General features: G+C 50.2%; 2 protein-coding genes and 1 non-coding gene across 3 annotated transcripts; 2 read left to right on the forward strand and 1 right to left on the reverse strand.

Annotated features, from left to right (window-relative positions):
- Positions 1 to 846: 846 nt before the first annotated feature.
- Positions 847 to 965, reverse strand: LOC116411797. Its single transcript, XR_004223363.1, has one exon. It is a non-coding gene; the product is annotated as a 5S ribosomal RNA (ribosomal RNA).
- A 2396-nt stretch (positions 966 to 3361) lies between these two features.
- LOC101730741 (lymphocyte antigen 6E) lies at positions 3362 to 6486 on the forward strand. The gene is made up of 3 exons (XM_004919433.3): positions 3362 to 3469; positions 4741 to 4860; positions 5595 to 6486. The coding sequence occupies exons 1-3, from the start codon at positions 3418 to 3420 to the stop codon at positions 5801 to 5803; spliced, it is 381 nt and encodes a 126-aa protein (XP_004919490.1). The 5' UTR covers positions 3362 to 3417; the 3' UTR covers positions 5804 to 6486.
- An 11723-nt stretch (positions 6487 to 18209) lies between these two features.
- Positions 18210 to 36905, forward strand: LOC116411567 (ly6/PLAUR domain-containing protein 2-like). Its single transcript, XM_031904043.1, has 5 exons — positions 18210 to 18313; positions 19846 to 19959; positions 28192 to 28317; positions 30852 to 30965; positions 36619 to 36905. The coding sequence occupies exons 1-5, from the start codon at positions 18262 to 18264 to the stop codon at positions 36819 to 36821; spliced, it is 609 nt and encodes a 202-aa protein (XP_031759903.1). The 5' UTR covers positions 18210 to 18261; the 3' UTR covers positions 36822 to 36905.
- The last annotated feature ends 34066 nt before the right edge of the window (positions 36906 to 70971 follow it).

A 70971-nucleotide genomic window follows, 5' to 3' on the forward strand; every position in this document is an offset into this window, starting at 1 on the left:
GCTAGGCAGCCGGCTCCCCAGGGAGAGCCGGGCTAGGGGGATCCCCAGGGAGAGCCGGGCTAGGGGGATCCCCAGGGAGAGCCGGGCTAGGGGGATCCCCAGGGAGAGCCGGGCTAGGGGGATCCCCAGGGAGAGCCGGGCTAGGGGTTCCCCAGGGAGAGCCGAGCTAGGGGGATCCCCAGGGAGAGCCGAGCTAGGGGGATCCCCAGGGAGAGCCGGGCTAGGGGGATCCCAGGGAGAGCCGGGGAAGGGGGATCCCCAGGGAGAGCCGGGCTAGGGGGATCCCAGGGAAAGCCGGGCTAGGGAGTTGGGCGGCCTAGACCTTTACATTAAGGGAGTCAGGACCTGTCCTTGTAGTGCATCTGGCACAGAAATGGCAATATTACTGCACAAACCCAAAGGCACAAACTGGAATATGAAATCCTTACTGGTTGCCAGGAATGTTTATGGGGTCAGTACCATGTACCTATGTACAAGTAGGGTCTTTTTAAAAGAAAAGACCAATAACATCAGAGAGTGAATATATATATATATATATATATAATGCACAAAAGCCATGAATATCTTGTGATTATATCCTTATAAATGGTGCTTTGTGATGTCATCAGTTATAATCGGCGCTTAGTGATGTCATTTGTGTCACATGACTCACTGAAACTTGTATATTATACTAAATAAAAGGGGAGACTTTATTCACTATATATGTGACATCCAGTTTGTCCAACCAGAACCAGAATGGCAAAATGCAAAAGCCTTACAGCACCACGCTCTCGGGCTCTTCTGAGAATCAATGCAGAAAAGCATAGAGAAGACTGCCTCCTGCTGGCCAGAATGGCAAAATGCAAAAGCCTACAGCACCCGGTATTCCCAGGCGGTCTCCCATCCAGGTACTAACCAGGCCCGTCCCTGCTTAGCTTCCAAGATCAGACGAGATCGGGCGCTTTCAGGGGGGTATGGCCGTAGGCGAGCACTAGGCTGACTTTTCCTCCTCTTGTGCTTCGGCCCTAATGCCCTGCCCCTCCCCCTGTGACTCTCAAACAGCCCCTGCCCCTCCCCTGTGACTCTCAAACAGCCCCTGCCCCTCCCCCTGTGACTCTCAAACAGCCCCAGCCCGCCCCTCACTCTTTCTATAGCCTGTGTGCAACCTCATGCAAGCCCCCCACATTCCCTCTCCAAACAAGCAGAGACTGAAATCAGGGGGCCCAAAGGCGCGGTCTTGGGGTCTTCTCAGAATCCATGCAGGAAAGCATAGAGAAGACTGCCTCCTGCTGGTCAGAATGGCAAAATGCAAAAGCCTACAGCACCCAGGATTCCCAGGCGGTCTCCCATCCAATAGAATTGTGGGCCCCAAATGCAGGCAAATAAACTGTGGGCTTGAGATGGAGGAACAGAGCCGGCAGCCTTCATAGGGAAAAAGGTTTGTAGTTTGGGTATAGTAAGGCAAGATGGCGTCTGGGGACGGGACTGTGTGTATAATAAGGCAAGGGGGGGGCAGGGGTGGGGCCTGTAACTGTGGGATAGTAAGCAGACTGATAGTAAGCAGAGAACCGGCTGTTGTTGAACTATATCAGACTGTAGTTCCCAGACTGCACCACTGGGCCCTTTAGTAGCCCAAAGTAGCCTGGGGGCTCAGCCTGCAGCCCATCAACTGAAATGTTATTTCTCCTTCCATATAAGCCATATAATGTATGGGCCCCATGTCTCCCCTCCAGCCGATAATTCTGAGATATAGTCGTAGGGGGCTAAAAGCCTTCCTTCAGCTTTGTGCTGGGGTTACTTTATTCATTATATTCACCCTATATATTATATGCCTGTAGGATTAGACTGTGTCTGTTAGGGGGCGGAGCAACAGGTTCTGGTTTCCATGGTAATGCACTGATGCCTCCATCTTGTTTAAGTGCTCTGAGGTGTGGGTTTGTTTATGTTGCTCTGCGAGCCATTGTTACGGATCACTGGCCTCGGCCCATTGTCCCCGGATAATAACAGGGCAGGAGCTTTTAGCTGCAGGCAGAACAGCTCAGATGGGAGGGCGGGTAATGGGGGGAGAGAGAAGGTTAGGGGGGGTGCAATAAAGATTCTGCCACAAATATGGGTCAGAGTTTGGTGTTTGTGCCCCCGCGGTGCCGTTTGGCATATTTACTGTATGATCCCTGCAAGCCAGCCAACTGCTCTACTGGGGCCCCCGGGGGGGTGAGTCCTGCCCCTCTGTGGGCACTGGGCAAAAAGTGGCAGGGGCAGGGGCCACAGGCAGAAATCACTATATAGGAAGTAGCAATAAAAGCTTGTTGTGCCCCCCCCCCCCAAACATGGTGCTCCCCCAATAGTAAGGTTATTAGGCAGAGAGCTGACAAACTTGTGCCCTTCTCTTTATTTAAGGTTTTTGTCACCATCGCCCCATTGGCAACGGTTCCCCCCGTCCCACTTTGTGCCATTTTTTATAAAAAGCTTAAGGGCCACAGTCCAATTCCATTGGCTGAAAATCACCAGCGGGGAATACGCCCCTTTCTGCCGTCGGCTTTTAGTATAAAGGGGAAGTAAAGGTTTCCCAGAAAGTTCAGAGATTCTATTGGGCTTCCTGGGTACTTGTTTCTGATTGGCTCGTTCTGCAAAGAGTACAGAGAGTGGGTGCCAAGTTCAGAGGTGGGGGCTATACGTGCGACTGGGGGGCACTGGAGTAGGTTGGCACTTGGGCACCCCCTGGCACAGCTCTTTGCTTGGCATTCAAGCACAAATAGAACAAAAAGAGCTAATTCATTCTAATAGAATTCCTGGACTTTATAAGGAGCCTTTACTTACCCTTTAAGGACAGTTTGGCCTATTTCAAGTATATATATATACAGTTGGTGTGGCATATAATGCCCAGTTGGTGGACACCATGGCACAGCACCACGGCAACCCTGTAACTATCAGCAAGTTGCCAGCATCCAGGTTTTTTTCGTTTTTAGTGTCCGGGGGAGACCACCCAAAACCCCCCAATATGAATTTATAAGGGCACTGCACCCAATGTACAGCACTACTGTATAGGCACCCTCCCTAGGGATATAAGCCCCCACACCTGCAATATGAACTACAATACCCAGAATCCTCCGCTGACAATAGTAAAGGATTTCATAAAATAAACTCAACACATATTGATCATTTAACCCCCAATATGCCACTATTTCTCTCCCTGTACATTGATGGGACATTTTGGAATGACCAGTCGTTGCTTGGAATCCAGTAAATCAAACCGGTAGTTTACTGCCCTCCCATAGCAACCCCCGGGGGCCCATAATTACAGGTTGTCTGGGGGCCTGTCCCTATAACTGTGAGAGACAAATTGGCGCTTGGGTTGGGATTCCCAGGTAGCCCTGGTAACGGGCAAGCACACTCGCAGCTATATAATAAGGATTGAGGGGACCAAGGGCCACAGTGACAATGGCGGATCTCAGGGTGGTTCTGGTGCTGACAGCTCTCTGCATTGGGACAGGTAAGTAGCTACATGGGATTAGGGAATGTTCCATCTAAGGCTGGTTTGGGGGGGGGGGGGAGCGTTTTAGATGCTGTTGAACTACAACTCTCAGTATCCCTAAAAGCTTTCAAGGTGATTCTGAAAACTAGTTGTAAAAGGGATAAAGGGGAAGTTTATCCAAAAATTGTCTTTCTGTATATAATAGAGTAGGTGATGGTGTCCTATGACTAATTGCACTTGGTCTTCATTGTAACTAAAAGTCCCTGCTGCACAGGTATTTGCCTGGGAATTCACCTTCTTTGTATAAACTATAATAGTCATTTTGTTCATACTGTGCTAATGCAGAGGGCTACTGTATATCCCCCTGTGGCCAGCGCTTTATTGCCTCCACTTTACCCCTTATTCACCCTCTATGTCCCTTCATTAGGGCCCATTCTCTTCAGTTCCCTGTATAACCCAGCCTGCAGCCTTGTGCCTTTATATGGGGGGCACAGAACCCCTCAGTGACTGCTAATATCCTTATCATTTACAGTAGGGGGTACATTATCCCTTATAATACATGAGTGATACTCAGAGTTCCCTGTATAACTCAGCCTGCAGCCTTGTGCCTTTATATGGGCACAGAACCCCTCAGTGACTGCTAATATCCTTATCATTTACAGTAGGGGGTACATTATCCCTTATAATACATGAGTGATACTCAGAGTTCCCTGTATAACTCAGCCTGCAGCCTTGTGCCTTTATATGGGGGCACAGAACCCCTCAGTGACTGCTAATATCCTTATCATTTACAGTAGGGGGTACATTATCCCTTATAATACATGAGTGATACTCAGAGTTCCCTGTATAACTCAGCCTGCAGCCTTGTGCCTTTATATGGGGGGCACAGAACCCCTCAGTGACTGCTAATATCCTTATCATTTACAGTAGGGGGTACATTATCCTTATAATACATGAGTGATACTCAGAGTTCCCTGTATAACTCAGCCTGCAGCCTTGTGCCTTTATATGGGGGGCACAGAACCCCTCAGTGACTGCTAATATCCTTATCATTTACAGTAGGGGGTACATTATCCCTTATAATACATGAGTGATACTCAGAGTTCCCTGTATAACTCAGCCTGCAGCCTTGTGCCTTTATATGGGGGGCAGAGAACCCCTCAGTGACTGCTAATATCCTTATCATTTACAGTAGGGGGTACAGTATCCCTTATAATACATGAGTGATGTCCCACAATGCACTGCAAGCCCTAGCCATGTATGTGATCCCTGTGCCTCTCTCTGTGCAGCCGTTTCCCTGACGTGCTACACTTGCAGCGGGCAGAGCACCAACACCAACTGCATGACTGCGACCAACTGCACCGCCTCCCAGACCTACTGCAAGACGTCCGTGATCGCTGGGGGCATCGGTAAGATCTGACTCTGTGGGGCCACAACATGGGAATGGGGTGTGCGTGGGAAATTCCTGGTGCTATGGGATTTAAATACCCCCTGTGTGTTCTATTAAACACCACTGTTACCTCCCAAATACCCCTTAATTACACCATTTACCCCCAAATGTAATAAAAAGCATTGTTTGCCCATGAGCAGTAACCCATAGCAACCAATAAGATGTTTGCTTTTAAACAGGTGACCAGTAAATGCTACCTGCTGATTGGTTGCACATTTAAAGGGGCAGTTCACCTTTTTATATGTTATAGAAAGTCCAGTTCTAAGCAGCTTTTCATTTGGTCTTCATTTTTTATTTTGTATAGTTTATTCAATTTTTGCCTTTTTCTTCTGACTCTTTGCGGCTTTCAAATGGGGGTCACTGACCCCGGCAGCCAAACCCTATTGCTCTGTGAGGCTCCAGTTTTATTGTTATTGTTACTTTTTATTAATTATATTTCTATTCAACCCCTCCCCTATTCATATACCAGTCTCTCATTCAAACCACTCCCTGATTGCTAAGGTGCTTTAAACCCTAGCAACCAGATAGCTGCTGTAATAACTGCTTGTATATATATGTATGTATATGTATATAAATAATAAATACGTATAAATACACAAATATGAATTACCATGTGGTATATGACACAGTAGGAAGGGGGTCCCTGCCCCGTAGAGCTTACAATCTAATAACGTATGATTTATCCCAACGCAGGTAGTTTATCGGCCGCCACCATCACTAAGTCGTGTGAGTCCATTTGCACTTCGGTCAGTTTGAGCGCCATCGTGGTTTCCACCTCAGTCTCCTGTTGCAGCACCGACCTGTGCAACACCAGCGGCGCCGCCGGAATCAAACCCAGTTCCATTGGCCTCGCTCTGTCCCTGGGCTTTGTGCTCCTTCTGCTCAGAAAGTCCTCCTTGTGATTCCTGCATCCTGATTGGCTCCTCCTACTGTCCAACAACATACGCCGGATTAAAGAATATTAACCGGGGTTATGGAAAACTATACCATTGAATAATGTATAATAATAAACATATATTGCATAAAACAGCTCATATGTAAAACCATCTTCATTAATGATTGGGTAATCCTAAATAGGAACCTGCCACTTTAAGAATTAAGGGCCGCCCCCTGGGATCATAGGAGTCACAGTGCACACAGAGCTGCATCACTTCCTGTCAGCTGATCTCTGAGGGAGCACACAGCCCATCACTAAATGGCGGCTCAAGGGAAAGGATGTAAAAGGGCAATATTTACTGATATATATATATTCCAGTTTGGGGAGATTCTTTAATAGGCCACTTAACATAATATAAACTGTCTGTTGGTTACGTATTCATTCTGGGGGGGATAGTTTCCCTTTAAATACCTTGTGAACTCCATTGTGATTCTACCAAGAAACCTGCTATTTTATCTGTTTCCTTTAACTGTATCCATGAGGCATCTCTACAGCCTCTGCACCTTCATTAACCCTGCCCTTTATTAATTTAGTTGCCTTTCCCTGTATTTTTTGTTTTATTTTAATAATCATCCTTAATAACAATCTGAGACCCAAACGAACCCACCTACTTATATAACAGAATAAATAAACATACATTTCATGTAATCTCTTGAGTCTGTGGCTCTTTCTATGCATGATAATAATATGGCTCTGACTTACACTGCACCTACATTAGGGTTAATTTAAAGGGATATACACGGCCAAAAATCCCCTTCTAATTGATGCAGGAGGGTTATTTCCAGCAGCCAGTATCTCAGGGGTGGCACTTAGTGTTTTTAAAAAGCTCTACATATTCAGGGCTTTACCAGCCCAACTATAGACAGTCATAGACATAATGGCCTATGGGTTGTTTATTGACCTCCCTACAAAACCATGAACAAAAGGCAAATCCCTTGGCATTGCATTGGCATCCCTGTATCCCTGTTGGTGCACTCAACTAGCTATTTTAGGCCTTTAGTACACCATGCTCTTGAGTGGGCAACAAAAGGAGAAGCAGTATTCAGGTTGCTAACTTTGTTCCCTATAGCAACAAGCAACAACCTGACTTCCTGCAATGCTTTAGGGCTGGCACTGCCGCATTATTCAGATGATTTCAGTCTCATTTATAGGGTACTTTGCATTTTATATGCAGATTTTCACTCCCATAATGCATTCTGCTTGATGGGGCAGTTCTGCAGAATATCCAGCGGGCTAGTAGTTGCCGATGTATTAAAATATTCTGTTGTAAAGGCCCCAGGGATTTTATTATGCCGATATTTTTCATCTACTATGGGAATGTTTTGTTCATAATGATATTTTTCCATCACAACAACATAGGAAACATGGCGCCAACCAATGAGAACTTTCCTACATGTGAGTAATCAGGAGCCTTGGGGCCAGAGATTGGTCCCTGGGGGACCCGGCCATAGACTGGCAGACATATTAGTCTCATAGACATGCGGCATTGTGGCCAAACAAACAGATTGTGTTACTGTTCTCAGTTTTGGGGTTCAGACCACCTGCACCCAATCAGAGTGGGAGGGGACTTGAGGTACCAGAATGGAACATATGGGACCGTGTATTTTATTACTGTAGGGATAAAACATAAGGCTGATGGCAGAGCTGAAAAGAATTGTTCCCTGACAGTCACAGAAAGAACCGGTGAGAGAGACGAGACCAAACGCAACAGGGCACGAGGGAAACGAATCCATGTAAAGGGATTGGCCGAATACCCAACCGAATCCAAATTAGCATATGCTAATAAAGGGTTAAATGTTGAAAAATTATACACTTCCATGTTTATGCATGTTTTAACATTAACCCTGCCAAATCCTAATTAGCATATGCTAATTAGGATTCAGATTCTGGGCCAATCCGAACCCTGCCGATAAAAGCCAAATCCCGGCCCAATAACGAACTGAATCTTTGGTGAGGGCAGTGAGGGGGTTGGGGAATGCCCTGCCGGGGGATGTTGGGTAGGGGGTTCCTCACGGTGAGGGCAGTGAGGGGGTTGGGGAATGCCCTGCCGGGGGATGTTGGGTAGGGGGTTCCTCACAGTGAGGGCAGTGAGGGGGTTGGGGAATGCCCTGCCGGGGGGTGTTGGGTAGGGGGTTCCTCACGGTGAGGGCAGTGAGGGGGTTGGGGAATGCCCTGCCGGGGGATGTTGGGTAGGGGGATCCTCACGGTGAGGGCAGTGAGGGGGTTGGGGAATGCCCTGCCGGGGGATGTTGGGTAGGGGGTTCCTCACGGTGAGGGCAGTGAGGGGGTTGGGGAATGCCCTGCCGGGGGATGTTGGGTAGGGGGTTCCTCACGGTGAGGGCAGTGAGGGGGTTGGGGAATGCCCTGCCGGGGGATGTTGGGTAGGGGGTTCCTCACGGTGAGGGCAGTGAGGGGGTTGGGGAATGCCCTGCCGGGGGATGTTGGGTAGGGGGTTCCTCACGGTGAGGGCAGTGAGGGGGTTGGGGAATGCCCTGCCGGGGGATGTTGGGTAGGGGGTTCCTCACGGTGAGGGCAGTGAGGGGGTTGGGGAATGCCCTGCCGGGGGATGTTGGGTAGGGGGTTCCTCACGGTGAGGGCAGTGAGGGGTTGGGGAATGCCCTGCCGGGGGATGTTGGGTAGGGGGTTCCTCACGGTGAGGGCAGTGAGGGGGTTGGGGAATGCCCTGCCGGGGGATGTTGGGTAGGGGGTTCCTCACGGTGAGGGCAGTGAGGGGGTTGGGGAATGCCCTGCCGGGGGATGTTGGGTAGGGGGTTCCTCACGGTGAGGGCAGTGAGGGGGTTGGGGAATGCCCTGCCGGGGGATGTTGGGTAGGGGGTTCCTCACGGTGAGGGCAGTGAGGGGGTTGGGGAATGCCCTGCCGGGGGATGTTGGGTAGGGGGTATTTCACGGTGAGGGCAGTGAGGGGGTTGGGGAATGCCCTGCCGGGGGATGTTGGGTAGGGGGTATTTCACGGTGAGGGCAGTGAGGGGGTTGGGGAATGCCCAGTCGGGGGGATGGGGTAATGGCAGATTCTGTTAGTGCCTATAAGAGGGGTTGGATGAGTTGTTGAACAAGCAGAATACCCAAGGCTATTGTGATACAGTTAGTACTGATGTTACATAGTTACATAGTTACATAGTTACATAGGGTTGAAAAAAGACCAGTGTCCATCAAGTTCAACCCATCCAAGTAAACCCAGCACACCTAACCCACACCTGCCAATCTATACACTCACATACATAAACTATAAATACAACCACTAATACTAACTGTAGATATTAGTATCACAATAGCCTTGGATATTCTGATTGATCAAGAACTCATCCAGGCCCCTCTTATAGGCATTAACAGAATCTGCCATTACCCCATCACTAGGGCATTCCCCAACCCCCTCACTGCCCTGACCCTGAGGAACCCCCTACGCTGCTTCAAATGGAAGCTCCGTTCCTCTAATCTATAGGGGGGGCCTCTGGTGCGCTGATTGTTTTTATGGGAAAAAAGAACATCCCCCAACTGCCTATAATCCCCTCTAATGTACTTGTACAGAGTAATCATGTCCCCTCGCAAGCGCCTCTTTTCCAGAGAAAACAACCCCAACCCTGACAGTCTCACCTCATAGTTTAACCCTTCCATCCCCTTAACCAGTTTAGTTGCAGTCTCTGCACTTTCTCCAGCTCATTAATATCCTTCTTAAGGACTGGAGCCCAAAACTGCCCCCCATACTCACTGTTACTGCCCCCATACTCACTGTTACTGCCCCCATACTCACTGTAACTGCCCCCCAAACTCACTGTTACTGCCCCCCATACTCACTGTAACTGCCCCCCATACTCACTGTTACTGCCCCCATACTCACTGTAACTGCCCCCCATACTCACTGTTACTGCCCCCCATACTCACTGTAACTGCCCCCCATACTCACTGTCACTGCCCCCCATACTCACTGTAACTGCCCCCCATACTCACTGTTACTGCCCCCCATACTCACTGTAACTGCCCCCATACTCACTGTCACTGCCCCCATACTCACTGTCACTGCCCCCCATACTCACTGTCACTGCCCCCCATACTCACAGTCACTGCCCCCCATACTCACTGTAACTGCCCCCCATACTCACTGTAACTGCCCCCATACTCACTGTAACTGCCCCCATACTCACTGTTACTGCCCCCCATACTCACTGTTACTGCCCCCCATACTCACTGTCACTGCCCCCCATACTCACTGTCACTGCCCCCCATACTCACTGTCACTGCCCCCCATACTCACAGTCACTGCCCCCCATACTCACTGTAACTGCCCCCCCATACTCACTGTAACTGCCCCCATACTCACTGTTACTGCCCCCCATACTCACTGTTACTGCCCCCCATACTCACTGTTACTGCCCCCCATACTCACTGTTACTGCCCCCCATACTCACTGTTACTGCCCCCCATACTCACTGTTACTGCCTCCCATACTCACTGTCACTGCCCCCCATACTCACTGTCACTGCCCCCCATACTCACAGTCACTGCCCCCCATACTCACTGTCACTGCCCCCATACTCACTGTTACTGCCCCCCATACTCACAGTCACTGCCCCCCATACTCACTGTTACTGCCCCCATACTCACTGTTACTGCCCCCCATACTCACAGTCACTGCCCCCCATACTCACTGTTACTGCCCCCCATACTCACTGTCACTGCCCCCATACTCACTGTTACTGCCCCCCATACTCACTGTTACTGCCCCCATACTCACTGTCACTGCCCCCATACTCACTGTTACTGCCCCCCATACTCACTGTAACTGCCCCCCATACTCACTGTCACTGCCCCCCATACTCACTGTCACTGCCCCCCATACTCACTGTCACTGCCCCCCATACTCACTGTCACTGCCCCCCATACTCACTGTCACTGCCCCCCATACTCACTGTAACTGCCCCCATACTCACTGTTACTGCCCCCCATACTCACAGTCACTGCCCCCATACTCACTGTTACTGCCCCCCATACTCACTGTCACTGCCCCCATACTCACTGTTACTGCCCCCCCATACTCACTGTTACTGCCCCCCATACTCACTGTTACTGCCCCCCATACTCACTGTCACTGCCCCCCATACTCACTGTCACTGCCCCCCATACTCACTGTAACTGCCCCCATACTCACTGTTACTGCCCCCCATACTCACAGTCACTGCCCCCCATACTCACTGTTACTGCCCCCATACTCACTGTCACTGCCCCCATACTCACTGTTACTGCCCCCCATACTCACAGTCACTGCCCCCCATACTCACTGTTACTGCCCCCCATACTCACTGTCACTGCCCCCATACTCACTGTTACTGGCCCCCATACTCACTGTTACTGCCCCCCCATACTCACTGTCACTGCCCCCCATACTCACTGTCACTGCCCCCCATACTCACTGTAACTGCCCCCATACTCACTGTTACTGCCCCCCATACTCACAGTCACTGCCCCCCATACTCACTGTTACTGCCCCCCATACTCACTGTTACTGCCCCCCATACTCACTGTTACTGCCCCCCCATACTCACTGTTACTGCCCCCCATACTCAAGGTGAGGCCTTACCAGGGACCTATAAAGGGGCAAAATTATGTTCTCATCCCTTGAGTCAATTCCCTGATGTTGGTATATAAGGATTATATATATGAATATACAGACAGGTTGGTATGAGTGTATATATATATAGGTGCAGGAAGGGTTGAACTTGAAGGACTTTGGTCTTACCAACTCAAATTAACTATGTAACTATGTTATACAAAATTTATATATGTCTTTACATGAGTCACATTTTCATTTTATTGTTGTGTAGAGAATCATGAAAGGCATTTCCCTTCCCTGCTGGGATCCAATGGGACCTACTGGGCCCCAGTTACTGTGACAGTGACAATATCCCCTGTAGCACTGTCACTGCTTATTGTACTTATAAACTCACCCAAGGGCTGGTAAAGTCATTCATTAACTTTGATAGAGAGAATAAACCAGAATTTTTGGACATAGAAAGTAAAATATCCTTAAGGGACAATCCCAACAAGGAAACACAGAGCCCATAGCGACTCCCTCACTGACCATGGCTGCACTGTGTGTCTCTCTGCTACTGGCTGCTCTCTGCATTGGCACAGGTAGGTCTGACTTCTAATATCCTTATGGGGGCACATTATCCCTTATAACAGGGGGGGGCCAAGCCGACCGGGCACCCTAGGAAACCCGGTCGGCCAACTCTGCCCACCTCCCCGGTGCAATTACATCGGCCATTGCCGCCGTCGCTAATGACAAACGGCGGAAGCAATGACAAAGTAGCACTAGGGGTAGGCAGGAGAGACTCCTCAATCATTGCGCCCTAGGCAGCTGCCTCTTCTGCCTACCCCTAGTTTCGGCCCTGCCTGTATAACTCAGCGTGCAGCCTTGTGCCTTTATATGGGGGGCACAGAACCCCTCAGTGACTGCTAATATCCTTATCATTTACAGTAGGGGGTACATTATCCCTTATAATACATGAGTGATACTCAGAGTTCCCTGTATAACTCAGCCTGCAGCCTTGTGCCTTTATATGGGCACAGAACCCCTCAGTGACTGCTAATATCCTTATCATTTACAGTAGGGGGTACATTATCCCTTATAATACATGAGTGATACTCAGAGTTCCTTGTATAACTCAGCCTGCAGCCTTGTGCCTTTATATGGGGGGCACAGAACCCCTCAGTGACTGCTAATATCCTTATCATTTACAGTAGGGGGTACATTATCCCTTATAATACATGAGTGATACTCAGAGTTCCCTGTATAACTCAGCCTGCAGCCTTGTGCCTTTATATGGGCACAGAGCCCCTCAGTGACTGCTAATATCCTTATCATTTACAGTAGGGGGTACATTATCCCTTATAATACATGAGTGATACTCAGAGTTCCCTGTATAACTCAGCCTGCAGCCTTGTGCCTTTATATGGGGGGCACAGAACCCCTCAGTGACTGCTAATATCCTTATCATTTACAGTAGGGGGTACATTATCCCTTATAATACATGAGTGATACTCAGAGTTCCCTGTATAACTCAGCCTGCAGCCTTGTGCCTTTATATGGGGGGCACAGAACCCCTCAGTGACTGCTAATATCCTTATCATTTACAGTAGGGGGTACATTATCCCTTATAATACATGAGTGATACTCAGAGTTCCCTGTATAACTCAGCCTGCAGCCTTGTGCCTTTATATGGGGGGCACAGAACCCCTCAGTGACTGCTAATATCCTTATCATTTACAGTAGGGGGTACATTATCCCTTATAATACATGAGTGATACTCAGAGTTCCCTGTATAACTCAGCCTGCAGCCTTGTGCCTTTATATGGGGGGCACAGAGCCCCTCAGTGACTGCTAATATCCTTATCATTTACAGTAGGGGGTACATTATCCCTTAAAATACATGAGTGATACTCAGAGTTCCCTGTATAACTCAGCCTGCAGCCTTGTGCCTTTATATGGGCACAGAACCCCTCAGTGACTGCTAATATCCTTATCATTTACAGTAGGGGGTACATTATCCCTTATAATACATGAGTGATACTCAGAGTTCCCTGTATAACTCAGCCTGCAGCCTTGTGCCTTTATATGGGGGGCACAGAACCCCTCAGTGACTGCTAATATCCTTATCATTTACAGTAGGGGGTACATTATCCCTTATAATACATGAGTGATACTCAGAGTTCCCTGTATAACTCAGCCTGCAGCCTTGTGCCTTTATATGGGCACAGAACCCCTCAGTGACTGCTAATATCCTTATCATTTACAGTAGGGGGTACATTATCCCTTATAATACATGAGTGATACTCAGAGTTCCCTGTATAACTCAGCCTGCAGCCTTGTGCCTTTATATGGGGGGCACAGAACCCCTCAGTGACTGCTAATATCCTTATCATTTACAGTAGGGGGTACATTATCCCTTATAATACATGAGTGATACTCAGAGTTCCCTGTATAACTCAGCCTGCAGCCTTGTGCCTTTATATGGGCACAGAACCCCTCAGTGACTGCTAATATCCTTATCATTTACAGTAGGGGGTACATTATCCCTTATAATACATGAGTGATACTCAGAGTTCCCTGTATAACTCAGCCTGCAGCCTTGTGCCTTTATATGGGCACAGAACCCCTCAGTGACTGCTAATATCCTTATCATTTACAGTAGGGGGTACAGTATCCCTTATAATACATGAGTGATACTCAGAGTTCCCTGTATAACTCAGCCTGCAGCCTTGTGCCTTTATATGGGGGGCACACAACCCCTCAGTGACTGCTAATATCCTTATCATTTACAGTAGGGGGTACATTATCCCTTATAATACATGAGTGATACTCAGAGTTCCCTGTATAACTCAGCCTGCAGCCTTGTGCCTTTATATGGGCACAGAACCCCTCAGTGACTGCTAATATCCTTATCATTTACAGTAGGGGGTACATTATCCCCTATAATACATGAGTGATACTCAGAGTTCCCTGTATAACTCAGCCTGCAGCCTTGTGCCTTTATATGGGGGGCACAGAACCCCTCAGTGACTGCTAATATCCTTATCATTTACAGTAGGGGGTACAGTATCCCTTATAATACATGAGTGATACTCAGAGTTCCCTGTATAACTCAGCCTGCAGCCTTGTGCCTTTATATGGGGGGCACAGAAACCCCTCAGTGACTGCTAATATCCTTATCATTTACAGTAGGGGGTACATTATCCCTTATAATACATGAGTGATACTCAGAGTTCCCTGTATAACTCAGCCTGCAGCCTTGTGCCTTTATATGGGCACAGAACCCCTCAGTGACTGCTAATATCCTTATCATTTACAGTAGGGGGTACAGTATCCCTTATAATACATGAGTGATACTCAGAGTTCCCTGTATAACTCAGCCTGCAGCCTTGTGCCTTTATATGGGCACAGAACCCCTCAGTGACTGCTAATATCCTTATCATTTACAGTAGGGGGTACATTATCCCCTATAATACATGAGTGATACTCAGAGTTCCCTGTATAACTCAGCCTGCAGCCTTGTGCCTTTATATGGGGGCACAGAACCCCTCAGTGACTGCTAATATCCTTATCATTTACAGTAGGGGGTACATTATCCCTTATAATACATGAGTGATACTCAGAGTTCCCTGTATAACTCAGCCTGCAGCCTTGTGCCTTTATATGGGGGGCACAGAACCCCTCAGTGACTGCTAATATCCTTATCATTTACAGTAGGGGGTACATTATCCCTTATAATACATGAGTGATACTCAGAGTTCCCTGTATAACTCAGCCTGCAGCCTTGTGCCTTTATATGGGGGGCACAGAACCCCTCAGTGACTGCTAATATCCTTATCATTTACAGTAGGGGGTACATTATCCCTTATAATACATGAGTGATACTCAGAGTTCCCTGTATAACTCAGCCTGCAGCCTTGTGCCTTTATATGGGGGACACAGAACCCTCAGTGACTGCTAATATCCTTATCATTTACAGTAGGGGGTACATTATCCCTTATAATACATGAGTGATACTCAGAGTTCCCTGTATAACTCAGCCTGCAGCCTTGTGCCTTTATATGGGGGGCACAGAACCCCTCAGTGACTGCTAATATCCTTATCATTTACAGTAGGGGGTACAGTATCCCTTATAATACATGAGTGATACTCAGAGTTCCCTGTATAACTCAGCCTGCAGCCTTGTGCCTTTATATGTGTAGCCCACTTTTGCAGATTCTGTGGCACTACCTATTGGAGCACTATACTTGGCGCTACAGGAGTCCTGAGCCCCCGCTTACTATGGGGGTTTACAGGGATTTCTCCCTTAAAGGCGTGCCTCCACCCAGGGATGGTGTTGTGGAACTATAATCCACCCCCTGGGAACTTAACAGTCACTAGTACCTCTGCATGGGGTCCACACACAGCCCCCGGTACCTTGCCCCTCCCTAAGGTAGTTGCTTACCGGCAGGTAGGTGATCCTTGTGGCAGGAAAGAGTCAGATACACAAGTTATATGATGAATCAGATGAATCAGTTTATTAGGGCAGGACCTCTCCAGGAGTGGCACATATCATTTCATACAGCATGCAGGGCTTTATCTCCTTACTACTCATTGAGAGCTTTTTCCTGTTGGGCAACTCACGGTACTCACGCCAAGTGTCCCCTTCTAGGTGATCTCCCCGGTACTCACGCCAGGAGGCACCCCCTCTTGGGGTCCTCCCCGGTACTCACGCTAGGCAGCATCACCACAGGCAGCCCACCCCGGTACTCACGCCTAAGCCCCCTCAGATCCAGCCTCCTGGACTAGCGGTGACCTTGTCCACCTACCTAGCCACTTATGGCCCTGCACTCCGGCTGATGTAATGCCGGGAGGTCTTAACCTCACTTCCACTCCTGGAGGAGCAATGTCCGCCCATGCTAAACTCCTGGTGTCCTACATATCACTCCTAGAGCGACCTATTACCAAACTACTATATTAACTGTGCCAGGGGTGCACACTACCTGAGCAGCCCCTGGGCTAAAATGTCTGCCCCCAGCACATGGCTGCATCCCCTTATATGGGTCTATGCACCACCCTGTGGCCATAACCCGAACTACAAGTATACACCCTATTAACTATTTAGCAACCCAGTCATCCCAGTGTCCCTGTTAACCATCACCACCCTGTGGCCTGTCCTAGGGGTTCCTGTCCTAAGGGCCCATTTTTGGTAAACCCCTACAAATGTTTATAAGGGCCACAAAGGGCTCTTGGTGCCAGCAGGTTAGCAGACAACTACATGGGCAAGTCTCAGTGTGACCAACCCCTGGCCAGCATAGCGTATGGAGGGCAATTGGGGCACTGTGTATGGGGGCAATTGGGGGCACTGTCTTTGGGGGGTCCTAGCCAACATAGCTTTAAGGGGGCAATGTGTTGGGGGGCATGATACTTTTTATGTCTGTGTGACCTTTGGGAGAGGCCCTGTGGGAGGGGGGCCCAGAAAATTTTGTTGTGAGGGGCCCTGTGATTTTTGATGGCGGCCCTGCTGGGTAGAAGGTTCCTCATGGTGAGGGCAGTGAGGGGGTTGGGGAATGCCCTGCCAGGGGATGTTGGGTAGGGGGTTCCTCACGGTGAGGGCAGTGAGGGGGTTGGGGAATGCCCTGCCGGGGGATGTTGGGTAGGGGGTTCCTCACGGTGAGGGCAGTGAGGGGGTTGGGGAATGCCCTGCCGGGGGATGTTGGGTAGGGGGTTCCTCACGGTGAGGGCAGTGAGGGGGTTGGGGAATGCCCTGCCGGGGGATGTTGGGTAGGGGGTTCCTCACGGTGAGGGCAGTGAGGGGGTTGGGGAATGCCCTGCCGGGGGATGTTGGGTAGGGGGTTCCTCACGGTGAGGGCAGTGAGGGGGTTGGGGAATGCCCTGCCGGGGGGTGTTGGGTAGGGGGTTCCTCACGGTGAGGGCAGTGAGGGGGTTGGGGAATTCCCTGCCGGGGGATGTTGGGTAGGGGGTTCCTCACGGTGAGGGCAGTGAGGGGGTTGGGGAATGCCCTGCCGGGGGATGTTGGGTAGGGGGTTCCTCACGGTGAGGGCAGTGAGGGGGTTGGGGAATGCCCTGCCGGGGGAGGTTGGATAGGGGGTTCCTCATGGTGAGGGCAGTGAGGGGGTTGGGGAATGCCCCGCCGGGGGATGTTGGGTAGGGGGTTCCTCACGGTGAGGGCAGTGAGGGGGTTGGGGAATGCCCTGCCGGGGGATGTTGGGTAGGGGGTTCCTCACGGTGAGGGCAGTGAGGGGGTTAGGGAATTCCCTGCCGGGGGATGTTGGGTAGGGGGTTCCTCATGGTGAGGGCAGTGAGGGGGTTGGGGAATGCCCTGCCGGGGGATGGGGTAATGGCACATTCTGTTAGTGCCTATAAGAGGGGTTGGATGAGTTGTTGAACAAGCAGAATACCCAAGGCTATTGTGATACAGTTAGTACTGATGTTGGTATATAAGGATTATATATATGAATATACAGACAGGTTGGTATGAGTGTATATATATATAGGTGGAGGAAGGGTTGAACTTGAAGGACTTTGGTCTTACCAACTCAAATTAACTATGTAACTATGTTATACAAAATTTATATATGTCTTTACATGAGTCACATTTTCATTTTATAGTTGTGTAGAGAATCATGAAAGGCATTTCCCTTCCCTGCTGGGATCCAATGGGACCTACTGGGCCCCAGTTACTGTGACAGTGACAATATCCCCTGTAGCACTGTCACTGCTTATTGTACTTATAAACTCACCCAAGGGCTGGTAAAGTCATTCATTAACTTTGATAGAGAGAATAAACCAGAATTTTTGGACATAGAAAGTAAAATATCCTTAAGGGACAATCCCAACAAGGAAACACAGAGCCCATAGCGACTCCCTCACTGACCATGGCTGCACTGTGTGTCTCTCTGCTACTGGCTGCTCTCTGCATTGGCACAGGTAGGTCTGACTTCTAATATCCTTATTATTTACAGTAGGGGGTACATTATCCCTTATAATACATGAGTGATACTCAGAGTTCCCTGTATAACTCAGCCTGCAGCCTTGTGCCTTTATATGGGCACAGAACCCCTCAGTGACTGCTAATATCCTTATCATTTACAGTAGGGGGTACATTATCCCTTATAATACATGAGTGATACTCAGAGTTCCCTGTATAACTCAGCTTGCAGCCTTGTGCCTTTATATGGGCACAGAACCCCTCAGTGACTGCTAATATCCTTATCATTTACAGTAGGGGGTACATTATCCCTTATAATACATGAGTGATACTCAGAGTTCCCTGTATAACTCAGCCTGCAGCCTTGTGCCTTTATATGGGGGGCACAGAACCCCTCAGTGACTGCTAATATCCTTATCATTTACAGTAGGGGGTACATTATCCCTTATAATACATGAGTGATACTCAGAGTTCCCTGTATAACTCAGCCTGCAGCCTTGTGCCTTTATATGGGGGGCACAGAACCCCTCAGTGACTGCTAATATCCTTATCATTTACAGTAGGGGGTACATTATCTCTTATAATACATGAGTGATACTCAGAGTTCCCTGTATAACTCAGCCTGCAGCCTTGTGCCTTTATATGGGGGGCACAGAACCCCTCAGTGACTGCTAATATCCTTATCATTTACAGTAGGGGGTACATTATCCCTTATAATACATGAGTGATACTCAGAGTTCCCTGTATAACTCAGCCTGCAGCCTTGTGCCTTTATATGGGGGGCACAGAACCCCTCAGTGACTGCTAATATCCTTATCATTTACAGTAGGGGGTACATTATCCCTTATAATACATGAGTGATACTCAGAGTTCCCTGTATAACTCAGCCTGCAGCCTTGTGCCTTTATATGGGCACAGAACCCCTCAGTGACTGCTAATATCCTTATCATTTACAGTAGGGGGTACATTATCCCTTATAATACACGAGTGATACTCAGAGTTCCCTGTATAACTCAGCCTGCAGCCTTGTGCCTTTATATGGGGGGCACAGAACCCCTCAGTGACTGCTAATATCCTTATCATTTACAGTAGGGGGTACATTTCTGATACAACCGCACATTTATTTATTTATTATTCAGTCCCTGCAGCAGTGGAGCTGAGAATCTAAGGTCCACCACTTTTTGCCCGGGCTGTTCCGATCCAAACTGCCTGTTCTGATTTCCAACAGGGCTCTGGGCTGAGTGATGGGACAGTTCTGCCACGTGCCCACCCCAAAATATCACAGTCCTGCCCTAAAATGTCACCCACCCAAATGTCACCTCCCCTGCCCAGGTTTAGGCATTAAGATAGGTGGCAACTGTACCCATCAGTGTATCCTTGTATATCCTGGTGTGAATGTGTTATTATGAGAGGAGAATGGGGTGTCATCTTTGCTAAACTGGGGGGCAGTTATGTGCAGATTTACCAAAAGGCTTGTGGCTTTAAGCTGTTCTGTGTATATTAATGTGGGAATATTCTCCTTTATTTCTAGCTGCGCCCCTGCAGTGCCACACGTGTACAAGTGCCCCCACCAACGCCGACTGCCAGACCAAAACCACCTGCGGTGCAGCCGAAACCTTCTGTCAGACTGTTGTTAGTACTGCTTGTAAGTGCCCCGGGGGGGATGGGGGGGGCAGTTGGGCAGCGCTGGTATCAGGAGTGTATGTGACCCAATGGGCCCCCCAGGAATTGCAGAGCCAACTATAAATCAGCACCCAGGAAGCCATTAGACGCCATTGGGCCTCAGGGGCAGCTGTCATGTTGCATAAGAGCTGTAATATTGAGAGATAATAGGGCCGATTCACTTATGGCGTCTACATTTTCCATGACTTAATGCACGATTCCCTATAAGCATACTTGTGGCAATTCACGCGCGATGCTGCATGCGATATTTTAGCCGCGAAGACTCAACGCACGTTACATAACGTGTGCGCTACTTTTTGCATGTGCGCTAATTAATGCACACGCGGTATTTTCGTATGCGTGCTAAATAACGCACAAGCACGGCGGTAAATACCGCATGTGCGCTAATTGATGCACGTGCGGTACTTTTTGCGCGCGCGCTAATTGCGCTGGGAGAGCACAGAAGTGCTAGTGAGAAGTAGTGGTGGGCAGCTATGGACAGCAAGAAAAAAGTGGCCAGGAAGAGGGAGCACCCTCATCATACACCTGTGGTGTCACCCAGCTCCGCCAGTGGCACAGAGGGGCCCCTTTATCTTGGCAGCCCTGATTTGTCCGAGGGCACAGACAGGGAATACCAACCCGAGGAGCCAAGTGAGAGTGAGGAGCTCCCCCCCCTCATCTGGCAAAATGAAGAGACAGCAACAGGAGGGCAGTGTAACCTGGTGGTCTAGTGGGGCGGCGGGGATGCCCACCGTCATCATCTAGGTGCACGCGCGTACCTCGCTCTGCCTCTTATGCACATGCGTGCTCTTGATACACGCGCATACACACTCACGTTTGTCGCCGGCGCGCGCGCCACATCATTTTTGGCGCGAAATTCAAATATTTAAAGCACTCACTGTATTGTACTCGTAGGTAGGTTTTCCTTTGGTTACTTCCTGGGTGCGATTATCTGCTGTTCTGCCGTGTTCCTGACCTTGCCTGTACCTGACCTCTCTTGCTTGCTGCCTGTATTGACCTTTGCCTGTTCTTGACCTTTCTTGTCTGCTGCCTGAACTGACCTCTGCCTGCCTGACTATTCTCTCGGATTCTGCCTGACCATCGCTGACTCCGACCCGTCCTGACCACTCCGAGGTGTTCCCCATCTGCCTGTCATACGATTGGTTCCCTTGCCTGCTCAGAACTCTCTCTTTGGGTCACTCACATCCGACTAGCGAAGGGCTCCTCCTGACGTGAAAGGCGGCTGTTATAGGCGGAAGCGCGAGCCGAGACCGGACCCTTAGAGCCTGTTCTGAGGCCTTAGTGGAGAGCCTTGTGCCTGTGTACCACAAGGTCATCGGAAAATATGCCGCTAAGACACCTACTGCTGTCAAAAGTTAGCATAGGGGTCTGTCTCCGTATGTCCAACACTGCAAGAAGCGCTATCAGGATATAAAGAGGGTCCTGAAAAAAAAGCTGGCAGAGGCCTCCAGATACAGGTAAATATCTTACATTCATCTTTCTATTTAACACTCGCTCATCTGCTTTTCTACTCCGCCGGCTTTTCCTTTTGGCTTACTGACTTTCCTTCCTTATACTTACCGTATATACTCGAGTATAAGCCAATCCAAGTATGAGCCGAGGTACCTAATTTTACCTAAGAAAAACTGGAAAAACTTATTGACTCGAGTATAAGCCTAGGGTGGGAAATGCAGCCACTACTGCTAAATTTCAATAATCAAAATAAATACCAATACAATGACAGTAATTGAGGCATCAGTGGGGTATATGTTTTTCAATATTTATTTCAAAGAAAAACAGTAAACTAGCTCTGTAAGCGGAGAAGAAGGTCAACAAAAACAATATGAGTACTACCCCATGCTCATTGCACATTGGCAAACTGGCAGCAGGCCCGGTCCCAGAGGAGATGTAAGGGGGAATAAGTATTGCTAGTGGGAGCCTAGGCCAGGGCACTGGAGGGTCTGGTTGCGGGGGGCCTAATTTGCACACAAAGGAGAGAGGGTGCTAGCCTGGAGGGACCCATGGCACCCAACTCGAGTATAAGCCGAGGGTGACTTTTTCAGCACATTTTGGGTGCTTTACTTGTATGTAATGTATGTATGGCATGCCTATTATTATGTGCGCAACTTATGCCCTAAAAGCTGTGTAGTACAACATCAAATTAGGCCAGTAAATTGGGGGGGCATTTAAGAAATATTTTTCCAAATACTTAGGGGTCCATTTGCTAAAGTGGCTTAAATTAAGTGGGAGATTTTAGACACAGAATAAATGGCAAATATGTTATGGGCACTTTATTAAACGGGGACAAATATAATATTGCAATTATTCTGGCAACAAAACATTGGATTGGCAGTTATCCCACTCGCCAGAAAATACGCTACGTACTAATTAGCGCAAGTTTTACTATTCAGCAAAATGGGCTAAAGGCAAAATTGTTGGCAGAATATTTGCAAACATGTAACCCATATAGCATATTGATGTGTTACTGATAAATGTAAGAGTGTAGGGGAAACTACATGAAAGTATAGAATACCATATCAAGGAAGGAAAAATAAAACCAGTTCAAAAGTACAAAAATAAAACAACTTTTATTCCAGCAATAAAATTTTTACTATAAAACTGTAAAAGTCTAAAAACTTAGGCCTTGCTGCCCATAAACTTTCTGTTCCACTCTGGCCAACTGGGCCTTCATGGAGGCAATGTCCTCCTGTATGGACCGAAAAGTGAGGTCAATCTGGGAAGGTGATGTTTGGGCCCCCACATCTTCGGTCTGAGGACTTGCCTCTTCCCAGTCTTCGGGCAGGGGAGCAAATTTGGCCTGGGGAGAGTCCGGGGCCTGGGGAGAGAACTCCAGAGGCTCCAGAGGAGAATCGTCCAGGGCCTGTGGAGTGTCCGGGGCCTGGGGAGTGACCGGGGCCTGGGGAGTGACTGGGGCCTGGGGAGTGTCTGGGGCCTGGGGAGTGACCGGGGCCTGGGGAGTGATTGAGGCCTGGGGAGTGTCTGGGGCCTGGGGAGTGTCTGGGGCCTGGGGAGTGTCTGGGGCCTATGGAGTGTCCGGGGCCTGGGCAGTGTCCGGGGCAGATGTAGCCTCAGGGGCCTCGTGGGCCAATGTAGCCTCGTGGGCCAATGGAGCCTCGTGGGCCAATGGAGCCTCGTGGGCCAATGGAGCCTCAGGGGCCGCTCTAGCCTCGTGGGGCCTCTAGAGTCTGGGGGGCCTGGGGTTGGGCCTCTGGAGGGAGAAGAGGCGCTACATCCAGCTGAAGTTCTGTGAGATAGTACTGCAAGATGTTATTTAAATATATTATACATATATATATACACACACCAAAAGGATTATTAGGGACACCATACTAATACAGTGTTTGACCCCCTTTTGCCTTCAGAACTGCCTTAATTCTAGTGGCATTGATTCAACAAGGTGCTGAAAGCATTCTTTAGAAATGTTGGCCCATATTGATAGGATAGCATCTTGCAGTTGATGGAGCTTGTGGGATGCACATCCCAAAAATGCTCTATTGGGTTGAGATCTGGTGACTGTGGGGGCCATTTTAGTACAGTGAACTCATTGTCATGTTCAAGAAACCAATTTGAAATGATTGGAGCTTTGTGACATGGTGCATTATCCTGCTGGGAGTGGCCATCAGAGGATGGGCACATGGTGGTCATAAAGGGATGGACATGGTCAGAAACAATGCTCAGGTAGGCCGTGGCATTTAAACAATGCCCAATTGGCACTAAGGGGCCTAAAGTGTGCCAAGAAAACATCCCCCACACCATTACACCACCACCAGCCTGCACAGGGGTAACAAGGCATGATGGATCCATGTTCTCATTCTGTTTACGCCAAATTCTGACTCCATTTGACCGTCTCAACAGAAATCGAGACTCATCAGACCAGGCAACATTTTTCCAGTCTACAACTGTCCCATTTTGGTGAGCTCGTGCAAATTGTAGCCTCTTTTTCCTATTTGTAGTGGAGATGAGTGGTACCCGGTGGGGTCTTCTGCTGTTGTAGCCCATCCGCCTCAAGGTTGCGCGTGTTGTGGCTTCACAAATGCTTTGCTGCTACCTCGGTTATAACGAGTGGTTATTTCAGTCAAAGTTGCTCTTCTATCAGCTTGAACCAGTCGGCCCATTCCCCTCTGACCTCTAGCATCAACAAGGCATTTTCGCCCACAGGACTGCCCCATACTGGATGTTTTTCCCTTTTCACACCATTCTTTGTAAACCCTAGAAATGGTTGTGCGTGAAAATCCCAGTAACTGAGCAGATTGTGAAATACTCAGACCCGTCTGGCACCAACACCCATGCCACGCTCACAATTGCTTCAATCACCTTTCTTTCCCATTCTGACATTCAGTTTGGAGTTCAGGAGATTGTCTTGACCAGGACCCCACCCCTAAATGCATTGAAGCAACTGCCATGTGATTGGTTGATTAGATAATTGCATTAATGAGAAATAATAATCGTTTTGGTGAGTGTATATACATTCATACACAGAGGACCACCATCATAAATAACGGGGCCCCTCACAACAAAATTTTTTTATTTTAAATTACTTTCAAAATCTTTTAATTAACGTATTCTTTAAAACCCTAATAAAGTACAATAATTACCTTCCGCTATTTCAGCTATTAAATCTTGACTCCTGCGCTTCATATCCGACCATATCCGCTGGAGAAGTCGGAGGTCTATTTGGAGGGCAAACCCATTTTCAAACTTCCACATCAGCCTGCGCAGGATTGGCCTCTTCCTTCCATGGACCCCTATGGGCCCCAGCGGCTGCCTGTCATACCCTGAGCGCAGGAGGCAGATGTAGCGCCTCTCCTCCGGTCGGAGCTCCGATACCCCAGGCATGTTGGCTCTCTGTGTCACTGCAGGCTCTGAGACAAAATGGCTGCAAGCTGCGCCTGTCACGAGATTCCAACGGCGTCACGTCGCGACCGAATAGTCGCCAAAATATAACTTGTAATGTACCATATTTTTCGCCCTATAAGACGCTCCGGAATATAAGACGCACCCAATTTTAAAGGAGTAAAATCTAGAAAAAAAAGATTCTGAACCAAATACTGTAGTAAAATATTTTATATCAACTGTATAAAGTTAATTGTCTCTGGGCTCGCACATAATGTGGCTTCCCCTAGGGCCCCCCCTAAGCATCCTTCAGCTTATCCCAGGGCCCCCCCAAGTATCCTTCAGCTTCCCCCAGCCCCCCCAAGTATCCTTCAGCTTCCCCCAGGCCCCCCCCCCCCCAAGTATCCTTCAGTGTCCCTCCAGGGCCCCCCCAAGTATCCTTCAGCTTCCCCCAGGGCCCCCCCAAGTATCCTTCAGCTTCCCCCAGGCCCCCCCAAGCATCCTTCAGCTTCCCCCAGGCCCCCCCAAGTATCCTTCAGCTTCCCCCAGGGCCCCCCCAAGTATCCTTCAGCTTCCCCCAGGGCCCCCCCAAGTATCCTTCAGCTTCCCCCAGGGCCCCCCAAGTATCCTTCAGCTTCCCCCAGGCCCCCCCCCCAAGTATCCTTCAGTGTCCCTCCAGGGCCCCCCCAAGTATCCTTCAGCTTCCCCCAGGGCCCCCCCAAGTATCCTTCAGCTTCCCCCAGGCCCCCCCAAGCATCCTTCAGCTTCCCCCAGGCCCCCCCAAGTATCCTTCAGCTTCCCCCAGGGCCCCCCCAAGTATCCTTCAGCTTCCCCCAGGGCCCCCCCAAGTATCCTTCAGCTTCCCCCAGGGCCTCCCCCCCCCCAAGTATCCTTCAGCATCCCCCAGGGCCTCCAAGCATCCTCCAGCTCCTCCACGGCACCCCCCGCATTCTTCAGCTTCCCCCAGGGCCCCCAAGCACCTCCCATTTCCCCCCTAACCTCCCCCCACCGGCCTCCGGCTCCCGTGATGTCTTCCTCTCTGTGGGTGTGATGTCAGTACGCACGGGCGCAACCTTATAAAAGCGAGGATGCGGCAGAGAGCCGCGGCACAGAGAGGAAGACAGTTCGCCGTATAAAAATTTTTCCCCTCCAGTTTTGGGGAAGAAAAAGTGCGTCTTATACGGCAAAAAATACGGTATTTGTGCGAATATTCGCCTCTATAATCAAGAAGAGAGAGAGAGAGCGCGCTCAACGAGCGAACCTCAATCAGATTTCTCAGACAAAAATGAAACAAATAAAATAAACAAAATAAATAACTAACTACTGTGCAGGAATAAATAAATAGAATGGGTTATTTATATACCAAATGGTCAAATGAGACTCGGGTGGTCAAACCCCGAGCCCACCGCTTAAGGTTCAGAAAGTTAATCACTCGAGTAGTTCAAAATCAGAGAAATCGACATGCTCACCAAAGTCCGGCAGTGGTCCGGGTGCCCCCAACCCGCAGCTGAAGGGAAATAACTCCAAAGCTGAAAGAAGGACATCGAGCCTCTATAGTAGCGAACACTGCAAAGTCCATATTTTATTGCCAAAAAGCTCATTAACTGTACTTTTCTATAATTACTGCCTGCCCCAAGTAGGGGTTAATTTTCGCACAGACTAATGCGATATTTAGCGCGTCTTAGTGTTTGTGAATCATGCGTTAGTATTATTTCTGCGCGTTAATGAACACATGCGGTAACAAAAAGTTTAACGCATGCGATATGCGACTTAATGCACGTGGTAATACTGTAGTCAATCGCGCGTTCATTTTAACGTCAAATTTAATGCAAAAAAGCGTGCGATAAAACTTATCGACCTTTAGTGAATGAGCCCTAATGTTTATTGTGAGGCAAGAAGCTGGTACAGTGCCAGTGAGTGTGGGAGTGCGTGTAGGGTAAGGCAAGAAGCTGGTACAGTGCCAGTGAGTGCGGGAGTGTGTGTAGGGTAAGGCAAGAAGCTGGTACAGTGCCAGTGAGTGCGGGAGTGCGTGTAGGGTAAGGCAAGAAGCTGGTACAGTGCCAGTGAGTGTGGGAGTGTGTGTAGGGTAAGGCAAGAAGCTGGTACAGTGCCAGTGAGTGCAGGAGTGTGTGTATGGTAAGGCAAGAAGCTGGTACAGTGCCAGTGAGTGCGGGAGTGTGTGTATGGTAAGGCAAGAAGCTGGTACAGTGCCAGTGAGTGCGGGAGTGCGTGTAGGGTAAGGCAAGAAGCTGATACAGTGCCAGTGAGTGCGGGAGTGTGTGTAGGGTAAGGCAAGAAGCTGATACAGTGCCAGTGAGTGCGGGAGTGCGTGTAGGGTAAGGCAAGAAGCTGGTACAGTGCCAGTGAGTGCGGGAGTGTGTGTAGGGTAAGGCAAGAAGCTGGTACAGTGCCAGTGAGTGCGGGAGTGCGTGTAGGGTAAGGCAAGAAGCTGGTACAGTGCCAGTGAGTGCGGGAGTGTGTGTAGGGTAAGGCAAGAAGCTGGTACAGTGCCAGTGAGTGCGGGAGTGCGTGTAGGGTAAGGCAAGAAGCTGATACAGTGCCAGTGAGTGCGGGAGTGCGTGTAGGGTAAGGCAAGAAGCTGGTACAGTGCCAGTGAGTGCGGGAGTGTGTGTAGGGTAAGGCAAGAAGCTGGTACAGTGCCAGTGAGTGCGGGAGTGCGTGTAGGGTAAGGCAAGAAGCTGGTACAGTGCCAGTGAGTGCGGGAGTGTGTGTAGGGTAAGGCAAGAAGCTGGTACAGTGCCAGTGAGTGCGGGAGTGTGTAGGGTAAGGCAAGAAGCTGGTACAGTGCCAGTGAGTGCGGGAGTGCGTGTAGGGTAAGGCAAGAAGCTGGTACAGTGCCAGTGAGTGCGGGAGTGCGTGTAGGGTAAGGCAAGAAGCTGGTACAGTGCCAGTGAGTGTGGGAGTGCGTGTAGGGTAAGGCAAAAAGCTGGTACAGTGCCAGTGAGTGCGGGAGTGCGTGTAGGGTAAGGCAAGAAGCTGGTACAGTGCCAGTGAGTGCGGGAGTGTGTGTATGGTAAGGCAAGAAGCTGGTACAGTGCCAGTGAGTGCGGGAGTGTGTGTAGGGTAAGGCAAGAAGCTGGTACAGTGCCAGTGAGTGTGGGAGTGTGTGTAGGGTAAGGCAAGAAGCTGGTACAGTGCCAGTGAGTGTGGGAGTGTGTGTAGGGTAAGGCAAGAAGCTGGTACAGTGCCAGTGAGTGCGGGAGTGTGTGTAGGGTAAGGCAAGAAGCTGGTACAGTGCCAGTGAGTGCGGGAGTGCGTGTATGGTAAGGCAAGAAGGAGTCAGGGGGGGGCATTTGCTGATGAGGCAGAAACTAACCCTGATTTCTCTGTCATTGCACAGCGGGTAAACCAGTCATTAGTAAATCCTGCGCCCCCAGCTGCACCCCAGGAAGCACCAGTATTGCCGGGGGCACCAGAACCGTTTCCTGCTGCCAAACTGACCTGTGCAACTTCAACTGGCCCCCAGGTAACTCTGTCTGTAATATAGAACAGAATTATTACTGACATGTAACAGCCCCCAGTGGGTGCAGGCCTTGCCTTACTCACGTACGGTTTCATTAACTGGAAATCATATATATGTAACCCTTTCCTGGCTGTATACTTGTATAACAGAAGATTTGCTCCCCTTGCAGATAAAAGGTACTGGGAACTGGGATTTTAGCGCAAACATGTTGAGTTAAACCCTTTCCTTTTCTCCTTGTCACTAGGCGGGATGAATGTTACATAGTAACATAGTAAGTTGGGTTGAAAAAAGACACACGTCCATCCCGTTCAACCATAATGCCTATATATTACCTGCCTAACTGCCAGTTGATCCAGAGGATGTATCTAGTTGGTATTTACATATCCCGTATTATTGGCCCAAGGCTAGACCCCGCCCTCCCACACTTTAATATAGTTATAGGGAAGGGGGGTGTTGGGTTCACAGTGGAGTTGTGCAGGTAATGCTTAACAACTTGTTTATTAGAGCTCCAACATGGCAAACTATATACAGACATTTCAAGTAGGAAGTGTATCTAACCATAGAGAGCAAGCAGAAAGTCAGGCTAGATAACACATTGTAGCTGAGCTAACATTTAGGCATGCAGCTCCCTCTAGTGGTACACAACAGGGTGGATCTTTCTTTTAGGGTTACATCAGCTGTTCTGTGTGGCTGCTCCTTGAAGCTTGGGATCAGGGGCGGGCCAAGCCGACAGGGCGCCCTAGGCAACCCGGTCGGCCAACTCCGCCCACCTCCAAATGGCACATGCGCGCCAAAGCACAGGAGGCGGTGGGGGGGGCGGTTCGATTAGATTGGTCATTGTCTCCACCGCTAATGACAAGCGCCGGAGGCAATGACAAAGTAGCACTAGGGGTAGGCAGGGAGGTACCCCCCAACCGTTGCGCCCTAGGCAGCTGCCTCTTCTGCCTACCCCTAGTTCTGGCCCTGCCTGGGATCCACACAGAAGGTTAGGCCCCGAGGGGACAAGTTCCGCTTAGTGAAGTCGGGGTCAGGGCCCGTCAGAGAGGTAAAGAAAGATCAGGTTCGATCAATTCATAGCAAGAAAGTGAGTCAGACGGTTTGTACTGAGAGCAGCTTTATGCTCCACCCAGGAGAGGAGAGTAAAGGAGTCACCTACAGGCTTACTTGCCTTAGCTTAGGGGCACAGAAGTGCCAGGGACCAGGCCAGCAATTAACCCTGCCCGACCTCTTTATGAGAAGGGATAAACCAGTGGACACCATACTTCGTTGCTTTAAGGGGACATGTATCATACATTTTTACCAAGTAAGTGCTTTTATTTTAATACCTTTGGGTTCAAATAAGTCCATAACTGCTTGAAAACTGCTCTACCCAGAGCTTATGCCAGAGGCCCTGATAGACTTCAGTAACAGAGCTGCAGCTACTTCAAGTGCATAGGGCGGGGCTTTGTGATGTCACAGGCAGTCTGTTCCTGCTCTGCTGGCTCCTCCCCCGCAGCAGCACAAGCAGAGAGACACAGAGGGAGGGAGGGGTTTTCCCTGCTACTGTTGAGTAAAGCCTGTCAGTCAGTGCTGTGACCACTTCCTGTGGGAGACTGAAGGACACGCCCATCTTTCATTTTGCTCTGGCTTCTGAGTTGAGAGGTTGTCTCCGCAGCGCTTATATAATGACAGTTTCAGGAGGTAAAATGCTTTCAAAACCTCTTTTTTTCTGCATCATTTCACATTTTGAGGGAGGGTGAATGTTATAACTGAATATGAACTTTATATAAAATGTCTCCTTTAATCTGCATTATCAGTTTTATTGCTGAATCCTGTTATACCTAAGTGGGTATATCATGCCCCAAAATACATTCACAATACCCCCCCGGCCCCCCAGCTCCCGTCTCTATACCCCCGTCTCCCGTCTCTATTCCCCCGGCTCCCGTCTCCATTCCCCCAGCTCCCGTCTCTATTCCCCCAGCCCCCGTCTCTATACCCCCATCTCCCGTCTCTATTCCCCCAGCTCCCGTCTCTATTCCCCCGGCTCCCGTCTCTATACCCCCGGCTCCCGTCTCTATTCCCCCGGCTCCCGTCTCTATTCCCCCGGCTCCCGTCTCCATTCCCCCGGCCCCCGTCTCTATACCCCCATCTCCCGTCTCTATTCCCCCAACTCCCGTCTCTATTCCCCCGGCTCCCGTCTCTATACCCCCGGCTCCCGTCTCTATTCCCCCGGCTCCCGTCTCTATTCCCCCAGCTCCCGTCTCTATTCCCCCGGCTCCCGTCTCTATTCCCCCAGCTCACGTCTCTATTCCCCCGGCTCCCGTCTCTATACCCCCGGCTCCCGTCTCTATTCCCCCGGCTCCCGTCTCTATTCCCCCAGCTCCCGTCTCTATTCCCCCAGCTCCCATCTCTATTCCCCCAACCCCCAACTAACAGGATAGGAACCCCTGGACATATTTGCTGAGCTGGGGGGCAGTTATGTGCAAATTTACCAAAAAGTTTGTGGCTTTAAGCTGTTCTGTGTATATTAATGTGGGAATATTCTGCTTTATTTGCAGTTGGGCCCCTGCAGTGCTATAAGTGTACTGGTGCTGCCACCAACGTCGACTGCCTGACCCCAACCATCTGCACTCCAGCCGATGTCTACTGTCAGACTGTTGTTAGTACTGCTTGTAAGTGTCCAAGAAATGCTGCAACTGCTTTTTTAGAAGTTACGGGGTCACTGGGCCCCCAAGGAATTGCAGAGCCAACTATAGATCAGCACCCAGGAAGCCATTAGAACATTTGGCTGTAGGGGCCCAGTAACTTGACTTTCAGCTTTAATGTAACCAGTCCCCCCCGGGTACAGGGCATGTAGCCAGACCCCCCAGCCCCCCCGGGTACAGGGCATGTAGCCGGACCCCCCAGCGGACACATTTTTTGTGCTGAATTTGCACCGGTGTGTGCGGGCCCCGAGGGGGGGTCTGGGTGGGATCGCACCCCCAGCAGTTCCGCCACTGACTGGGATCCAAGCGAATGGTTTGGGGATGATCAGTTTCCTTAAAATCCCTGAGCCAAACCCATTGCTGGGAAACCTGCAGGGAGGCCAATTCTAATATCCCATCAGCCCATATTTATTGTAATTAATCTAATTATTTGCTTATCAGCCTTCTTATGTGCCAATTTGGTCTGCAGCAAATGTCTGGCACCCAGTCACCCAGTACTAATGGGGCTGCAACCGCCGGGCAAGATAGGGGTGGGGGAGGGAGACAGCAGGGCAAGATAGGGGTGGGGGAGGGAGACAGCAGGGCAGGATAAGGGTGGGGGAGGGAGACAGTAGGGCAAGATAGGGGTGGGGGGGAGACAGCAGGGCAAGATAGGGGTGGGGGGGAGACAGCAGGGCAAGATAGGGGTGGGGGAGGGAGACAGCAGGGCAAGATAGGGGTGGGGGAGAGAGAGGCAGGGCAAGATAGGGGTGGGGGAGGGAGACAGCAGGGCAAGATAGGGGTGGGGGAGGGAGACAGCAGGGCAGGATAAGGGTGGGGGAGGGAGACAGTAGGGCAAGATAGGGGTGGGGGGGAGACAGCAGGGCAAGATAGGGGTGGGGAGGGAGACAGCAGGGCAAGATAGGGGTGGGGGGGAGACAGCAGGGCAAGATAGGGGTGGGGGAGGGAGACAGCAGGGCAAGATAGGGGTGGGGGAGAGAGAGGCAGGGCAAGATAGGGGTGGGGGAGGGAGACAGCAGGGCAAGATAGGGGTGGGGGAGGGAGACAGCAGGGCAGGATAGGGGTGGGGGAGGGAGACAGCAGGGCAGGATAAGGGTGGGGGAGGGAGACAGTAGGGCAAGATAGGGGTGGGGGGGAGACAGCAGGGCAAGATAGGGGTGGGGGAGGGAGACAGCAGGGCAAGATAGGGGTGGGGGAGGGAGACAGCAGGGCAAGATAGGGGTGGGGGAGGGAGACAGCAGGGCAAGATAGGGGTGGGGGGGAGACAGCAGGGCAAGAGAGAGACAGTAGTGCGGAAGTGTGTGTAGGGTAAGGCAAGAAGCTGGTACAGTGCCAGTGAGTGTGGGAGTGTGTGTAGGTAAGGCAAGAAGCTGGTACAGTGCCAGTGAGTGCGGGAGTGAGTGTAGGTAAGGCAAGAAGCTGGTACAGTGCCAGTGAGTGTGGGAGTGTGTGTAGGGTAAGGCAAGAAGCTGGTACAGTGCCAGTGAGTGCGGGAGTGCGTGTAGGGTAAGGCAAGAAGCTGGTACAGTGCCAGTGAGTGCGGGAGTGTGTGTAGGGTAAGGCAAGAAGCTGGTACAGTGCCAGTGAGTGCGGGAGTGAGTGTAGGTAAGGCAAGAAGCTGGTACAGTGCCAGTGAGTGCGGGAGTGAGTGTAGGTAAGGCAAGAAGCTGGTACAGTGCCAGTGAGTGCGGGAGTGAGTGTAGGTAAGGCAAGAAGCTGGTACAGTGCCAGTGAGTGCGGGAGTGCGTGTAGGGTAAGGCAAGAAGCTGGTACAGTGCCAGTGAGTGCGGGAGTGTGTGTAGGGTAAGGCAAGAAGCTGGTACAGTGCCAGTGAGTGCGGGAGTGTGTGTATGGTAAGGCAAGAAGCTGGTACAGTGCCAGTGAGTGCGGGAGTGAGTGTAGGTAAGGCAAGAAGCTGGTACAGTGCCAGTGAGTGCGGGAGTGAGTGTAGGTAAGGCAAGAAGCTGGTACAGTGCCAGTGAGTGCGGGAGTGTGTGTAGGGTAAGGCAAGAAGCTGGTACAGTGCCAGTGAGTGCGGGAGTGTGTGTATGGTAAGGCAAGAAGCTGGTACAGTGCCAGTGAGTGCGGGAGTGAGTGTAGGTAAGGCAAGAAGCTGGTACAGTGCCAGTGAGTGCGGGAGTGAGTGTAGGTAAGGCAAGAAGCTGGTACAGTGCCAGTGAGTGCGGGAGTGCGTGTAGGGTAAGGCAAGAAGCTGGTACAGTGCCAGTGAGTGCGGGAGTGTGTGTAGGGTAAGGCAAGAAGCTGGTACAGTGCCAGTGAGTGCGGGAGTGTGTGTATGGTAAGGCAAGAAGCTGGTACAGTGCCAGTGAGTGCGGGAGTGCGTGTAGGGTAAGGCAAGAAGCTGCTACAGTGCCAGTGAGTGCGGGAGTGCGTGTAGGGTAAGGCAAGAAGCTGGTACAGTGCCAGTGAGTGTGGGAGTGTGTGTATGGTAAGGCAAGAAGCTGGTACAGTGCCAGTGAGTGCGGGAGTGCATGTAGGGTAAGGCAAGAAGCTGGTACAGTGCCAGTGAGTGCGGGAGTGTGTGTATGGTAAGGCAAGAAGCTGGTACAGTGCCAGTGAGTGCGGGAGTGCGTGTAGGGTAAGGCAAGAAGCTGGTACAGTGCCAGTGAGTGCGGGAGTGCGTGTAGGGTAAGGCAAGAAGCTGGTACAGTGCCAGTGAGTGCGGGAGTGTGTGTAGGGTAAGGCAAGAAGCTGGTACAGTGCCAGTGAGTGTGGGAGTGTGTGTAGGGTAAGGCAAGAAGCTGGTACAGTGCCAGTGAGTGCGGGAGTGCGTGTAGGGTAAGGCAAGAAGCTGGTACAGTGCCAGTGAGTGCGGGAGTGTGTGTAGGGTAAGGCAAGAAGCTGGTACAGTGCCAGTGAGTGCGGGAGTGAGTGTAGGTAAGGCAAGAAGCTGGTACAGTGCCAGTGAGTGCGGGAGTGAGTGTAGGTAAGGCAAGAAGCTGGTACAGTGCCAGTGAGTGCGGGAGTGCGTGTAGGGTAAGGCAAGAAGCTGGTACAGTGCCAGTGAGTGCGGGAGTGTGTGTAGGGTAAGGCAAGAAGCTGGTACAGTGCCAGTGAGTGCGGGAGTGTGTGTATGGTAAGGCAAGAAGCTGGTACAGTGCCAGTGAGTGCAGGAGTGTGTGTATGGTAAGGCAAGAAGCTGGTACAGTGCCAGTGAGTGCGGGAGTGCGTGTAGGGTAAGGCAAGAAGCTGGTACAGTGCCAGTGAGTGCGGGAGTGCGTGTAGGGTAAGGCAAGAAGCTGCTACAGTGCCAGTGAGTGCGGGAGTGCGTGTAGGGTAAGGCAAGAAGCTGGTACAGTGCCAGTGAGTGTGGGAGTGTGTGTATGGTAAGGCAAGAAGCTGGTACAGTGCCAGTGAGTGCGGGAGTGCATGTAGGGTAAGGCAAGAAGCTGGTACAGTGCCAGTGAGTGCGGGAGTGCATGTAGGGTAAGGCAAGAAGCTGGTACAGTGCCAGTGAGTGCGGGAGTGCGTGTAGGGTAAGGCAAGAAGCTGGTACAGTGCCAGTGAGTGCGGGAGTGTGTGTAGGGTAAGGCAAGAAGCTGGTACAGTGCCAGTGAGTGCGGGAGTGCGTGTAGGGTAAGGCAAGAAGCTGGTACAGTGCCAGTGAGTGCGGGAGTGTGTGTAGGGTAAGGCAAGAAGCTGGTACAGTGCCAGTGAGTGCGGGAGTGTGTGTATGGTAAGGCAAGAAGCTGGTACAGTGCCAGTGAGTGTGGGAGTGTGTGTAGGGTAAGGCAAGAAGCTGGTACAGTGCCAGTGAGTGCGGGAGTGCGTGTAGGGTAAGGCAAGAAGCTGGTACAGTGCCAGTGAGTGCGGGAGTGTGTGTAGGGTAAGGCAAGAAGCTGGTACAGTGCCAGTGAGTGCGGGAGTGTGTGTATGGTAAGGCAAGAAGCTGGTACAGTGCCAGTGAGTGCGGGAGTGCGTGTAGGGTAAGGCAAGAAGCTGGTACAGTGCCAGTGAGTGCGGGAGTGAGTGTAGGGTAAGGCAAGAAGCTGGTACAGTGCCAGTGAGTGCGGGAGTGAGTGTAGGGTAAGGCAAGAAGCTGGTACAGTGCCAGTGAGTGCGGGAGTGCGTGTAGGGTAAGGCAAGAAGCTGGTACAGTGCCAGTGAGTGCGGGAGTGCATGTAGGGTAAGGCAAGAAGCTGGTACAGTGCCAGTGAGTGCGGGAGTGTGTGTAGGGTAAGGCAAGAAGCTGATACAGTGCCAGTGAGTGCGGGAGTGCGTGTAGGGTAAGGCAAGAAGCTGGTACAGTGCCAGTGAGTGCGGGAGTGTGTGTAGGGTAAGGCAAGAAGCTGGTACAGTGCCAGTGAGTGTGGGAGTGTGTGTAGGGTAAGGCAAGAAGCTGGTACAGTGCCAGTGAGTGTGGGAGTGTGTGTATGGTAAGGCAAGAAGCTGGTACAGTGCCAGTGAGTGCGGGAGTGTGTGTAGGGTAAGGCAAGAAGCTGGTACAGTGCCAGTGAGTGCGGGAGTGCATGTAGGGTAAGGCAAGAAGCTGGTACAGTGCCAGTGAGTGCGGGAGTGTGTGTAGGGTAAGGCAAGAAGCTGGTACAGTGCCAGTGAGTGCGGGAGTGCGTGTAGGGTAAGGCAAGAAGCTGGTACAGTGCCAGTGAGTGCGGGAGTGCATGTAGGGTAAGGCAAGAAGCTGGTACAGTGCCAGTGAGTGCGGGAGTGTGTGTAGGGTAAGGCAAGAAGCTGGTACAGTGCCAGTGAGTGCGGGAGTGCGTGTAGGGTAAGGCAAGAAGCTGGTACAGTGCCAGTGAGTGCGGGAGTGTGTGTAGGGTAAGGCAAGAAGCTGGTACAGTGCCAGTGAGTGCGGGAGTGCATGTAGGGTAAGGCAAGAAGCTGGTACAGTGCCAGTGAGTGCGGGAGTGTGTGTAGGGTAAGGCAAGAAGCTGGTACAGTGCCAGTGAGTGCGGGAGTGCGTGTAGGGTAAGGCAAGAAGCTGGTACAGTGCCAGTGAGTGCGGGAGTGAGTGTAGGGTAAGGCAAGAAGCTGGTACAGTGCCAGTGAGTGCGGGAGTGTGTGTAGGGTAAGGCAAGAAGCTGGTACAGTGCCAGTGAGTGCGGGAGTGCATGTAGGGTAAGGCAAGAAGCTGGTACAGTGCCAGTGAGTGCGGGAGTGTGTGTAGGGTAAGGCAAGAAGCTGATACAGTGCCAGTGAGTGCGGGAGTGCGTGTAGGGTAAGGCAAGAAGCTGGTACAGTGCCAGTGAGTGCGGGAGTGTGTGTAGGGTAAGGCAAGAAGCTGGTACAGTGCCAGTGAGTGCGGGAGTGTGTGTAGGGTAAGGCAAGAAGCTGGTACAGTGCCAGTGAGTGCGGGAGTGCGTGTAGGGTAAGGCAAGAAGCTGGTACAGTGCCAGTGAGTGTGGGAGTGTGTGTATGGTAAGGCAAAAAGCTGGTACAGTGCCAGTGAGTGCGGGAGTGTGTGTAGGGTAAGGCAAGAAGCTGGTACAGTGCCAGTGAGTGCGGGAGTGTGTGTAGGGTAAGGCAAGAAGCTGGTACAGTGCCAGTGAGTGCGGGAGTGCGTGTATGGTAAGGCAAGAAGGTGTCGGGGGGATTTGCTGATGAGGCACAAACTAACACTGATATCTCTGTCATTGTACAGCGCGTGTCACATCCATCACTAAATACTGCACCCACGACTGCATCCCAGGAGGGGGCAGTATTACCGGGGTCACCAGTAACATTTCCTGCTGCAGCACCGACCTGTGCAACATCAGCGGCGCCACTGGGGTAAAATACAGTTACCCTGCGCTGGGGCTGTCCCTCGGGTTCCTTTTAGTCCTGCTGAGAGGCTCCGCCCTGTGATGCCCCCCCGGCTGTGGGCAGATATGAGCATTATTGCCCTGTGTATCAAACTGATATTAATAAACAATAGAGAGTAAAAACTGTGACAGTTTTGTTTCCTGATCTACAGTCTGAGGGCAGCACAATATGTGGGAGTTTAGCATTGGGTGTACAAGAATGAATGAGAATAAAGGGGAAGGTAAAGTAAAAGAAAATATATGACAGGAGGGAGGAGCACAGAAGGCAGAACACTATAAATATGTAAAGTTCAGAATGAGGAAATGCAAGAACAACTACCGTATATACTCGAGTATAAGCCGATCCCAATATAAGCCGAGGTACCTAATTTTACCTAAGAAAACTGGAAAAACTTATTGACTTGAGTATAAGCCTAGTGTGGAAAATGCAGCAGCTACTGCTAAGTTTTAACAATTACATTAAATTGAGGTATATTGGGGTATATGTTTTTCAATATTTATTTCAAAGAAAAACAGTAAACTAGCTCTGTAAGCGGAGAAGAGGGTCAACAAAAACAATATGAGTACTACCCCACGCTCATTGCACATTGGCACACTGGCAGCAGACCCAGCCCCGGAGAAGATGTAAGGGGAAATACGTATTGCTAGTGGGAGCCTAGGCCAGGGCTCTGGAGGGTCTGGTTGCGGGGGGCCTAATTTGCACACAAAGGAGAGAGGGTGCTAGTCTAGAGGGACCCATGGCACCCGACTTGAGTATAAGCCAAGGGTGACTTTTTCAGCACATTTTGGGTGCTGAAAAACTAGGCTTATACTTGAGTATATACAGTATATTAATTCACTGGTAACCTTAGGATTCACTGCCACCTAGTGGCCAAACTGATTATGTTTTGACTGTTAACACCAACAATTTACATTTCACCTCCTTACAAATAGACATAATAAATCATTTGGGGATCAGGAGGGAAAGGAAAGGGATAATGTGGGGAGCAGGAGAGAAAGACATAAGGAATAATGGGGGGAGCAGGAGGGAAAGCCATAAGGAATAATGGGGGGAGTAGGAGGGAAAGACATAAGGAATAGTGGGGGAGCAGGAGGGAAAGACATAAGGAATAGTGGGGGGGGCAGGAGAGAAAGACATAAGGGATTATGGTGGGTGCAGGAAAGAAAGACATAAGAAATAGTGGGGGGAGCAGGAGAGAAAGACAAAGAATAATGGGGGAAGTAGGAGAGAAAGACATAAGGAATAATGGGGGGAGAAGGAGGGAAAGACATAAGGAATAGGGGGAGCAGGAGGGAAAGACATAAGGAATAGTGGGGGGAGCAGGAGGGAAAGACATAAGGAATAATGGGGGAGCAGGAGAGAAAGACGTAAGGAATAGTGGGGGGGGCAGGAGAGAAAGACATAAGGGATTATGGTGGGCGCAGGAAAGAAAGACATAAGAAATAGTGGGGGGAGCAGGAGAGAAAGACAAAGAATAATGGGGGAAGTAGGAGAGAAAGACATAAGGAATAATGGGGGAAGCAGGAGAGAAAGACATAAGGAATAATGGGGGGAGTAGGAAGGAAAGACATAAGGAATAGTGGGGAGAGCAGGAAGGAAAGACATAAGGAATAGTGGGGGGAGCAGGAAGGAAAGCCATAAGGAATAATGGGGGGAGCAGGAGCAAAAGACATAAGGAATAATGGGGGGGAGCAGGAGAGAAAGACATAAGGAATAATGGGGGAGTAGGAGGGAAAGACATAAGGAATAGTGGGAGGAGCAGGAGGGAAAGACATAAGGGATTATAGGGGGAGCAGGAGAGAAAGACATAAGGAATAATGGGGGGAGCAGGAGAGAAAGACATAAGGAATAGTGGGGGGAGTAGGAAAGAAAGACATAAGGAATAATGGGGGAAGCAGGAGAGAAAGACATAAGGAATAATGGGGGGAGTAGGAAGGAAAGACATAAGGAATAGTGGGGGGAGCAGGAAGGAAAGAAATAAGGAATAGTGGGGGGAGCAGGAAGGAAAGCCATAAGGAATAATGGGGGGAGCAGGAGGAAAAGACATAAGGAATAATGGGGGGGAGCAGGAGAGAAAGACATAAGGAATAATGGGGGGAGTAGGAGGGAAAGACATAAGGAATAGTGGGAGGAGCAGGAGGGAAAGACATAAGGGATTATAGGGGGAGCAGGAGAGAAAGACATAAGGAATAATGGGGGAGCAGGAGAGAAAGACATAAGGAATAATGGGGGGAGCAGGAGAGAAAGACATAAGGAATAGTGGGGGGAGTAGGAGAGAAAGACATAAGGATTAATGGGGGGAGTAGGAGGGAAAGACATAATGTATTATGGTGGGGAGTAGGAAGGAAAGCCATAAGGAATAATGGGGGGAGTAGGAGGGAAAGACATAAGGAATAATGGGGGGAGCAGGAGGGAAAGACAAGAAATAATGGGGGCAGCAGGAGGGAAAGACATAAGGAATAATGGGGGGAGCAGGAGGGAAAGACATAAGGGATTATAGGGGGAGCAGGAGAGAAAGACATAAGGAATAATGGGGGGAGCAGGAGAGAAAGACATAAGGAATAGTGGGGGGAGTAGGAAAGAAAGACATAAGGAATAATGGGGGAAGCAGGAGAGAAAGACATAAGGAATAATGGGGGGAGTAGGAAGGAAAGACATAAGGAATAGTGGGGGGAGCAGGAAGGAAAGAAATAAGGAATAGTGGGGGGAGCAGGAAGGAAAGCCATAAGGAATAATGGGGGGAGCAGGAGGAAAAGACATAAGGAATAATGGGGGGGAGCAGGAGAGAAAGACATAAGGAATAATGGGGGGAGTAGGAGGGAAAGACATAAGGAATAGTGGGAGGAGCAGGAGGGAAAGACATAAGGGATTATAGGGGGAGCAGGAGAGAAAGACATAAGGAATAATGGGGGAGCAGGAGAGAAAGACATAAGGAATAATGGGGGGAGCAGGAGAGAAAGACATAAGGAATAGTGGGGGGAGTAGGAGAGAAAGACATAAGGATTAATGGGGGGAGTAGGAGGGAAAGACATAATGTATTATGGTGGGGAGTAGGAAGGAAAGCCATAAGGAATAATGGGGGGAGTAGGAGGGAAAGACATAAGGAATAATGGGGGGAGCAGGAGGGAAAGACAAGAAATAATGGGGGCAGCAGGAGGGAAAGACATAAGGAATAATGGGGGGAGCAGGAGGGAAAGACATAAGGAATAATGGGGGGAGCAGGAGAGAAAGACATAAGGGATAATGGGGGGAGCAGGAGGGAAAGACAAGAAATAATGGGGGCAGCAGGAGGGAAAGACATAAGGAATAATGGGGGGAGCAGGAGGGAAAGACATAAGGAATAATGGGGGGAGCAGGAGAGAAAGACATAAGGAATAATGGGGGGAGCAGGAGAGAAAGACATAAGGAATTATTCTGAATTGCTGTGATAATGGCTGAGTGTCCCATGAGTACCCTCTCCCTGGGCCCGTATGGAGCTGGGCACAACCAATATGGCCAATCTTTGCCAAACAGCAGAACTCACCAGACACTTGTCAAAAGGAATAGGGAAATGAAATCATACTTACAGAGATTTTCTTTTCCTTGATGGTAGCACGGCAGTGGGTGACAACAAAGGGTTAATCCAGTCATGTGACCAAGATTAACAAGCACACAATAAATTTGGCTCCTGTCAGGTACAGCCACAGGTGGGTGGCTGGCAGGTAGGAGCCTATATGCTGTGTAATAAGGATATAACAGGTACTGTTGCATATAGGCAGAAGGCATATTGAGATGCAGAGACATTTATTGAGGATTCAGAGAGAAATACAAGGCCAGTGGTCAGAGGCAGGCGGCAAAACAATACAAGTCCGTTAAGCAGGCAGAGAGACAGGACTGGCAGCAGGCAAGGAGGGTCCGAATAACAGGCAGTGGTCAGGGGCAGGCTGAAGGCAGAGAGCAGTCAAATAAACAGGCCGAGGTCAATACCGGGAGATCCAACAGAAGTCAGGGACAGGAGACGAGGAACGGAACCAGGCAGGAGTCAGGCAGGTACTGTCACAGGAACACGGGCAGGTACGGTTGCAGGAACCAGGCAGGAGTCAGGCAGGTACTGTCACAGGAACATGGGCAGGTACGGTTGCAGGAACCAGGCAGGAGTCAGGCAGGTACTGTCACAGGAACACGGGCAGGTACGGGTGCAGGAACCAGGTAGGAGTCAGGCAGGTATGGACACAGGAACACGGGCAGGTACGGGTGCAGGAACCAGGCAGGAGTCAGGCAGGTACGGACACAGGAACACGGGCAGGTACGGGTGCAGGAACCAGGTAGGAGTCAGGCAGGTACGGTCACAGGAACATGGGCAGGTACGGGTGCAGGAACCAGGTAGGAGTCAGGCAGGTATGGTCACAGGAACATGGGCAGGTACGGTTGCAGGAACCAGGCAGGAGTCAGGCAGGTACTGTCACAGGAACACGGGCAGGTACGGGTGCAGGAACCAGGCAGGAGTCAGGCAGGTACGGACACAGGAACACGGGCAGGTACGGGTGCAGGAACCAGGTAGGAGTCAGGCAGGTACGGTCACAGGAACATGGGCAGGTACGGGTGCAGGAACCAGGTAGGAGTCAGGCAGGTACGGTCACAGGAACATGGGCAGGTACGGGTGCAGGAACCAGGTAGGAGTCAGGCAGGTACGGTCACAGGAACACGGGCAGGTACGGGTGCAGGAACCAGGCAGGAGTCAGGCAGGTACTGTCACAGGAACATGGGCAGGTACGGGTGCAGGAACCAGGCAGGAGTCAGGCAGGTACGGACACAGGAACACGGGCAGGTACGGGTGCAGGAACCAGGTAGGAGTCAGGCAGGTACGGTCACAGGAACATGGGCAGGTACGGGTGCAGGAACCAGGTAGGAGTCAGGCAGGTACGGTCACAGGAACATGGGCAGGTACGGGTGCAGGAACCAGGTAGGAGTCAGGCAGGTACGGACACAGGAACACGGGCAGGTACGGGTGCAGGAACCAGGTAGGAGTCAGGCAGGTATGGACACAGGAACACGGGCAGGTACGGGTGCAGGAACCAGGTAGGAGTCAGGCAGGTACGGACACAGGAACATGGGCAGGTACGGGTGCAGGAACCAGGTAGGAGTCAGGCAGGTACAGTCACAGGAACATGGGCAGGTACGGGTGCAGGAACCAGGTAGGAGTCAGGCAGGTACGGTCACAGGAACATGGGCAGGTACGGGTGCAGGAACCAGGTAGGAGTCAGGCAGGTACGGTCACAGGAACATGGGCAGGTACGGGTGCAGGAACCAGGTAGGAGTCAGGCAGGTATGGTCACAGGAATATGGGCAGGTACGGGTGCAGGAACCAGGTAGGAGTCAGGCAGGTACGGACACAGGAACATGGGCAGGTACGGGTGCAGGAACCAGGTAGGAGTCAGGCAGGTACGGTCACAGGAATATGGGCAGGTACGGGTGCAGGAACCAGGTAGGAGTCAGGCAGGTACGGTCACAGGAATATGGGCAGGTACGGGTGCAGGAACCAGGTAGGAGTCAGGCAGGTACGGGTGCAGGAACCAGGTAGGAGTCAGGCAGGTACGGTCACAGGAACATGGGCAGGTATGGGTGCAGGAACCAGGTAGGAGTCAGGCAGGTATGGTCACAGGAACACGGGCAGGTACGGGTGCAGGAACCAGGTAGGAGTCAGGCAGGTACGGTCACAGGATCACAAAAAGGCTTAATGAACAAGCAACCAGGGGTTGCTTCTAACTGGCTTATAAAGCCCGATAATTGTCCAATTGCAACCACCTGGGCTTACTAAGGGAGGAGGAGGTAAGTCTGAACAATGGAGCAAAGAGGAGTGAACATAATGTTTAGGGCTGGATGCCCAAGGTCTCCTGTGGCTCAGTGAGGTAATGCAGTACCTGCCTAACATAGAGTCCAGAGTTCAAGTACCGGCAGGTCCTGACATTACCCCCCCCTTGAGGATCGACCTCCAGGCGATCCCCAGATCAGATGAATGCATGTACTCAATGCGAAAGTGTCCTTTAGAAGAGATCTGTTGTGATGTATAGAACAGATTGTTCCGAGAAGCACTGAAATGTTTTAGTTTTACCTTGCTGACCACATCATTTAACAAAAAACTTGAATTCTTTGTATAAATAGAAAAATTTACAAATTGTATGGAAACAAAAGGAAACAGGAAAATACTTAAAAAGACTTGAAATGATTGTCTGCAAAAAGTTAAGGCAAATAAACCAGGGGCAGAAACAACTGAATTGCCAGAGTCAGGGGCCAGAACAGGAATGTCACCAAAGCTGGAAACCAAAACAGATAAATTGCCATAATCAGGAGCAAAAAGGTCAGAGTTGGGGAGCCGGATTGTAGGGAGCGTGGGGTGCACTGTTGCCTAGTTACCATGTATACAATGCACCCAAGCTGGGTCCAGGAGTGTAGGTTAGAAGCGCCCAATAGGCAACCAACGCAAATATCTAGGTTCGCCCGGCAGGCAGTGAGGAGTGTGAGGGCCCTGTGCCGGCCCCTGGCGATCTGCGGAAAATGAAGCGCAACAGGTAAGTGACGCCAACGGGCTACAGGGAGTGGTGGAGAGCGCGCCGGGCGCAACTACAACTCTCACATGTCCAATTCTAGTTATTGCAAACCTGTTGCCATTCTGATTAAGAGACAGGATAACCGGTATGTGATATCTGAGCGTTCAGCTGTCTTTTAGACAGAGGAGAAACTGCACACAGACACCATGCTTCTCTTCCTTCAGGAAGTCTCAACTTTATTAACCCTTCTGCATTAACAAACAGACATTGTGTCTTTTTTTTTGAGGTTCGCTACATCTCTATCCAGTAAGAATCAAAGGAATGCTAATCATACTAGCAGAGGGTGCATGTATTATATGCCCACCGCACAAACGTGTATGGGGCAACTAGAGTCAAACAGATGGACCATGAAAATTATAAAGATATTGTACCCTCAACAGAAAGTTACTATGTGAACAATTAGTGTGATGGAAATGGGGAGTGTGAGGAGCACATAACCAGGTGACTAAAGGACTTCTCGGATTAGGACTAAGCAAAAATTCATATGTAGACACATCAAGCCAACCGCTGTCTAAACCCATGTGAAGTAAAGCCTCAAGTTTATGTAACCCTTTCTTGGCACACTCACTTAATTTGGCTGTTTTACTTGCTTAGTACAGGAGATTTTGCCCTCTTAGAATTATAAGATACTGGGAACTGGGAACAGTGCAGTGCCGCCACCTAGTGGACACTGAGGAGCACACCTCAAGGGACTTTCCACTAGGAATAATCACACACAGTTTTGCAGCAATATCAAACTTTATATAACTGTTGAAATAGAATATAAAACAGCTTTAGGGATAACTGATTATCCTGCCCTGAGGAACCCGTGCAGTCTATCCCCTCCTGGCACAGTCTCTGTAGGTGCCCAGTCCCAACTTGGATCCGAATAGACCACAACCCTTAAACCAGTTCAGTCCCTTCCCCAAGAGCTCTTAAGTCCCCCCAGGTAGCGCTACCTGCCCCAGAATATCTTTCCCTATGGAAGGGTGGCTGCTCCCATGTAGCAGGCAAATGAGCAATACCTGTTCACACCAAGGGACACACAAGGAGATTCCACAGAGGACTTTGTAATCACTGGCAGCCCAGCAGACTCTTTCCTTTTCAGTCTCAACTCACAACATGAGGTACCGGCTGCTCACTCTGGGCCTGATTCACTAAAGTGCAATAAAATGTGTGCTATTTATAGCGTGCGGTAAAAATTTTATCGCGTCTTAATTTCCGTGAGTGTATTTTTGTTGCAATAAATAGCGTGCGTGGTATTTTTCACATGCACGCTATTTATCGCAAACGCTAATTGTCACGACATTACGTACGTGACAATCAGCAGCATAAAACTGGCGACATTTTGCCCTGGGAGAGCACAGAGTGCTAGAGAGGTGCTGTATAAATGTTTATTTGCAAAAAAAACAATAAAAATAAAAGTAAGAAAAAAAAAAGAAGTGCTAGAGTTATCACACTCGGCAGAAAATACGCTACGTACTAATTTTGAAAGATCCTCGAAACGGCAAAAATGTTGTGTGGGCAAAAAATTTGTTGCCTGCGACTATTATTTTTTGAAGCCTGTGTCAATTTTTGGACATGCGGGAATTTTTGCTTGACGTCCAAAAATTTGCTGCGAATCCATGCCTGGCGAAACATTTCATCACTTGTAGCCGCATATAAATAGTCGCGCAAATGAATGCACGCCATGTTAGCCATACACGCCAATACTTTCGTAAAATTACTGTATTAAAAATGCCCACTTCCCTGCAAACTGGCGGCTGCGTCACTCTGGGGGAAACACAGACTGAATAAATAACACTGTAAGTCCATATTTTATTGCAAAAAATCATTTACTGTACTTTTCTATAATTTTTCGCCTGCCTGTAGTAGGTGTTAATTTTCGCATAGCCGAATGCGATATTTAGCGCGCCTAAGTGTTTGTGAATCATGCGATCGTATTCTTTTCAGCGCGGAAATTAACGAATGCGGTAAAACTAGCGCAAAAAATACCGCATGCGAAAATGGTGACTTAATGCACACGATAATACTATGGTGAATCATGCACTAATTATCGCGACTTAATTAACGCAAAAAAAGCGTGCAATAAATTTTATCACACGTTAGTGAATCAGGCCCGTAGTGAATAAAGTACCCCCTATTTTAACATATAGGGATATTATAAGTCCCCAAGGAGTTCCTTATAATATATAGTGAATAAAGTGCCCCCTATTGTAACATATAGGGATATTATAAGCCCCCGAGGTGTTCCTTATAATATATAGTGAATAAAGTACCCCCTATTGTAACATATAGGGATATTATAAGCCCCGAGGAGTTCCTTATAATATATAGTGAATAAAGTGCCCCCTATTGTAACATATAGGGATATTATAAGCCCCCGAGGAGTTCCTTATAATATATAGTGAATAAAGTGCCCCCTATTGTAACATATAGGGATATTATAAGCCCCGAGGAGTTCCTTATAATATATAGTGAATAAAGTACCCCCTATTGTAACATATAGGGATATTATAAGCCCCCGAGGAGTTCCTTATAATATATAGTGAATAAAGTACCCCCTATTGTAACATATAGGGATATTATAAGCCCCCGAGGGGTTCCTTATAATATATAGTGAATAAAATGCCCCCTATTGTAACATATAGGGATATTATAAGCCCCCGAGGGGTTCCTTATAATATATAGTGAATAAAGTGCCCCCTATTGTAACATATAGGGATATTATAAGCCCCCGAGGGGTTCCTTATAATATATAGTGAATAAAGTGCCCCCTATTGTAACATATAGGGATATTATAAGTCCCCGAGGAGTTCCTTATAATATATAGTGAATAAAGTGCCCCCTATTGTAACATATAGGGATATTATAAGCCCCCGAGGAGTTCCTTATAATATATAGTGAATAAAGTACCCCCTATTGTAACATATAGGGATATTATAAGCCCCCGAGGAGTTCCTTATAATATATAGTGAATAAAGTACCCCCTATTGTAACATATAGGGATATTATAAGCCCCCGAGGAGTTCCTTATAATATATAGTGAATAAAGTACCCCCTATTGTAACATATAGGGATATTATAAGCCCCCGAGGGGTTCCTTATAATATATAGTGAATAAAGTGCCCCCTATTGTAACATATAGGGATATTATAAGCCCCCGAGGAGTTCCTTATAATATATAGTGAATAAAGTGCCCCCTATTGTAACATATAGGGATATTATAAGTCACAGAGGAGTTCCTTGGCCATATAAAGGTACGAGGCTGAAGGCCGAGTGCGTTTATACAGGTCATGGAACTCCGAGGTGACTTCTAATATCCTCATATTTTACAACAGGGGGTACTTTATTATAATAGACAAGTTTTAGTGAGTCATGTGACAGAAATGACATCACTAAGCTCCCATTATAACTGATGACATCACTACTCAGTATTTATAAGGATATAATTACGGTTTGGTCCCATAAGGAAATGACCCTATATATATATATATATATATATATATGATAGAAAGCGTGCCTCACACAGGGGCTTGATACAAAAGATAAATGTTTTTATTGAAAAAATTCCTCCATTTCGAGCACAACCAGTGCCTCTTCCTCAGGGACAAACCAACAGACCATGTCCCAACACCCACAATAATAAATACCCCACCACATAAAAAAACAGCCGTAGTAACCATGGCAACCAGTGTAAACAAACCCCACACCCACCAGAGCAGGATAGTATGGGAGTGCAGTGCTAGAAAACAGGATTAAGTTTAAAATCAAATGTCAGGTAAGGTTGCGGAAGCTGGTGGGGCGCGTTAGCGAGACGGATTGTAGGGCGCGTGGGGCGCACTGTTGCCTAGTTACCATGTATACAACGCCCCCAAGCTGGCACCAGGAGCGTAGGTTAGATGCGCCCAATAGGCAACCAACGCAAATATCTAGGTTCGGCAGGCAGTGAGGAGTGTGAGGGTCCTGTGTCGGCCCCTGGCGATCTGCAGAAAATGAAGCACAACAGGTAAGTGATCCCAACGGGCTACAGGGAGTGGTGGAGAGCGCCCGGGGCGGAACTACAACTCTCACATGTCCTATTCTAGTTATTGCAAACCTGTTGCCATTCTGATTAAGAGACAGGATAACCGGTATGTGATATCTGAGCATTCAGCCGTCTTTTAGACAGAGGAGAAACTGCACACAGACACCATGCTTCTCTTCCTTCAGGAAGTCTCAACTTTATTAACCCTTCTGCATTAACAAACAGACGTTGTGTCACATGACACCAGATCTGTATAGGAGCACATATATTATTGCATATTGTAACGCCCCCACTTGCGCTCGTACTACAGAAAGACTTATTGATCATTACTGTATAATACACTGGTTCATACACCAAATATGTCATTTGCAAACTCTTCCAGTTTAAGTTTTGTTACTGGTTTAGTCATAATGTTCTGCCCCAGCAGTTAATATCTGTATATTAAGTTAATGGGTTAATTAACTTCCTTTCCTTCACCGTCTACACTGTGCATCCGCAACCTTCCCTTCCCCCCTGCCTAGGTGCGCGCCCTCCTGTGTTCATGCGCAACCTTCCCTTCCCCCCGCCTAGGCGCTCGCCCTCCTGTGTGCACGCGCAACCTTCCCTTCCCCCCCCCCAGGTGAGCTCCCTCCTGTGTGCATGCGCAACCTTCCCTTCCCCCCCGCCTAGGCACACGCCCTCCTGTGCGCATGCGCAACCTTCCCTTCCCCCCGCCTAGGCACACGCCCTCCTGTGCGCATGCGCAACCTTCCCTTCCCCCCCGCCTAGGCGCGCGCCCTCCTGTGTGCATGCGCAACCTTCCCTTCCCCCCCGCCTAGGCGCGCGCCCTCCTGTGTGCATGCGCAACCTTCCCTTCCCCCCCGCCTAGGCGCACGCCCTCCTGTGTGCATGCGCAACCTTCCCTTCCCCCCGCCTAGGCGCGCTCCCTCCTGTGTGCATGCGCAACCTTCCCTTCCTCCCCGCCTAGGCGCGCGCCCTCCTGTGTGCATGCGCAACCTTCCCTTCCCCCCCGCCTAGGTGCGCTCCCTCCTGTGTGCATGTGCAACCTTCCCTTTCCCCCCGCCTAGACGTGCACCCTCCTGTGTGCATGCGCAACCTTCCCTTCCCCCCGCCTAGGCGCGCTCCCTCCTGTGTGCATGCCCAACCTTCCCTTCCCCCCGCCTAGGTGCGCGCCCTCCTGTGTGCATGCGCAACCTTCCCTTCCCCCCAGCCTAGGTGCGCTCCCTCCTGTGTGCATGCGCAACCTTCCCTTCCCCCCACCTAGGCGTGCGCCGTCCTGTGTGCATGCGCAACCTTACCTTCCCCCCACCTAGGCACGCGCCCTCCTGTGTGCATGCGCAACCTTCCCTTTCCCCCCGCCTAGACGCGCACCCTCCTGTGTGCATGCGCAACCTTCCCTTCCTCCCAGCCTAGGCGCGCTCCCTCCTGTGTTCATGCGCAACCTTCCCTTCCCCCGCCTAGGCGCGCTCCCTGCTGTGTGCATGCGCAACCTTCCTTTCCCCCCAGCCTAGGCGCGCTCCCTTCTGTGTGCATGCGCAACCTTCCCTTCCCCCCGCCTAGGCGCGCGCCTGATAACATATACTAGCAACGCAGGCACGCCCGAACCTCCCCGCTCATCGCTCCTGTTATTAATATTGTAAGTACTGTATATACTCAAGTATAAGCCTAGTTTTTTAGCACCCAAAATGTGCTGAAAAAAGTCACCCTCAGCTTATACTTGAGTCGGGTGCCATGGGTCCCTCCAGACTAGCACCCTGTGTCCTTTGTGTACAAATTAGGCCCCCCGCAACCAGACCCTCCAGTGCCCTGACACACTCCCAAATTCATCTTCATCTCCCATCCTCACCTGCCCCATTCTGCACTAGGCATTGCACTTTATATTCTATATAATCTATATATAGTTTTGAAGGATTTTAACTCTTTGTATGTTAGCTGGGTTGCTGATTGAGCTAAGGGGGTAGTACTCTAAAGGCATCATTGTTGATACCATATTGTTTTTGTTGACCCTCTTCTCCACTTACAGAGCTAGTTTACTGTTTATCTTTGAAATAAATATTGAAAAACATATACCCCACTGATGCCTCAATTAATGTCATTTTATTGGTATTTATTTTGATTATTGAAACTTAGCAGTAGCGGCTGCATTTCCCACCCTAGGCTTATACTCGAGTATATACGGTAATCCCCTGCTTCTCTGCCCATCTGTTTTGCATCTATTCATGTTCATGTTAAATAAAAGAAAAATTTCAATCTGAGTTTATTTGTGATTTTAATTTCTAATAGATATCTTTACATATATATATATACACCACTACTGTTCTACACCAATATTAGTAATTAATCATTTACACAGGATATTTTAATTAATGTCAAACACAAATGAAAAAATACTGTAACATGCTCACTCATAGATGGATTAAGTTTAAAGGGCAAGTTAATACTATCATTTTGAATTTTTTTTTCAAGTACAAGTTCATACCAGCATCTCTATCTTTTTACACCTTTTAAAGGGCAAGTAAACGAAATTTTTTACACTTTTTAAAGGGCAAGTAAATGAAATGTTTTACTCTTTTTTAAAGGGAGTAAATGTAATTTTTTTACACCTTTTAAAGGGCAAGTAAACGAAATTTTTTACACTTTTTAAAGGGCAAGTAAATGAAATGTTTTACTCTTTTTTAAAGGGAGTAAATGTAATTTTTTTACACTTTTTAAAGGGCAAGTAAATGTAATTTTTTACACTTTTTAAAGGGCAAGTAAATGTAATTTTTTACACTGTTTAAAGGGGAGCAAATGCAATATTTACACTGTTTAAAGGGCAAGTAAATGCAATTTTTACACCTTTTAAAGGGCAAGTAAATGAAATATTTTACTCTTTTTTAAAGGGAGTAAATGTAATTTTTTTTTACACTTTTTAAAGGGCAAGTAAATGTAATTTTTTACACTTTTTAAAGGGCAAGTAAATGCAATTTTTTCATGTTTTTTAAAGGGGAGTAAATGCAATTTTTTTACACTGTTTAAAGGGTAAGTAAATGTATTTTTTTACACTTTTTAAAGGGGAGTAAATGTGATTTTTTTACACTGTTTAAAGGGCAAGTAAATGTAATTTTTTACACTTTTTTAAGGGGATTAAATGTGATTTTTTTACACTGTTTAAAGGGCAAGTAAATGTAATTTTTTACACTGTTTAAAGGGCAAATAAATGCGATTTTTTTACACTTTTTTAAGAGGAGTAAATGTGATTTTTTTTACACTTTTTAAAGGGCAAGTAAATGCATTTTTTTACACTTTGTAAAGGGCAAGTGAATGCAATATTTTACACTGTTTAAAGGGCAAGTAAATGCATTTTTTTACACTTTGTAAAGGGCAAGTGAATGCAATATTTTACACTGTTTAAAGGGCAAGTAAATGCAATTTTTACACTGTTTAAAGGGCAAGTAAATGTAATTTTTTTACACTGTTTAAAGGGCAAGTAAATGCAATTCTTCACACTTTTTAGGGGAGTAAATGTGATTTTTTTTACACTATTTAAAGGGGAGTAAATGTGATTTTTTTTTTTAATTTTTGAAGGGCAAGTAAATGCGATTTTTTTACACTGTTTAAAGGGGAGTAAATGCAACTTTTTATATGCAGCCAAGCAGCTAAAGGGTTAATCCAGTGGTAAAATGACAGAAGCAATATTGCAGGGCAGATGGATCCAAGCCGAAAAGAATAGAATGTAAGAAGCCACAATCCTCAGCAGGGAGAGAGCAAACTCCACCAATCGCGTCCTTGAATGACTGAGCGCCGCCGGATGGCTTCCGTTTATAGTGTGTCACCATAGCAACGAGGCTCTTGCTAATGGTGCGCGCTTCTAGGGGCCGGCTCAGGGGATATGATTGATGGGGAGCGAACCTGCTTGTGCGCGCCCACAGAACAGACACATGCGCATGCGCCGCCTCAGTTCCAAGTCGCATAGTCTGAGCAGGAGTGAGGGATCATGGGAACTTTTTTCACACAGCTCGTCGGTTTTGTTTGCGTTTTGGCTTCTGTACTTCTAAACCATGGCGATATGGGGAGACTTAAGGGCACCTTTGAGACAAGGGATGGTAAGCCTCCAGCCTGAGATTAACTCTTTACTAGCCTTTCCATCTCCTTTAAGTCACAAAAAATAAGAAGTGGTATAAGCTATAAGGCTATTGTGATACAGTTAGTACTGATGTTGGTATATAAGGTTTATATATGAATATATAGACAGGTTGGTATGAGTGTATATATATATATATAGGTGCAGGAAGAGTTGAACTTGAAGGACTTTGGTCTTACCAACCTAATTTAACTATAACTATGTTATACAACATTTATAAGTCATTATATGAGTCACATTTTCATTTTATTGTTGTGTAGAGAATCATGAATGGCATTTGGCTCCTGTTTATATCGGTACTAAAACCCATTGTATTCTATTGTGTTCTTCGTTTGTTATGTTCATATGTGCCCTATTGCCCAATCAGAAATGGAAATACTGCCCCTGTGTATATTCAAGCAGCAAAGCCAATCAGTCGTTCTGTACTAAATGTAAATGCATAGAAAAACCTTTTATTTTGGGGGTTACTTGCCCATAAATATGACTTTGTTGTAATCTCTTTAATCATTGGCTCTTTCTATGCACAATAATCTGCTTCCGGCTATTGCAGCCCTTTCCTGATACTGTACATTCCCTACATAATGATTCACATTTATATTTAGTTTATAATTATAAGTGCATATCTTGCCCCAAATTACATTCAAAGTGTGTAAACAGAGATGAACAAAAAAAAATGATCCAGGTAGAGCAGTTAGTATAGATATTGGTGTATGTATATACAGTGGAGGAAATAATGATTTGACCCCTCACTGATTTTGTAAGTTTGTCCAATGACAAAGAAATGAAAAGTCTCAGAACAGTATCATTTCAATGGTAGGTGTAACAGTGGCAGATAGCACATCAAAAGGAAAATGGAAAAAATAACTTTAAATAAAAGATAGCAACTGATTTGCATTTCATTGAGTGAAATAAGTTTTTGAACCCTCTAACAAAAAAAGACTTAATACTTAGTGGAAAAGCCCTTGTTTGCAAGCACAGAGGCCAAACGTTTCTTGTAATTGATGAGCAAGTTTGCGCACATTTTAGGAGGAATGTTGGTCCCACTCCTCTTTGCAGATCATCTCTAAATCCCTAAGGTTTCTGTCTCTGTGCAACTCTGAGCTTGAGCTCCCTCCATAGGTTTTCTATTGGATTAAGGTCCGGAGACTGACTAGGCCACTCCATGACCTTAATGTGCTTCTTCTTGAGCCACTCCTTTGTTGCCTTTGCTGTATGTTTTGGGTCATTGTCGTGCTGGAACACCCATCCACGACCCATTTTCAGTTTCCTGGCAGAGGGAAGGAGGTTGTCGTTCAGGATTTCACGATACATGGCTCCGTCCATTTTCCCGTTAATGCGAATAAGTTGTCCTGTGCCCTTAGCAGAAAAACACCCCCAAAGCAAAATGTTTCCACCCCCATGCTTGACGGTGGGGACGGTGTTTTGGGGGTCATAGGCAGCATTTTTCTTCCTCCAAACACAGCGAGTTGAGTTAATGCCAAAGAGCTCTATTTTGGTCTCATCAGACCACAGCACCTTCTCCCAGTCACTCACAGAATCATTCAGGTGTTCATTGGCAAACTTCAGACCTGCACATGTGCCTTCTTGAGCAGGGGGACCTTGCGAGCCCTGCAGGATTTTAATCCATTGCGGTGTAATGTGTTTCCAATGGTTTTCTTGGTGACTGTGGTCCCTGCTAATTTGAGGTCAGTAACTAACTCCTCCCGTGTAGTTCTAGGATGCTTTTTCACCTTTCTCAGAATCATTGACACCCCACGAGGTGAGATCTTGCGTGGAGCCCCAGAGCAAGGTCGATTGATGGTCATTTTGTGCTCCTTCCATTTTCGAACAATCGCACCAACAGTTGTCACCTTCTCTCCCAGCTTCTTGCTAATGGTTTTGTAGCCCATTCCAGCCTTGTGCAGGTCTACAATTTTGTCTCTGACATCCTTGGACAGCTCTTTGGTCTTTCCCATGTTGGAGAGTTTGGAGTCTGCTTGATTGATTGATTCTGTGGACAGGTGTCTTTTATACAGGTGACTAGTTAAGACAGGTGTCCTTAATGAGGTTGACTAATTGAGTAGAAGTGTCTAACCACTCTGTGGGAGCCAGAACTCTTAATGGTTGGTAGGGGTTCACTCAATGAAATGCAAAATCAGTTGCTATCTTTTATTTAAGCTATTTTTTCGATTTTCCTTTTGATGTGCTATCTGCCACTGTTAAAATAAACCTACCATTGAAATGATACTGTTCTGAGACTTTTCATTTCTTTGTCATTGGACAAACTTACAAAATCAGTGAGGGGTCAAATAATTATTTCCTCCACTGTATATATATATACCATGTATGTATGTATTCAAGGCTCTTGCAGCAGTAGTAATACATCTATTTAGTGAAAGAACATCTAAAAAAAAACCCAAAAAACCTTTACACATTCCCTGCCTTTTGGGGAACTTAATCAGGACTATAGAGCATACAACCCATCTTACTATTTAGATCTAAAAGCAACAATAGTAACCAACCTCTGAATCAGATGCCATGTTATCTGAAAAACCCGAATTCTGAATTACGGAAAGGCCATCTCCCATAGACTCCATTATAAACAAATCATTGTAATTTTTGAATTCTCTGTAATAATAAAACAGTACCTGTACTTGATCCCAACTAAGATATAATTACCCCTTATTGGGGGCAGAACAGCCCTATTGGGTTTATTTCATGGTTAAATGATTCCCTTTTCTCTGTAATAATAAAACAGTACCTGTACTTGATCCCAACTAAGATATAATTACCCCTTATTGGGGCAGAACAGCCCTATTGGGTTTATTTCATGGTTAAATGATTCCCTTTTCTCTGTAATAATAAAACAGTACCTGTACTTGATCCCAACTAAGATATAATTACCCCTTATTGGGGCAGAACAGCCCTATGGGGTTTATTTAATGGTTAAATGATTCCCTTTTCTCTGTAATAATAAAACAGTACCTGTACTTGATCCCAACTAAGATATAATTACCCCTTATTGGGGGCAGAACAGTCTTATTGGGTTTATTTCATGTTTTAATGATTTTCTGCAGAATTAAGGTATGGAGATTCTAATTATGGAAAGATCTGTAAACCTATTCTGGCTAGTTTTTGCCAGTACCGGCTAGTAGGTATGAGTACGGGCACATGTGACTCCAACACACAGGCTGGACCTTCGCAAAACGGAAGAATTACACTTGAGAGGTGTTGCAGAACTACAACTCTCTACTGCCACAACGTGTATATAAGTAATTATGGACGCCAGAGGTTCTTTTGCATTGAACTAGAACTTGGTTTATTGATGGTACACAGCATATGCAGGGTTAATACTCACAGCTTTGAGGTAGAATAGTACATAAATGTCAAATGCAGTTGTAGATAGCAGGAATAGTATGGCACCACTGTGGAGATAGGTATAGGGAATAGCCAGGAGTCCCAAAGGTAGTGTCTGCCTTATCTGGACCGGATCCCTACAGCGACGGTGGCTCAGGGGTTAATAACAGCCTAAATCCTATGTCTGACACTGCGGTCCCTACAGTAAGGCAGCAGAGCCTTGGGTGTACTAAACCCTCTATAGTCTCCTATGTGGGAGCGTATAGCTGCTCATATTAAATAGCCCTGAACTAAGTCACACTCCTAAAGCTGCTATAACAGAGTCTAACCTGCAAATGACTACACCTCATCCACGGGGTCCCTGATCCCCGACTTAGAATCACTAGATGGATTGGCTTCCTCTAGGGCACAGACTTCTGGGCCTATTGGGTCCCAGGCTCGATGTGCAACCTGCTCTGGAGGGTAGGAATGCCAAAGAGGAAGTGTCCGCCCCCTGCCAATCACTATATTACAGTGTGCAGGAAGTGGTCATCCTAACTAAAGGCCAATAAGTGCATAGTGACACATAACTAAAGTGGCAACATTATAATCTGCTCAGAAACAGCAGATAGCACAGTGTAGGGCTAAAGCCATAGGGAGCTTAGTTCCTATGGGTCCCTACAGATCCCTTAAACATCTATGTATAAATCTACCTATTTCTAATTTTGTTTCATTTTCAAACTCATTTCCTCGAATGTATAAAATTTGCTAAAAAAATTTGCTAGGAATGCGAGAAAAAGTCACAAAAAAATAGAATTTTTTTTTCATTTCCCAGCAGCAGCCTTATTGGTGGGTTAGGGTGAGCCAATCAGGACTGACCCTGCCCTATATAAGCTCTGCCCTCCTCACTACCGGTGCCTGAGCACTGACCTACTATATAAAGCTTATTAAGAAGTTGTCAGGTTATTGGAACCTATTTATCGTTCATAAAGAAATGTTTGGGGTAAGAGATTGGTAGGTTTCAGCACAAAAAGGTGGAAATATTCATTTTTATACTGATATGTGCCCTGTGTGCCCGGGGAATGCCCTACCTGCCAGGGCAGAAGATGGCGCAATATGTGGCACAGACCTAAGTAACTGCTGAATTACTGTGCAACTTCCCTGCTGGGATCCAATGGGACCTACTGGGCCCCAGTTACTGTGACAGTGACAATATCCCCTGTAGCACTGTCACTGCTTATTGTACTTATAAACTCACCCAAGGGCTGGTAAAGTCATTCATTAACTTTGATAGAGAGAATAAACCAGAATTTTTGGACATAGAAAGTAAAATATCCTTAAGGGACAATCCTAACAAGGAAACACAGAGCCCATAGCGACTCCCTCACTGACCATGGCTGCACTGTGTGTCTCTCTGCTACTGGCTGCTCTCTGCTTTGGCACAGGTAGGTCTGACCCCCCCAACCTGTCCCCTTTAGCCTCTTACACTGCCACTTTATTCATAACTCTGAACCCCTATTTGCTCAATGCTAAAGGCTCCAGAACCCCTCAGTGACTGCTAATATCCTTATCATTTACAGTAGGGGGTACATTATCCCTTATAATACATGAGTGATACTCAGAGTTCCCTGTATAACTCAGCCTGCAGCCTTGTGCCTTTATATGGGGGGCACAGAACCCCTCAGTGACTGCTAATATCCTTATCATTTACAGTAGGGGGTACATTATCCCTTATAATACATGAGTGATACTCAGAGTTCCCTGTATAACTCAGCCTGCAGCCTTGTGCCTTTATATGGGCACAGAACCCCTCAGTGACTGCTAATATCCTTATCATTTACAGTAGGGGGTACATTATCCCTTATAATACATGAGTGATACTCAGAGTTCCCTGTATAACTCAGCCTGCAGCCTTGTGCCTTTATATGGGGGGCACAAAACCCCTCAGTGACTGCTAATATCCTTATCATTTACAGTAGGGGGTACATTATCCCTTATAATACATGAGTGATACTCAGAGTTCCCTGTATAACTCAGCCTGCAGCCTTGTGCCTTTATATGGGGGGCACAGAACCCCTCAGTGACTGCTAATATCCTTATCATTTACAGTAGGGGGTACATTATCCCTTATAATACATGAGTGATACTCAGAGTTCCCTGTATAACTCAGCCTGCAGCCTTGTGCCTTTATATGGGGGGCACAGAACCCCTCAGTGACTGCTAATATCCTTATCATTTACAGTAGGGGGTACATTATCCCTTATAATACATGAGTGATACTCAGAGTTCCCTGTATAACTCAGCCTGCAGCCTTGTGCCTTTATATGGGGGGCACAGAACCCCTCAGTGACTGCTAATATCCTTATCATTTACAGTAGGGGGTACATTATCCCTTATAATACATGAGTGATACTCAGAGTTCCCTGTATAACTCAGCCTGCAGCCTTGTGCCTTTATATGGGGGGCACAGAACCCCTCAGTGACTGCTAATATCCTTATCATTTATTATATATTATCCAATGGGAAATTCCATTGCTTTGTGACACACACTTTACACCATTGTTACTTCAACTGTAAACTAATTTCAGCTGCATGAATGTTCCCCCTTAATACGATTCTGTTTATATTACCCTCTATTTATGTAGCACCAACATGTTTACACAGTGCCCATCATTCACATCCGTCCCTGCAGCAGTGGAGCTGACAATCTAAGCTCCCTTGTTGGGCACCAGATGGTTATGGGGAGTGAGAGGGAACAGACACAGGGAACATACAGATAGTTCTCGGGTTGGGATGACAGGACACCATTACTGAGCTGGGGGGGGGGGCAGGCTTTACCTAATGAAGGCCTGTATCTAATACATGGCTTATGGGAGCTCAATGAATATTAATGTGGGAATATTCTCCTTTATGTTACAGCTGCGCCCCGGCAGTGCTACACGTGTACTGATGCCTCCACCAATGCCGACTGTCTGACCCCAACAACCTGCAGTTCAACCAACTCCTACTGTCAGACTGTTGCTATTTCTGCTTGTAAGTGCCCCGGGTGGGGGGGCAGTTGGGCAGCGCTGAGCTCAGAAGTTTGTTAAAGGCACCAACAAACACTGCAACTGCTTTTGCAGAAGTGTATGGAGCCCAATGGGCCCCACATGGAGGCAAGATGGAGGCAGTAGGACAAGATAGAGACAGTAGGATACGATGGAGGTGGTAGGGCAAGATGGAGGCAGTAGGGCAAGATGAAGGCAGTAGGGCAAGATGGAGGCAGTAGGGCAAGATGGAGGCAGTAGGGCAAGATGGAGGCAGTAGGGCAAGATGGAGGCAGTAGGACAAGATGGAGACAGTAGGACAAGATGGAGACAGTAGGACAAGATAGAGACAGTAGGATACGATGGAGGTGGTAGGGCAAGATGGAGGCAGTAGGGCAAGATGGAGACAGTAGGACAAGATGGAGACAGTAGGACAAGATGGAGACAGTAGGACAAGATGGAGACAGTAGGACAAGATGGAGACAGTAGGACAAGATAGAGACAGTAGGATACGATGGAGGTGGTAGGGCAAGATGGAGACAGTAGGACAAGATGGAGACAGTAGGGCAAGATGGAGACAGTAGGACAAGATGGAGACAGTAGGACAAGATGGAGACAGTAGGACAAGATAGAGACAGTAGGATACGATGGAGGTGGTAGGGCAAGATGGAGGCAGTAGGGCAAGATGAAGGCAGTAGGGCAAGATGGAGGCAGTAGGGCAAGATGGAGGCAGTAGGGCAAGATGGAGGCAGTAGGGCAAGATGGAGGCAGTAGGGCAAGATGGAGGCAGTAGGGCAAGATGGAGACAGTAGGGCAAGATGGGGAGAGTAGGGCAAGAGGAAGACAGTAAGACAATATGGAGACAATAGGACAAGATGGGGACAGAAGGGCAAGATGGAGACAGGAGGGCAAGATGGAGACAGGAGGGCAAGATGGAGACAGGAGGGCAAGATGGAAGACAGTAGGGCAAGATGGAGACAGTAGGGCAAGATGGAGACAGTAGGGCAAGATGGAGACAGTAGGGCAAGAGGGAGACATTAGGGCAATATGGAGACAGTAGGGCAAGAGGGAGAAAGTAGGGCAAGATGGAGACAGTAGGACAAGAAGGAGACAGTAGGGCAAGAAGGAGACAGTAGGGCAAGAAGGAGACAGTAGGGCAAGAAGGAGACAGTAGGGCAAGATGGAGACAGTAGGGCAAGATGGAGACAGCAGGGCAAGATGGATACATAGAACACTATGGCAGCAATTACATTTTATATCAGTGTTGCCCAAAATGTAGCCTTTGATTTGTTGTTGTAGTACAACTCCCAGCACCCTCTGACAGCTGAATGTCATTAGACAGCCTTACAAGTTATTGAGCAGATGGAGCTCTTGAGCTGCACCACTAATACAAACTCTTTCTGTTCTATTCTACTATTATCCAGAATATGTGGGACCTGGGCTTTTACAGATAAGGGATATTACTGTCACTGTTTCCCCTCCCCCCCCGGATTCCTGCGTCCTTGTGGTTGCACAGGAGCGTTGCACCTGTCGCAATTGCGTGCAAGTCCATCTGGGACTGCGCTGGCTGTAGTCAGGCGTTCGGTTCCTCTTCTTCAGCGTCTCCTCTATATGCGTCTCCTTGTTCGTCGGAGCCAGGCTTGCGCCCGTGCGTGTGTGTGTGACGTCAATACGCACGGGCGCAACCTTATAAAAGGGCCTGGCTCCGACGAACAAGGAGACGCACATAGAGGAGACGCTGAAGAAGAAGCTTCAGCAGCAGCATGTATGGGGGGCACATGTGTATGGGGGGCACATGTGTATGGGGGGGCTACTCTGTATGGGGGGCACCTGTGTATGGGGGGGCTACTCTGTATGGGAGGCACCTGTGTATGGGGGGGCTACTCTGTATGGGGGGCTACTCTGTATGGGGGGCACCTGTGTATGGGGGGGCACCTGTGTATGGGGGGAGTATTTTTTAAAAAAATGGGGTGTGGTAATTGGGGCGTGGCCACAAAAGTGGGTGTGGCCAAAAAATTGCCGCGTGTGACAAATCTTTTTGTCCCTCTTCATTTTTCAAATGTTGGGAGGTATGCCCAAATGTGTATTGTAAGGCAACTGGTAACTGTGGTAGTGGGACAGTGTGTATCGTAGGACGAGAAGGCTTCAGGGGGAGGGTTTTTCTTAGGCACAAACTAACCCTGATATCTCTTCCATTGTGCAGTTGGTATAACACTCATCAATAAATCCTGCTCTTCCGACTGTTCTTCGGGAAGCAGCCGTTTTATTCAGACCTACAGTTCCGTTTTGTGCTGCGACACCGACCTGTGCAACATCGAGGGGCTCTCAGGTAACCTAATAGAGCATTTGAAATTTAGAATGATCGAGGGCACTTTGGGCTGAGGTGTACTTGCCCTTTAAAACAATTTTAAAAAGCAGCATATACATTTAGGTGTTCGGTTATCCAAAATACCCCAAATTAATACTGAACCTTTGGTCCTGCAGGATTGGGATTGATTTTAAGATGTATTTGTTTTACGTATTGTAAGAGATGCAATGAATAAGATCATTATTTGGTGTGTTTCGGGGGGGCTGCCTGTCTGTGTGAGGAACTCCCAGATGGGCTGGGGGGCTGCCTGTCTGTGTGAGGAACTCCCAGAGGGGCTGGGGGGGCTGCCTGTCTGTGTGAGGAACTCCCAGATGGGCTGGGGGGGGGCTGTCTGTCTGTGTGATGAACTCCCAGAGGGGCTGGGGGGGGGCTGCCTGTCTGTGTGAGGAACTCCCAGAGGGGCTGGGGGGGCTGCCTGTCTGTGTGAGGAACTCCCAGAGGGCTGGGGGGCTGCCTGTCTGTGTGACGAACTCCCAGAGGGGCTGGGGGGGCTGCCTGTCTGTGTGAGGAACTCCCAGAGGGGCTGGGGGCTGCCTGTCTGTGTGAGGAACTCCCAGAGGGGCTGGGGGGGCTGCCTGTCTGTGTGAGGAACTCCCAGATGGGCTGGGGGGGGGCTGTCTGTCTGTGTGATGAACTCCCAGAGGGGCTGGGGGGGGGCTGCCTGTCTGTGTGAGGAACTCCCAGATGGGCTGGGGGGGGGCTGCCTGTCTGTGTGATGAACTCCCAGAGGGGCTGGGGGGGGGGCTGCCTGTCTGTGTGAGGAACTCCCAGATGGGCTGGGGGGGGGCTGCCTGTCTGTGTGAGGAACTCCCAGAGGGGCTGGGGGGGGGCTGCCTGTCTGTGTGAGGAACTCCCAGAGGGGCTGGGGGGGCTGCCTGTCTGTGTGAGGAACTCCCAGAGGGGCTGGGGGGGGCTGCCTGTCTGTGTGAGGAACTCCCAGAGGGGCTGGGGGGGCTGCCTGTCTGTGTGAGGAACTCCCAGAGGGGCTGGGGGGCTGCCTGTCTGTGTGAGGAACTCCCAGAGGGGCTGGGGGGGCTGCCTGACTGTGTGAGGAACTCCCAGAGGGGCTGGGGGTGCTGCCTATCTGTGTGAGGAACTCCCAGAGGGGCTGGGGGGCTGCCTGTCTGTGTGAGGAACTCCCAGAGGGGCTGGGGGGCTGCCTGACTGTGTGAGGAACTCCCAGAGGGGCTGGGGGGCTGCCTGTCTGTGTGAGGAACTCCCAGAGAGGCCGGGGGGCTGCCTGTCTGTGTGAGGAACTCCCAGATGGGCTGGGGGGGGGCTGCCTGTCTGTGTGAGGAACTCCCAGAGGGGCTGGGGGGCTGCCTGTCTGTGTGAGGAACTCCCAGATGGGCTGGGGGGGGCTGCCTGTCTGTGTGAGGAACTCCCAGAGGGGCTGGGGGGCTGCCTGTCTGTGTGAGGAACTCCCAGAGGGGCTGGGGGGCTGCCTGTCTGTGTGAGGAACTCCCAGAGGGGCTGGGGGGCTGCCTGTCTGTGTGAGGAACTCCCAGAGGAGCTGGGGGGCTGCCTGTCTGTGTGAGGAACTCCCAGAGGGGCTGGGGGGCTGCCTGTCTGTGTGAGGAACTCCAGAGGGGCTGGGGGGGCTGCCTGTCTGTGTGAGGAACTCCCAGAGGGGCTGGGGGGCTGCCTGTCTGTGTGAGAACTCCCAGATGGGCTGGGGGGCTGCCTGTCTGTGTGAGGAACTCCCAGAGGGGCCTGGGGGGCTGCCTGTCTGTGTGAGAAACTCCCAGATGGGCTGGGGGGCTGCCTGTCTGTGTGAGGAACTCCCAGAGGGGCTGGGGGGGCTGCCTGTCTGTGTGAGGAACTCCCAGAGGGGCTGGGGGGGCTGCCTGTCTGTGTGAGGAACTCCCAGAGGGGCTGGGGGGCTGCCTGTCTGTGTGAGAAACTCCCAGAGGGGCTGGGGGGCTGCCTGTCTGTGTGAGGAACTCCCAGAGGGGCTGGGGGGGGCTGCCTGTCTGTGTGAGGAACTCCCAGAGGGGCTGGGGGGGCTGCCTGTCTGTGTGAGGAACTCCCAGAGGGGCTGGGGGGGGGGCTGCCTGTCTGTGAGAGGAACTCCCAGAGGGGCTGGGGGGCTGCCTGTCTGTGTGAGGAACTCCCAGAGGGGCTGGGGTGCTGACTGTCTGTGTGAGGAACTCCCAGAGGAGCTGGGGGGTGCTGCCTGTCTGTGTGAGGAACTCCCAGAGGGGCTGGGGGGCTGCCTGTCTGTGTGAGGAACTCCCAGAGGGGCTGGGGGCTGCCTGTCTGTGTGAGGAACTCCCAGATGGGCTGGGGGGGCTGCCTGTCTGTGTGAGGAACTCCCAGAGGGGCTGGGGGGGCTGCCTGTCTGTGTGAGAAACTCCCAGATGGGCTGGGGGGCTGCCTGTCTGTGTGAGGAACTCCCAGAGGGGCTGGGGGGGCTGTCTGTGTGAGGAACTCCCAGAGGGGCTGGGGGGCTGCCTGTCTGTGTGAGGAACTCCCAGAGGGGCTGGGGGGGCTGCCTGTCTGTGTGAGGAACTCCCAGAGGGGCTGGGGGGGCTGCCTTTCTGTGTGAGGAACTCCCAGAGGGGCTGGGGGGGGCTGCCTGTCTGTGTGAGGAACTCCCAGAGGGGCTGGGGGGGGGGCTGCCTGTCTGTGTGAGGAACTCCCAGAGGGGCTGGGGGGGGCTGCCTGTCTGTGTGAGGAACTCCCAGAGGGGCTGGGGGGGGCTGCCTGTCTGTGTGAGGAACTCCCAGAGGGGCTGGGGGGGGCTGCCTGTCTGTGTGAGGAACTCCCAGAGGGGCTGGGGGGCTGCCTGTCTGTGTGAGGAACTCCCAGAGGGACTGGGGGGCTGCCTGTCTGTGTGAGGAACTCCCAGAGGAGCTGGGGGGCTGCCTGTCTGTGTGAGGAACTCCAGAGGGGCTGGGGGCTGCCTGTCTGTGTGAGGAACTCCCAGAGGGGCTGGGGGGGCTGCCTGTCTGTGTGAGGAACTCCCAGAGGGGCTGGGGGGGCTGTCTGTGTGAGGAACTCCCAGAGGGGCTGGGGGGCTGCCTGTCTGTGTGAGGAACTCCCAGAGGGGCTGGGGGGGCTGCCTGTCTGTGTGAGGAACTCCCAGAGGGGCTGGGGGGCTGCCTGTCTGTGTGAGGAACTCCCAGAGGGGCTGGGGGGGCTGCCTGTCTGTGTGAGGAACTCCCAGAGGGGCTGGGGGGGCTGTCTGTGTGAGGAACTCCCAGAGGGGCTGGGGGGCTGCCTGTCTGTGTGAGGAACTCCCAGAGGGGCTGGGGTGCTGCCTGTCTGTGTGAGGAACTCCCAGAGGAGCTGGGGGGGCTGTCTGTGTGAGGAACTCCCAGAGGGGCTGGGGGGCTGCCTGTCCTGTGTGAGGAACTCCAGAGGGGCTGGGGGGGCTGTCTGTGTGAGGAACTCCCAGAGGGGCTGGGGGGCTGCCTGTCTGTGTGAGGAACTCCCAGAGGGGCTGGGGGGGCTGCCTGTCTGTGTGAGGAACTCCCAGAGGGGCTGGGGGTGCTGCCTGTCTGTGTGAGGAACTCCCAGAGGGGCTGGGGGGGCTGCCTGTCTGTGTGAGGAACTCCCAGAGGGGCTGGGGGTGCTGCCTGTCTGTGTGAGGAACTCCCAGAGGGGCTGGGGGGCTGCCTGTCTGTGTGAGGAACTCCCAGAGGGGCTGGGGGTGCTGCCTGTCTGTGTGAGGAACTCCCAGAGGGGCTGGGGGGCTGCCTGTCTGTGTGAGGAACTCCCAGAGGGGCTGGGGGTGCTGCCTGTCTGTGTGAGGAACTCCCAGAGGGGCTGGGGGCTGCCTGTCTGTGTGAGGAACTCCCAGAGGGGCTGGGGGTGCTGCCTGTCTGTGTGAGGAACTCCCAGAGGGGCTGGGGGGCTGCCTGTCTGTGTGAGGAACTCCCAGAGGGGCTGGGGGTGCTGCCTGTCTGTGTGAGGAACTCCCAGAGGGGCTGGGGTGCTGCCTGTCTGTGTGAGGAACTCCCAGAGGGGCTGGGGGGGCTGCCTGTCTGTGTGAGGAACTCCCAGAGGGGCTGGGGTGCTGCCTGTCTGTGTGAGGAACTCCCAGAGGAGCTGGGGGGTGCTGCCTGTCTGTGTGAGGAACTCCCAGAGGGGCTGGGGGTGCTGCCTGTCTGTGTGAGGAACTCCCAGAGGGGCTGGGGGGCTGCCTGTCTGTGTGAGGAACTCCCAGAGGGGCTGGGGGGCTGCCTGTCTGTGTGAGGAACTCCCAGAGGGGCTGGGGGGGCTGTCTGTGTGAGGAACTCCCAGAGGAGCTGGGGGGCTGCCTGTCTGTGTGAGGAACTCCCAGAGGGGCTGGGGGGGCTGCCTGTCTGTGTGAGGAACTCCCAGAGGGGCTGGGGGGCTGCCTGTCTGTGTGAGGAACTCCCAGAGGGGCTGGGGGGGCTGCCTGTCTGTGTGAGGAACTCCCAGATGGGCTGGGGGGGCTGCCTGTCTGTGTGAGGAACTCCCAGAAGGGCCGGGGGTGCTGCCTGTCTGTGTGAGGAACTCCCAGAGGGGCTGGGGGGCTGCCTGCCTGTGTGAGGAACTCCCAGAGGGGCTGGGGGGCTGCCTGTCTGTGTGAGGAACTCCCAGAGGAGCTGGGGGGCTGCCTGTCTGTGTGAGGAACTCCCAGAGGGGCTGGGGGCTGCCTGCCTGTGTGAGGAACTCCCAGAGGGGCTGGGGGGGCTGTCTGTCTGTGTGAGGAACTCCCAGAGGGGCTGGGGGTACTGCCTGTCTGTGTGAGGAACTCCCAGAGGGGCTGGGGGGCTGCCTGTCTGTGTGAGGAACTCCCAGAGGGGCTGGGGGGCTGCCTGTCTGTGTGAGGAACTCCCAGAGGGACTGGGGGGCTGCCTGTCTGTGTGAGGAACTCCCAGAGGGGCTGGGGGGGCTGCCTGTCTGTGTGAGGAACTCCCAGAGGGGCTGGGGGGCTGCCTGTCTGTGTGAGGAACTCCCAGAGGGGCTGGGGGGCTGCCTGTCTGTGTGAGGAACTCCCAGAGGGGCTGGAGGGCTGCCTGTCTGTGTGAGGAACTCCCAGAGGGGCCGGGGTGCTGCCTGTCTGTGTGAGGAACTCCCAGAGGGGCTGGGGGGGCTGCCTATCTGTGTGAGGAACTCCCAGAGGGGCTGGGGGGGCTGCCTATCTGTGTGACGAACTCCCAGAGGGGCTGGGGGGCTGCCTGTCTGTGTGAGGAACTCCCAGAGGGGCTGGGGGGCTGCCTGTCTGTGTGAGGAACTCCCAGAGGGGCTGGGGGGCTGCCTGTCTGTGTGAGGAACTCCCAGAGGGGCTGGGGGGCTGCCTGTCTGTGTGAGGAACTCCCAGAGGGGCTGGGGGGCTGCCTGTCTGTGTGACGAACTCCCAGAGGGGCTGGGGGGCTGCCTGTCTGTGTGAGGAACTCCCAGAGGGGCTGGGGGGGCTGCCTATCTGTGTGAGGAACTCCCAGAGGGGCTGGGGGGCTGCCTGTCTGTGTGAGGAACTCCCAGAGGGGCTGGGGGGCTGCCTGTCTGTGTGAGGAACTCCCAGAGGGGCTGGGGGGGCTGCCTATCTGTGTGAGGAACTCCCAGATGGGCTGGGGGGGCTGTCTGTCTGTGTGAGGAACTCCCAGAGGGGCTGGGGGGCTGCCTGTCTGTGTGAGGAACTCCCAGAGGGGCTGGGGGGCTGCCTATCTGTGTGAGGAACTCCCAGATGGGCTGGGGGGGCTGTCTGTCTGTGTGAGGAACTCCCAGAGGGGCTGGGGGGGCTGCCTGTCTGTGTGAGGAACTCCCAGAGGGGCTGGGGGGCTGCCTGTCTGTGTGAGGAACTCCCAGAGGGGCTGGGGGGGGCTGTCTGTCTGTGTGAGGAACTCCCAGAGGGGCTGGGGGGGGCTGTCTGTCTGTGTGAGGAACTCCCAGAGGGGCTGGGGGGCTGCCTGTCTGTGTGAGGAACTCCCAGATGGGCTGGGGGGGCTGTCTGTCTGTGTGAGGAACTCCCAGAGGGGCTGGGGGGGCTGCCTGTCTGTGTGAGGAACTCCCAGAGGGGCTGGGGGGCTGCCTGTCTGTGTGAGGAACTCCCAGAGGGGCTGGGGGGCTGCCTGTCACTGCAAGGAGTAGAGGGATGAGGCAGATGAGAGCTGAGAGGAGTCAGTAAGGCTTAAGGTGAAGGCTGAGTGTTCCCGGGAGTCACTGGGGACAGTGAGAAACCCCGTAAAGGTTCCAGAGTGTGGAACTAACCCTGGAAGGTAAGAACCCTGAAGAAGGGACAAATAACAACCCTGAACTGTATGTTGATGAACTGTCTTATGTTTCTGTTGGGAAGAATTGGCCCTAAATAAACCTGAGTTTTGCCTGAAGACTTGGTGTCCCTGTCTCTATGCTCCAGATCCTCTGCCTGCCTGCCTGCCTACCAATGCTAATTCCCCCAAAATTACATGTATAGGCATTCAGCATGTCACAGTATATAGTTCTTTAATATGTGCTGAAGTGATGTTTGCGGAAGTGACATCATGGAACCCAGGAAGAGGAGTTCCCGGGTAACTAAAAAGCCCCCTTAACTATCACTGCCTAAACCCCCCTCACCTCTCCCTTATTGCATAGTTTAAACTTTGTCCCTATCACTAACCCCTAGCTAAAAGTGCAGAGTAGCGCAGCAGCGTACATGTCCGACATCTTCTTTCCAATGAAGAATCTTCAGGTCTCTGCGCCGATACGAACCTGCTGTCGGCCAGGTATGTGTGCTCCTCCTTACTGCCCACCAGGTGGCGGCACTGTGCTGTAAATCCCAGGATACTGGATTGCAAGTAATTTACAGGCAAGAAAAGAGAGTGTGATCCTTTTCTATGGGAGTGTGCCAAGAAAGGGTTACAGAAGGTTTAAATAAGAAATCTTGAAGGTACAGGACATATTTGCTGAGCTGGGGGCAGTTATGTGCAGATTTACTGAATGATTTGTGGCTTTAAGCTGTTCTGTGTATATTAATGTGGGAATATTCTCCTTTAGTTTCAGCTGTGCCCCTGCAGTGCTACACGTGTGCGAGTGCCACCAGCAACACCGACTGCCGGACCCTAACCAAATGCCATTCAACCGACTCCTACTGTCAGACTGTTGTTAGTACTGTTTGTAAGTGCCCCAGGGGGGGGGCAGTTGGGCAGCGCTGGTATCAGGAGTGTGTGAAAGGGGGAACAAACACTGCAACTGATGAGGCACAAACTAACCCTGATCTCTCTTTCACTGTACAGCAGGTAAATCAGTCATCACTAAATCCTGCGCCCCCAGCTGCACCCCAGGAATCAACAGTACTGCCGGGGTCACTGATACTGTTTCCTGCTGCAGCAGCAACCTGTGCAACATGAACTGGCCCTCAGGTAACTCTGTCTGTGATTAATATAGCATAGGGCAGGCAGAGTATGGAACACACAGGCAGCATAGGGCAGGCAGAGTATGGCACACACAGGCAGCATAGGGCAGGCAGAGTATGGCACACAGGCAGAGTAAGGCAGGCAGAGTATGGCACACACACACAGGCAGCATAGGGCAGGTAGAGTATGGCACACACAGGCAGAGTATGGCACACACAGGCAGCATAGGGCAGGCAGAGTATGGCACACACAGGCAGCATAGGGCAGGCAGAGTATGGCACACACAGGCAGCATAGGGCAGGCAGAGTATGGCACACACAGGCAGCATAGGGCAGGCAGAGTATGGCACACACAGGCAGGGTAGGGCAGGCAGAGTATGGCACACACAGGCAGCATAGGGCAGGCAGAGTATGGCACACACAGGCAGGGTAGGGCAGGCAGAGTATGGCACACACAGGCAGGGTAGGGCAGGCAGAGTATGGCACACACAGGCAGCATAGGGCAGGCAGAGTATGGCACACACAGGCAGCATAGGGCAGGCAGAGTATGGCACACACAGGCAGCATAGGGCAGGCAGAGTATGGCACACACAGGCAGCATAGAGCAGGCAGAGTATGGCACACACAGGCAGCATAGGGCAGGCAGAGTATGGCACACACAGGCAGCATAGGGCAGGCAGAGTATGGGACACACAGGCAGCATAGGGCAGGCAGAGTATGGCACACACAGGCAGCATAGGGCAGGCAGAGTATGGCACACACAGGCAGCATAGGGCAGGCAGAGTATGGCACACACAGGCAGCATAGGGCAGGCAGAGTATGGCACACACAGGCAGCATAGGGCAGGCAGAGTATGGCACACACAGGCAGGGTAGGGCAGGCAGAGTATGGCACACACAGGCAGCATAGGGCAGGCAGAGTATGGCACACACAGGCAGGGTAGGGCAGGCAGAGTATGGCACACACAGGCAGGGTAGGGCAGGCAGAGTATGGCACACACAGGCAGGGTAGGGCAGGCAGAGTATGGCATACACAGGCAGGGTAGGGCAGGCAGAGTATGGCACACACAGGCAGCATAGGGCAGGCAGAGTATGGCACACACAGGCAGGGTAGGGCAGGCAGAGTATGGCACACACAGGCAGGGTAGGGCAGGCAGAGTATGGCACACACAGGCAGGGTAGGGCAGGCAGAGTATGGCACACACGGGCAGCGTAGGGCAGGCAGAGTATGGCACACACGGGCAGGGTAGGACAGGCAGAGTATGGCACACACAGGCAGGGTAGGGCAGGCAGAGTATGGCACACACACAGGCAGGATAGAGCAGGCAGAGTATGGCACACACAGGCAGCGTAGGACAGGCAGAGTATGGCACATACAGGCAGGGTAGGGAAGGCAGAGTGTGGTGGGTTTTTGCTGTACTACCACCATTAATATGGGTATGGTCATGTGGTTTCAAGTGCGTGTGGTTTAAAAAAGGGGAGTGGTGAAAACTGGCTTCCATTATTGGCCCTCCATCATGTAGGCCGGAAAAATTCTGGCCCTCGGTACCACAGAAGTTGGACTGCACTGTCCTAGTGGAATCCCCCTGAGGTGTGCTCCTCCTCACTGCCCACTAGGTGGCAGCACTGCGCTGTAAATGCCATGTACCAGTATCTTTCAACTATTGCAAAGAGAGTTCAGGATACTGGATTACAAGTAATTTACAGGCAAGAAAAGAGCGTGTGATCCTTTTCCTATGGGAGTGTGCCAAGAAAGGGTTACAGAAGGTTTATATAAGAAATGTTGAAGGTACAGGGCATATTTTCTGAGCTGGGGGCAGTTATGTGCAGATTTACTGAATGATTTGTGGCTTTAAGCTGTTCTGTGTATATTAATGTGGGAATATTCTGCTTTATGTTACAGCTGTGCCCCTGCGGTGCTACACATGTCTGGGTGCCTCCACCAATGCCAACTGCCTGACCCCAACAACCTGCAGTTCAACCGACGCCTACTGTCAGACTGTTGTTGGTTCTGCTTGTAAGTGCCCGGGGGGGGGGCAGTTAGGCAGCGCTGGTATCAGGAATGTATAAAAGGGGGAACAAATACTGCAACTGCTTTCGCAGAAGTGTATATATCTCTGGAGATGTCCCTCAAATAAGTGGGTAACTTATCCCCATAGGTATTAATAACCTGTCAACATAATGGGTCAATTAATGATAAGAATTCATATGGGAGTTCTACTCTGTGCTCCATTTTGAAATCTGCCCACCGGAGCTATTGCCTGAGTGGCCCCTGCACCCAACTGCAACCTTTACACCCCCCCAAAGGGGACCCCAACACTCATCCAACCCCCTCCCCCGAATGTGAGGGAGACTTGTGGCTCAGGGGAGCTCCCTTTGGGGGTCGGGTGGCCCAGTCCAACCATGGAAACAGACACAATCGCAGCAGGCGCTATATCCCCTTATGGCCGCAGTGACACAGGGACTGTATAGGGGAAAAACACATGGCAATTGCACTTTGCTCAATACTCTTGTGAAGGTAAATGACCCCATTTGTATTGTAAGGCAAGGTGCTGAAGTACTGGTAACTGTGGGAGTGGGGCAATGTGTAAAGTAGGACGAGAAGGAGTCAGGGGAGGGGATTTGCTGATGAGGCACAAATTAACACTGATTTCTCTTCCATTGTACAGTGGGTACATCAGTCATCACTAAATCCTGTGCCCCCAGCTGCTACCCAGGAAGTGCCAGTACTGGCGGGATCACCGGTAATATTTCCTGCTGCAACACCGACCTGTGCAACATGAACCTGCCCCCAGGTAACTCTGTCTGTGTTTAATATAGAACATTAGCCCAGTAATATATGTACATCAGGGCACTGACATGTAACAGCTCTCCCAATGTGTGTACTAAGATATAATTACCCCTTATTGGGGCAGAACAGCCCTATTGGGTTTATTTCATGGTTAAATGATTCCCTTTTCTCTGTAATAATAAAACAGTACCTGTACTTGATCCCAACTAAGATATAATTACCCCTTATTGGGGCAGAACAGCCCTATTGGGTTTATTTCATGGTTAAATGATTCCCTTTTCTCTGTAATAATAAAACAGTACCTGTACTTGATCCCAACTAAGATATAATTACCCCTTATTGGGGCAGAACAGCCCTATTGGGTTTATTTCATGGTTAAATGATTCCCTTTTCTCTGTAATAATAAAACAGTACCTGTACTTGATCCCAACTAAGATATAATTACCCCTTATTGGGGGCAGAACAGCCCTATTGGGTTTATTTAATGGTTAAATGATTCCCTTTTCTCTGTAATAATAAAACAGTACCTGTACTTGATCCCAACTAAGATATAATTACCCCTTATTGGGGGTAGAACAGTCCTATTGCATTTATTTAATGGTTAAATAATTTTTTTGTAGACTTAATGTATGTGGATCCAAATTACGGAAAGATCCCTTATCCGGAAAACC

Source organism: Xenopus tropicalis, chromosome 6 (genome assembly GCF_000004195.4).
Source record: "Xenopus tropicalis strain Nigerian chromosome 6, UCB_Xtro_10.0, whole genome shotgun sequence".
NCBI classification, from domain to species: Eukaryota; Metazoa; Chordata; class Amphibia; order Anura; family Pipidae; genus Xenopus; species Xenopus tropicalis.

What these genes read in the sequence shown, in the direction of transcription:
- LOC101730741 (XM_004919433.3), top strand. Translation starts at nt 3,418, where the DNA reads ATGGCGGATCTCAGGGTGGTTCTGGTGCTGACAGCTCTCTGCATTGGG. An exon ending in AGCTCTCTGCATTGGGACAG is followed by an intron (nt 3,470 to 4,740) that starts GTAAGTAGCTAC and finishes CTCTCTGTGCAG; the next exon opens with CCGTTTCCCTGACGTGCTAC. An exon ending in CGTGATCGCTGGGGGCATCG is followed by an intron (nt 4,861 to 5,594) that starts GTAAGATCTGAC and finishes ATCCCAACGCAG; the next exon opens with GTAGTTTATCGGCCGCCACC.
- LOC116411567 (XM_031904043.1), top strand. Translation starts at nt 18,262, where the DNA reads ATGGCTGCACTGTGTGTCTCTCTGCTACTGGCTGCTCTCTGCATTGGC. An exon ending in GACTGTTGTTAGTACTGCTT is followed by an intron (nt 19,960 to 28,191) that starts GTAAGTGCCCCG and finishes GTCATTGCACAG; the next exon opens with CGGGTAAACCAGTCATTAGT. An exon ending in CAACTTCAACTGGCCCCCAG is followed by an intron (nt 28,318 to 30,851) that starts GTAACTCTGTCT and finishes CTTTATTTGCAG; the next exon opens with TTGGGCCCCTGCAGTGCTAT.